This window comes from Anabrus simplex, chromosome X, assembly GCF_040414725.1.
Source record: "Anabrus simplex isolate iqAnaSimp1 chromosome X, ASM4041472v1, whole genome shotgun sequence".
In the NCBI taxonomy this organism is placed as follows: Eukaryota; Metazoa; Arthropoda; class Insecta; order Orthoptera; family Tettigoniidae; genus Anabrus; species Anabrus simplex.
The window spans coordinates 103,482,002-103,554,090 of record NC_090279.1 but is presented as its reverse complement, the minus strand read 5'-3'; the positions used below and the strand labels follow the sequence as shown (position 1 = coordinate 103,554,090).

The 72,089-nt window shown below is 39.0% G+C and overlaps 1 protein-coding gene across 1 annotated transcript; it reads right to left on the bottom strand.

The window, feature by feature from the left end:
• Positions 1-12,228: 12,228 nt before the first annotated feature.
• Positions 12,229-70,333, bottom strand: LOC136886517 (gastrula zinc finger protein XlCGF28.1). Its single transcript, XM_067159331.2, has 5 exons — positions 70,225-70,333; positions 64,404-64,511; positions 27,466-27,512; positions 18,001-18,349; positions 12,229-12,258 (listed from the first exon to the last, which is right to left on the bottom strand). The coding sequence occupies exons 1-5, from the start codon at positions 70,270-70,272 to the stop codon at positions 12,229-12,231; spliced, it is 582 nt and encodes a 193-aa protein (XP_067015432.2). The 5' UTR covers positions 70,273-70,333.
• Positions 70,334-72,089: the final 1,756 nt, after the last annotated feature.

The window sequence follows — 72,089 nt, the reverse complement described above, 5'->3', positions numbered from 1 at the left end:
GATCACAATATTGTCCCCTTCAAATTTGGCATTTAAGAAATATTTGTAATATCTACGAGTGTAAGATTATCATTTCATTAGCACGGGCAGAAAATTTTCCCAACTCCGTGTTACAGAGAGAAGTGCTCACACGAAACCGGATTTTCCAAGCGAGGGGTTGAGCTATGGATTTTTTGTGTGTTAGGCTGCCAGTTGTTCCCACGTGACCTACTGGGAGAAACCAAGGCCGTCCGATCGATAGCGAGCAAGGCCGCGCTACACCTGACAGTATTTTAATAAAATGTAACAGCCTATCAGGTGCAAGTCTTTGACCAATCACAGACGATTACGGCGACACACCCTCATCTTAAGATGATTATATAACGGTGTTTCCAGAAGGAATTGCATCTCTTTGATTTGAGCCTTTCTTGGATGACTGTCTTGAGAATTCTACGCTGACATTCACGTCGCAGACACTCTTAGGTTCGATCACTCGGCAGAACAGACTCACTATCCATCCTAGATCTACGAGTTTAGCAGATTTTACGGACAAAATTACGTATAATTCAACAATATCATTCATCGTGTGTGTGTACTGGGCACATCTTAAAACTTATTTGTTAGTTTCAGCTCCTACTACTTGTGAAGAGAGAAGAGGAATACTGCGTGCTGCCACTACATCAGGAAGAGGAAGCCTACTACTATTCCATGTTCATTATCGCAGCTACAATGGTGTACTAGAATGTAAGGCAATCTCCGACATGGAGGAGATGACGACCAGCGGTGGATGACCTACCACATGCCCAGGGTCCACTTTCATCAATCATTTAGGTACCATTTTATAATATCTATCTGTTCATCTTTGTAGAGATAATGCTTCCTTATTGATTTGACGTCATTTTCTTCTAGTCTTGCCGTAGTTTGATATTTCATTTCTTCTTTCCATGGTGTAAGCTAGTGATGTGTGAGTGTCTTCAACATTTATTCTGGCTGTCCCATTCATTAGTATAGGAGTGATTTGAAAATCATTGATAATAATAATAATAATAATAATAATAATTTAATTTTGAAATAATTAATAATTTTTTTGAAGTCATGTGGGACAGATTGTCGGTACGTTTATTACGTCGAATTTTCCCTATACGTTATTATTGTCTTTATGTGGATTTCAAGCGTATTAGTGTCATCTGGTAAATTTATCGAACCTTAGCTTACGCGGATTTGTGATCTCGCACATTTAATAATAATAATAATAATAATAATAATAATAATAATAATAATAATAATAATAATAATAATAATTAAATTTCATCACGGGTTAAATAAGAAATTAAGGGTCATGAGTGTAAATATTGTTTATTCTTGTGTGTGAAATATTAATATGTGCTGTAGTTGGATAAATGTGAGCCTGGAAGACGGCCGAATCTTGACGGATTATTTATTGCATTTATGGACTTGGGAATGGATCAGTTATTATGTGTTTGACTTGTGAATCCATTTATTGAGTCTCATGTGAAGAATATGTGTTGTTGAACATAATTTCTTCGGGTGGAGCACGTGTTAGTCGATAGCCATGGTATTTAAATAATAATAATGTCGTAGCTCATGAACCATAAACGTGTACGTTTATATTTGACCTGCGTTATGTGCGTTTCTGTAACGATAATTTTTCCGATCATATCTATCACTGATATTCTCACGAACATCGTTGTTGAACATATCTTCTTTATTTAAGTGATAATCCTGACATTTGTTGAGAAGTGAATCTTTAGTGGATTTTATTCCGAAAATAGATAGAGCAGGGTTTAATGTCTTAGACAAAAATGAATAAGCAAGTGTTATGTCCGTGGACAGGAGTCACAAACAATTTATTGTGAAGCCTACAATACTAGAATTTTCAATGTGTGTAATACTGAAGAAGGATATTGCGTTAGTTTGAGTAATTATTATGGGAAATTTTGAAGTAATAATTATGGAGAATTTTTCATTTTATGAAATTAAATCTGAGGAAGACATGTTGAATGGAATTTCGACAGAAATTTTAATTTTAATTTTTCTTATTTTCAATGTACTGGAAGTAACGATAATTTAACACATTAAACAGGAAGGGATACAATTTAATCGCTAACGAAAAATGAATCAGAAACATATTGATCAAAACTTTAATTTGTAAATAATCATGTTAACATTAGAGAGAGGTCTTCTCATAAAAACACGTTTATTATTTTATTATGTCAGATGTAGGCTAATACTCGTCTGTGTATTTCCAGAAATTATGTTACCAAAATTATGGGAAGAATATTTACGTTGTACCGAATAGACTGGCAGAGAAGATGTTTGAATTCCAAGATTTGTCCAATTTAAATTAGTTGTTAAGAGTGTTGATTTATAATAAATGTTAAAACCTAATATTTGATGGTGGATTTTATTGTCGCTAGTCCTTATTTCTATTCCTGCCCTTAAAATTTTTGCAAAGCCTGAAAACGAACGGTCTACGACTGAGACTCTCATTCTCCGGCTGAGTAGCCAGGTAAGAAGGGTGCAATATGAAGATACAGTTGGAATTCAGGAGGATAAATTGGGGCAAAGGGGAGTTAGGGATTGGAATAACTTACCAAGGGAGACGTTCAATAAACTTCCGATTTGTTTGAAATCATTGAAGAAAACTTTAGGAAAACAATATATAGGGAATCTGCCACGTGGATCAGTGATGATTGATTGACTGTTCCGTAACAAGAGGAAACGAAAAGAGAGTGGAAGTACTATCCAGAAAGATCTGATGACTTGCCAGTTGAACGTGCTTTGCGCAGCAGTGGAGCTACATTCGCAAACCTGACGGCAGCAACACATCACATTATTAAACTCTGTTGCCCACCAGTGGCGGTTGCTGGTATAGCGCAACGAACCTCCAGTTTATATCAACTCCCTTGTCAATCTCCGTAATTTACTAGTACTGGCTTTCAATTCATGTGAGCTGCGCAAGGTCTGTGGATGGAATGAACCCCCATAGAAGGCCACATCTAGGCGAAGGGAGCAGTGAGGCAAGGGCTGGATATCGCATGCACAGTATGCCACTCTCTCAAGTCTGTCGCAAGTCGTCTTGTTGTATGTGCCTGCCTTACAGGAATTTAACCAGACAGCAGAGAAGAGTGCACATAATTAGCGCTAGTGTTGAAGAGCATCATTACTACCAAAAGTAGCATTAAACTGCCAAATTCCAATTGATATTTTGTCCCAGATATATCAATACTTACTAAACATCTATTCATTTGCCTTCTTTGGAATAATTACTTTTTTGGGTAGAAACGTAGCTTAAAAATCATTGAGGCAAAGAGTAGTGGGAAGGTAATACCAATGAAAACGCTAATTGACCAGCCCACACTAGTTCTTATAATTAATTTACTAACATTGTGAACGGTGCGAACATTCATTCCTATATTTTCCTCGTGGTTTTGAAGTGTGCTACTAGTGTTTGTAAACGTTTGTACGTAGTAATTACCATAATTCGTAATATTATTGTACGCTGTGCAAGCGTGTGAGTATTTTCCTGAACTGTTGTGCCGTTCAGAAAATTTTTAGGGTATAAGGAAGTTACAATCTTTCGTCCGTATGTGTATTTTTGTGCGTTGTAGTTGCGTCCACAATCGTTGTGCCCCGGAAAGGTAAGGAGCTACATAATGAGTTTGAACAGTGCCCAGATACTTAATAAGACAAATTTTTCTTGTCTCTCTCTCTTGAGCGAAAACTTGAGATTAAGAATGCCGGGCGCCCAATATAAAGAGGCAGACTAAAAGTAAAGTGAATAAATCGTGCGTAAATTCAGAATGGATATATACAAAAGAACCGAGTGGATCTGTGGCAGCAAAGTTACTAACAGGTTGTTTTGTTTTCCTTGTTTATGCTTCGTGAGTGATGAAAGCGAAGGGACTTGGACCAAAGTCGGAGTGGTAGATATAGGATATTTGTCCAGAAACATAATAAAGAAACACAGAAGTTCTAAATCTCATACGCTTGCCCAGTTACAATTCGATCTCCTGGAAAGACACGATAACCGTCAGTAATTTGACTGTGCTTACAGGTAGTCTCTGGAAAGAGACAACGATCAAGTACGGGAAAATCGTTATGTGCTGTGTAAAGTTCTGTGGCGCTCATGAAGAAACAAGTGAATCGTCGAATCCTGGCATATTTCGAGGCCTCGTTGATTTTAGTTCCGAAATTGACGTTGCATTAAGGGACCATCTGTCCAGAGCTACTGTTTTCAAGGGCATTTCGAAAGACATTCAGAATGAATTGCTTTTGTGCATGTTTGAAATCTGTCGCGAGAAAATAAAGAAGGAAATCACAACTGCGCAGTTCATTTCGGTAATCGCAGACGAGACCACTGATATATCAACTACAGCACAATTAGTTGTTGTACTGCGCTACGTTCTTCCCAACGGTAAGCCAGTTGAAAGATTTTGGGGTTTCCTCTCACCCGCTAGTCATGATGCTAAGACAATAGCAGAGTGTTTAATATCTTCCTTGAGAGTAGTATAACTGGATGGTTCGGGCACCGCCTCCGCCTCAGGGCTTCCAGGGGCCCCTCCGCCTCCGCCTCACGGGAGGCCCTCCCAGAGGCACCCTCCGCCTCCGCCTCCGCCTCACGGGGGGCCCTCCCAGAGGCCTCCTCCGCCTCCGCCTCCCGAGGGGCCATCCCCGAGGCCTCCTCCGCCTCCCGCGGGAAATTTGAATTTGTAAACAAAGCCACGTGCTTTTTGACAGCTGTCATCGACAACAACGCATCGCTAACCTCACTGCTGCCATCATGACGGGCCTAAACCTCAGTTGTACCAACTTAACCTAACTAGCGCGAGATTTGAATTGGTAAACAAATCCACGTGTTTTTGACAGCCACGTGCTTTTTGACAGACAACAACGCATCGCTAACCTCAGTACTGCCATCTTGACGGGCCTAAACCTCAGTAGTACCAACTTAACCTAACTAGCGCGAGATTTGAATAGGTAAACAAATCCACGTGCTTTTTTGACAGCTGTCATCCGCCATCTTTAAACCACAGAGCACTGTGCTGCCCTCTTTATCGCAGTAGCTGCAAATTCGTCACCTGTCATCCGCAGTGCTGCCATCTTAACGGGCCTAAACCTTAGTGCTACCAACTTAACCTCACTAGCGCGAGATTTGAATCGGTAAACAAATCCACGTGCTTTTTTCACAGCTGTCATCCGCCATCTTTAATCTATAGAGCACAGTGCTGCCCTCTTTAGCTACTTACCTTTGAAATGTGGTGGCGGATAATTTGAAAAATGCTTTTTGACAGCAACCATCTTTAATCTAGAGAGCACCGTGCTGCCCTCTTTAGCTAGATACCTTTGAAATGTGGTGGCAGGCAATTCCACATGACAGCAGCCATCTTTAATCAAGAGAGCACCGTGCTGCCCTCTTTGTGGTGGTGGCAAATTCCACGTGCTCTTGTTTGGAAACAAACTCACGTGCTTTTTTCTGACAGCTGTCTTCCGCCATCTTGCATCACAAACCTCAGTGCTGCACTCTTTAGTTGAAATGTGGTGGCGGCAATTTGAAAAATTCTATGTGCTCTTGTTTGGAAACAAAGTCACGTGCTTTTTGACAGCTGTCATCCACCATCTTTAATCAATAGAGCACTGTGCTGCTATCATGCGGGCAATTTCGTCAGCTGTCATCCGCCATCTTTAATCTACAGAGCACCGTGCTGCCCTCTTTATGACATGTAGTAGCGAGCAATTTGAAAAGTTCTGTTAGCTGTCATCCGCCATCTTTAATCAAGAGAGCACCGTGCTGCCATCTTTAGCTAGATATTTTTGAAATGTGGTGGCGGCAAATTGAAAAATTCCACGTGCTCTTGTTTAGTAAACAAACTCACGCGCTTTTTTCTGACACCTATCATCCGCCATCTTACATCGCAAACCTCAGTGCTACACTCTTTAGTTGAAATGGTGGCGGATAATTTAAAAAGAAAAATTCTACAGCAGCCATTTCTCGACGCTAATTGCACAAGATGGTGGCTATATATGACTCCATAAAGGTGCTTATGCAAGATGGCCGCTATACAAGGCTCCTTATGAGACTCCCTAGGGATGCTTGCGCAAGATGGCGGTTGCTCTTATGAGGCGGCTTAAGGGTCCTTGCACAAGATGGCTAGAGACGCCCTAAGGATGCTTGCGCAAGATGGCGGACGCAAGATGGCGGCTATACACGACTCCTTATGAGACGCCTTAAGGGTGCTTGCGCAAGATGGCTGCTGCTCTTATGAAGAAAGCTAGCTTAGAGGCTAACAGGTCGTGGTAGTTCGATTCAATAAATTTGGGGCTTAAATGCAAAATGATAAATATATCGAAAACGGTGCATCGTAGAGCAAAACGGGTAAAATTTTTCTGCCCAATACCTCGGTTCGCAGTATGAGGAACAAGAAAAACATGGTCTAATGATGAGATCAACGATTCGGTTCCTACTGAGGCCATTTGGCATTCGCTCTGTTTTAACTTGTATTGAAGCAAGTCTTCGTAACATGATCAGGTCTAGCTATGGTAGAGAGTATAACGTGCCGTGCAGGTTCGATTCATTAAATTTGGGGCTTAAATGCAAAATGTTAAATATCTCGAAAACGGTGTATCGTAGAGCAAAGCGGATAAAATTTTTCCACCTGATACCTAGGTTTGCAGTATCAGGAACAAGAACAACATAGTCTAATGATGAGATCGACGGTTCGATCCCTACTTAGACCCTTTGGCATTGGCAGCTATCTAATTCTACAAGATGACGGCTATACATAGCTTCTTATGAGACAGCTTAAGAGCGCTTACACAAGATGGCTGCTGCTCTTATGAGACACCCTAGGTGTGCTTGCGCAAGGTAGCAGCGACAAGACGGTTACTATACACAGCTCCTTATGATACGGCCTAGAGGTGCTCACACAAGATGGTGGCTGCTCTGATGAAGAAAGCTAGCTTTGCATCGTGGAGGTATCTTTACAGCACTAAACCTCATAACTTTGAAATGTGGTGGCGGGTAATTTGAAAAATTCTACGTGCTTTTCTCTTAACAGCAGCTATCTTTAAACAATAGCGGTTATACATAAGCTGTTACGGCCTCCTCTTATGTCAAGGCATAGCTCTATCGAACAAGTTTTAACCTGCATCGGGATAGCTAGAGTAAGCACGTGCTGCAGTAATGGAGTCATTATGCATGTTTAGACTTGCAAATCACTAAAGAAACATAACAAGACTAGAATCGAACACTGCACTCTATACCGTTAACTTTATCATGTGATCGGAACATTGATTGAAGTGTTTAGAACACTAAATAAGTGATCAAGACTAAAATAGAACACTGTACTCGATACAACGTGTGTTTAGAACATGTCAGGGGATACCTTTGTTCTAAGAAGATTAGGTTACCGCACATTCCTTGTAGGGCTAATAGGCTAAAGGGCTAATGGGCTAATGGGCTAGGGTGCCTCTCCTCTCTTTATCCGGGCTTGAGACCGGCTCTACAACTAGAGGCGGAGTTAACACCCTAAGGAAGGAAGAATGTTGGTGAATAATCTATACGAATATAGCTATATACTACAGATGGATGACTTAGGTGAGGGTAAGCGCTTACTTAATAATACCTATACGACGTAATTCATGCTCTATTTCAAAAATATCTTCTTTGTACTGTGTGTAACCAGCATCATGATAGGCTCTTAGCAGTTGTAAACGTTTTACGAGTACGTTGGGGTCTTTACAGTATCTTATATCTACATAGGGTAACAGAGGCTTGTTGTGAACTTTGAGTCTATATGCAGACAGTTGATGTGTAGGGACTTGTTTTGATGTAATACGTGCTTCAGCAGTAGCGTTTCTAGGTACAAACTTAACTTGTTTCGATAGCGATGAAGCGTTGAAATTTCCTTCTTCTTTACCTTGCATCTCTTCTTGAGATGTTTGCACTGCGACAGAACGTGTAGTAGGCTTAGGAAATGAAGTAAAATCATCAAGCTGTAATAGCAATGAAACATTAAGATTTTCTTCTTCTTCTACTTTCCCTTTACTACTGTTTCGATCAACAGCATTATCCTTATTATCATAATCATGATCTTGCCTCTCTTTATCTTGAAGTTTGTGCTTAGTAACAGAGCTTGCAGCAGGTCTAGACAACAAGGGAGAATTAAAAATCTCTCGCAGAGGTGTGCTTTTTAAACATAAATCAGTGTTCGCCGGAATATGGTTGAGCTCTTTGTATTTTGTTCCCGATGAAGCTACATTACACGCGGCTTCATGACGTTGAGCGCTGTATGCGTTCTTGAACTCTCTTCTACAATGTTTGCATTGAAAAAATGTCCTACATGATATCTCATGACGTCTCCTGTGATAGCTTCGGGAAAATGCTTTTCCACACTCTTCGCAAATATACCTAGAAATAGGTTTTTCCATGACGGACTTTTAACTTCTGCTAACAGATTCTTCTTTAAATCTACTTGACATTTGTTACTCTCTACTTCGATGATGCGAACAGCTTAGCGATTAAGAGTAAACTAATACAAAAGCGTATAACCAAGGTAGCAACAGTAAGGTTTAAGCCCATTAAGATGGCAAGAGTGAGGTTAGCGACGTTCTGTTGTTGGATTTTAAATTCCGCGCTATAACATGCATAAGGTGGCAGCCTTGAGGTTTACCGCCGTAAAGATGGCAGCAGTGAGGTTAGCGACGCTCTATTGTCCTTCAATCTGGGGTTAGGGTCCGTCAAGAAGACAGCTGTCAAAAAAGCACTTGGCTTGATTTACTAAACAAGAGCACGTGGCTGTGACGTCACGGTCACGTAGTATGCTGCTTCAGCATGCAAAGTTCAATGTCTACACCTACGTAGTTAACACTCTGCTATGTTCACAAGATTTTTACACATAACTATTCTTTATGCTTTAAGTTCCTGCGCATAGGTTATGTTAAGATAGCAGCACAAGTACAAGCGATGGTCGCACGCTCGCGTAGAGCTTGTTTAGTACGATAGTTGATGTATGCATTATCAAAAGATGATATGTACACGCTTTTAAACCTTGCTATTCTTACTGCTACTATGTTCGCAAGATTTTATCAAACATCGCTATTCTTTGTGCTTTAAGTTCGTTCGCTTAGGTCATGCTAAAGTAGCAGCGCAAACACATGTGAACGTTGTACATTCTAGCGGAATGTGTTTAGTATAATAGTTGATGCATGCAAAATCGATAGGTGTTGTGTACACACTTTGAAACTTAACTATTCTTCGTGCTTTAAATCCGTGCACATAGGTAATGCTAAGATAGAAGCACACTCTAGCGGGAGAAGTTTTGTACTCTAGTTGATGCATGTACAATAGATAGGCAATGCGTACACGCTTTTAAAACATTGCTATTCTTACTGCTGCTGCTATGTTCACAAGATTTTTATACATCACTATTCTTTATGCTTTGAGTTCATGTGTATAAGTTATACTAAGTTAGCAGCATACTTATAAGGTTGTCGCACACTCTAGTGGAAGAAGTTTAATACGAAAGTCGATGCATGCAAAATCAATAGGTGATGTGTACACGCTTTGAACTTGGGTATTCTTTGTGCTTTAACTTCGCGCACATAGGTTATGTTAAGATTGCAGCACACACAAGCGATGATCGCACGCTGTTGTGGAAGTAGTACGATAGTCGATGCATACATCACGCTTTGGAACATAGCTCTTCCTTGTGCTTTAAGTTCGTGCACATGGGTTAGGGATACACAAAAGCGATTGCTACATGCTCTAGCGGGAGAAGCCTAGTACGATAGTCGACGCATGCATCATCAATACGTGATGTGTACACGCTATTCTTTATTCTTTAAATTCACGCACATGGGTAGCAGCACACAATTGCGAACGTTGTACACTCTAGCGGCAGAAGTTTAGTACGATAGTCGATGTATGCAAAATCTGTATGCAAATCTGCTATTGTCTTAGCATCATGACTAGCGGGTGAGAGGAAACCCCAAAATCTTTCAAACCGAAACTGAGAACCGAACTCGAAATATTATACATGAGAAATGATTTTCGAACTGTTTCTGGGGCTACGACTTTGTTGCAGTTTCTTTTAGAAAATAAGTTGCAGTGTGTCGTTGGCGAAAGCATAACATTTTAAATAGTTATTACTATTTCCAAGGCGACATCGGAAGCAGAAAGGTGCTTCTCAACCCTGCGCAGCACAATGACCGATGATAGACTTAATGCTCTTGCTATGCTCTCAAGTGAAAAGGACTTGGTTCGAGACTCTGAGGACGTCAAAGAAGCAGTTATAGATAAGTTTGCATCCCTCAGGGAGGGTAGGATGGGTCTTTTGTATAAGCTGTCTGCATGGGGTAAGTTGACTGTGAAACATTTCTTATTTTGCATGTGGTAAATATCGACATGTACTGTCTGCTTCTGTCGTATTCGATCACATTTTCAAAACTTCTATCATCTTATTTTAGGAGGTTACGGCCCACGACGGGAGGGGTGGAGGAGGGTGCACCCCGCCTCGCCACTGTTGCCCTCTATTCTGGACTGTGACGTTGATATTTAAGTATTACCATATTTGTATATACCTTCCCTGTTCGTAACGTTTCATTGTTAATTTCAATTAACATATGAATTTAATTTAACTTAATGTGTGTATTTGCATTCTTATATTTTATGATTAAGTATTAATGTAACAAGTTTTACTTTCGAATAGTTTCTGTACTTGACCCGTAATGTATACTTCAGTAATTTTAGACATGACCCCTCTAACTTCCTCCTAGTCCCACGCGTTCATTTTGGTGGTTCACATTCCTTAAGTTGGTGACAGTACAGTCCTTTGACGTCTCTAGTCGATTTCAACAGACCATTTACCCTACTCTGTCCTTCCACTGCCCCCACCCTCTGGCACCAACAATAGTACCACTAGTATTCTTAACAACATCCCAGAGCCCTAGATGTCTGTCATATAAACGGGCAAAGCTTATTAACAGCCAACCGCATGGACGGCTTACAGAAATATTCACCCCAATTGTTTTCGATGTCCTCCTACCAGTGTCTGAGTCATGGTTAAGAGATATGAGCCGTCTTCTTTGTGTCAGGTGGTGGTGATGGAGGTGATGATTATTGCAACTGGGCAACCACTAATCAGGAAGAAGCGGAAGGTGTGCAACACTTCAAAAAATGAAGATATCGTCCAAAGGAAGACAAGGGTCGCGTAGGGCGTGAAGATGAAAGTCTCCCTACGATTCGCAACCTAGTACTGTTGGAATTGAAGAGCTGATCAAGGGGGGTCATATGGGATAGATGAAAGTGAGGAGCCTAATGACCCCGCGGTAACAGGCCCTTCTGACCCTACAGAACAAATGTTTGACGAATATAGGAAGTTAAGAAACAAGACAACACAACAAATACGAAATGATTAACTGCGATACGCTTACAGTTCACTTTCGCCTAACGGTAGAATGGTGAAGAAATTGTGGAAATATATTAATAACCTAGGACTTAGGAAGAACAAGAACAGAAATGAAATTGCAGTACCTCTTGTGGCTCTTTAACGAGTACTGTAGTACGACTTGATGACAAACAGATGCACATCCTACACCTGAGAGACATAAATTTTATTTCAGTCATGTGACGCCCCTCCAAGTTACAAAAGAAAGCCTTAGAAAAACCATGAAATCAAACTGATGACATTGGGATTGACATGGTCAAACTAATCTTTAGTTTTATATCACCAACCTTAACTCATGTAATCAATTTCTCTTTGCTATACTCTACATATCCATAACGGCTACGTCTTCGGATGAGGGCAACTATCGTCCAATATCAGCTTTATCTAAAGTATCTTCAAAGGCACAATCCTTTCCAGTCCAGTTTCCGAGAAGTACAACTACAAAGAGACTGAGGACGTTCGACAAGCAATAGTAGATTACAGTAAAGCTTTCAACAGCATAGACCTAACTGAAGGCTCTACATTTCCTCCGAGTACGATGGGTTGGATGCGTTCCTATCTTCACGGACGCCAACAATGTGGGAATAATAATAATAATGGAATCGTTTCCTTGTCACGACACGTGAACAGAGAAGTCACTCAAGTCTCTGTGCTTGGACCTTTCCTTTTTGCACTCTTTGTGAATAACATATCATCGAATTTGGGACATTGCAAATACCATATTTATGCTGACGATTTCAACTCCACTAGAGCATGATATGTTCACGAAAATATAGATTTACTAAACATTGACTGGTTTACTGTGCGCGACCTGAAATTGAACATTACAAATTCACAAGTAATCTTTCTTCGCCATCAAAATCAAACGACAAGTATAAGTAAACGTCCATTACCCAGAGTAATCCTTCAGGATGTTGCATTTCAGCATTATCATGGACGAACACATGACTTGATTCTGGACATGTCCTACATGTCTGCCAAAACATTTTCTCAGCTCCACATTCCTTATATAAATGAATGAAAACCTACGACCTGTTTTCCAGTCAGTGACCGGGTCAGGGATGGAATGAATGAAGCCGCCATCTTACGGCGAGGATAGGAATTGTGCCGGCTGCCGAAGCCTGTCTCACTCCCCTGGGACAATGATTAATGACTGACATATGAAATGAAATGGTAGTGCAGTGTGTTGCTGAAATGAAAGATAACAGGGCTCAGCTACAGTGACCGGTATTTGAAACACGGAACAAGAGCGGTGAGAGGCCGACGCGCTGCCGCCTGAGCCACGGAGGCTTCTTTATCAGGTGATGTAGCCGTGCTTCGCTATGGCTTTCTCAGAAAGACTGATTTTTTGGATTTCCTAACTGAAGACAGCATAGGTCATTACAAAAACGTCAGTAGGAATGTAGCGATTGAAAGCAATGTTATCATATAAAATACTCAATCAAATGAAAAACAACACATTTTCTCACTTTCAACGAACAGTACTACGGTGCCGATCTAACAGTCCGAAGTTCCACAGCTGGAATGACCAGACCGCAAGCTGCCGTGAACACTCCGTTAAATATGCAAACTGCTCATTCCAATCAGTGCCTCAGAGTAGGGATTGAATAGCTCGAATGCTGTGATGAACCAGTGTGTTTCGTAGCAGTAGTATCAGAAATTTATGAACCAGAGGAATGGCATGCTAAAGAAGAAAGTTATCTAACACCACAGCTACATCCCACCAATATTCAGGCGGGCTGTTACACTCGGTACGACCGGGCGAGTTGGCCGTGTGGATAGGGGCACGCAGCTGTGACCTTGCATCTGGGAGATAATGGATTCAAACCCCACTGTTGGCAGCCGTGAAGAAGGTTATTCCTAGGTTTCCCCATTTTCACACCAGGCAAATGCTAGGAATGTACTTTTTTAAAGGGCAAGGCCCCTTCCTTCACACTCCTAGCCCTTTCCTATCCCATCGTCGCCATAACACCTATCTGTGTCGGTGCGACGTAAAGCAAATAAAAAAATACTCGGTACGCAGCAGTAATCCTATCTATCGGAGGTGAGTGGCAACATAAGACAAAACACATCACAACAAGCAATGGTCAATGTAATGTTATTGTTGATCAATTTTATAAGTTTACTACATGTAGGCCTTTTTCTCCGACTTTATATACCGATTTTCATTAAATTCTGTTTACCCATTTTTTCGTGACTTGGCGCTGATATGAACATAGTAACAAAAATACAAATTCATGAATATCTCTGTGATCATAGCCAGTCCGGTAACAATGCATAAGACATAAATGATCGGAAATTTAATACTATATAACTATAGTTATGTAGTGTTTATCGATACGACCACTAATAACAAAAATATTTGAGAAATAAATTTTAGGCCTCCCCCTAAACTACCATTTCACTCAGAGTGAATAAAGTTAGTTATGGCCCAGACAATAGCGACTTACTCCCCAAATTTGAATACCGACTTTTATTAAGAAAGAACCAATAATAACAAACATTTGAGAATAAAATGTTAGGCCTTCCCCTAAACTATCATTTTCTCAGCGTGAACACAATTATTTATAGCCTGATAGTAGTGACTTATTCCCCGACTTTGCGTACTGATTTTCATTAAGATACGACCACTAACGACATAAATATTTGAGAATTAAATTTTAGGCCTTCCCCTAAACTGCCATTTAATTCAGCATGAATACAATTATTATGGTCTAGATTATATCGACTTAATATTCCGACTTTGCATACCGATTTTCATGAAGATACGACCACTAATAAGAAATATTTGAAAAATAAATTTTAGGCCTTCCCCTAAACTACCATTTTTCTCAGGTGATTAAAATTATTTATGGTCTAGATTGTAACGACTTATTCCCCGGCTTTGCATACCGAGTTTCATTAAATTCTCTTCAGCTGTTTTCTCGTGATGCGTGTGCAGACAGACAGACAGACACACAGACAGACAGACAGACAGACAGACAGACAGACAGACAGACAGACAGACAGACAGACAGACAGACAGACAGACAGACAGACAGACAGACATTATGGAAAATTAAAAAGTGCATTTCCTTGTTACTGTGGACACGTCTGATACAGAAATACCATCCTTTCTGAACTCTGAGCAATGTACAGACCAAACTCTTATTTTATATATATTAGACTTAAAAAGAAATTAACCAAAGCTCCAATAATGCTATATTTTGACTATTGTGATGTTTTTAATAATGTACGTCCACAATCGTACAGCATCCAATCAACAAAATATGGATAAATATACATTTTAGTTTTTTATATGATGTTTAAAATGATGTATAACACTTGATATTTGCTAAACATGCATATTTCTTTAAATAATGCAGTGTGCATTAGAAAACATTGAAAAATTTAACATACAAGTCTCTTTGATGAATTGGTTTTTATATGAAGGAAAATTATTTTGTATTGGAAGGTTTATATTTCCTGGAGTTGGCTAAACTGTAATACTATTGATTCTCATTTGTTTACTTTGCATTGTTTTCATGGTCACATGTTTTTATTCAAATGCAGTTAGTACAAGATGAAACACATCAAAATGCCTAGAAGCGCAAAGATATTCAAGAAGAGAAAATATGTTGGAAGGTCAAAGTATACAACAGTGGTAAATAATGCAATACCAACATCCTGCTCTGATTTATACTGTGTCCATGAGGATAACCTAGTTGGTGCAAGTTCCGTCCAAAGCCACACAGTGAACATTCTCATCTTCCAAAAAGCGTTATGACTGAGATGAGACTTGGCTCACCCTGAACTTCTGAAGAAGTGTGTCCATGTTTAGAGTCAAAGTCCTAATGAATCTCCGAACAGTTTGATTTGGAGTATATTACCTAAAACCACATTTACTGGTGATAAACCCATGTAACTGGGTGTGTAAGAAGCTGTAGCAAGCTTCAACAAGGGGAATATTGGGAAATGCATAGTTCTCAAGAAACTTGGACTTCAACCAGGATTCCACTGTATTTCAGCCATGCAATGACTCGACTCGGCACATGTAAGAAGAGTTGAACGCATGGTACAAGAAGCACAGAAGAAGGCCTGACAGGGCAGAAACATAGGAAAGAGAAAGCTGGAACAGATGTGTGAAGAAAAAGAGGATCCAGATAACCTCTTATATGATCCAGGTATAAACTAGCGACATCAGAAGAGGTGCCTCACCTGTTATTAACTAAAATGGAATTTTCTCATAACTTATTTTTTGCCCATAAATTTCAATTTTTTCAATTGACACTTATCACAGAAGTCTAAAACTTTTACCACCTTTAGCATGGCATTTTATCATGGTATTTTGTTCTAACTGAAATCTTCAAAGTGTTTAGTAAGAACTCGGTGGAGGAACATGGAGTTGGAATCCTAATGAACCTCTGAACGGTTTGGGCAGATTACCTAAAATCACATTCATTGGTGTCAAACCTCTATAAATGGGTGTCTACGAAGCTGTAGCAAGTTTCAACAAAGGAAATATTGTGAAATGCATAGTTCTGAACAAACTTGGACATTAACCGGGATTTCAGCCATGCAACAACTAGACTCGGCATGTGCAAGAAGAGCTGAATTCATGGTAGGGGAAGCAAACATGGTAAACTACTATTCACCCAGCAGTTTCTGAGAAAGGAACATGAAATATTAACATTATGAAGATCGACCATTGGAACTTCCCCTAAAAGTATGACCACTTGTCATCACTTTCCTAGAACTAGAGTGGTTGGAACTTCATGTTCGTCATAACCATCATACTTTGTCTCCCCTCCACCGAGTTTTTACTAAATATTCCCCATCTTACCTTTCTTTGCATTTCCTTTACTTCGCAGATATTTATGGCAGAGAGAGAAGGGATCAAACATCAAACCTGCTTGTCACTCCGCATCATCGAGCTTCACATATAACAACCCATTTTCGGTGTTTGCAGCACGAGAATGAAGTCAGAGGAATACCCACCACAGTGTGATTTAAAAGACCGTTAAGAGGTAACGCAGGATACAAGCAAATTTCTGTTGTTTCATTGATCATGGCATTGCATTATTATTGTATGTCTCACTGCGGTGGTATTTCAATTATAAAACACTTTGATTGTGCTTAACTGTGTTTTATTTAACATTAATTACGGTAGTGCTAATTGGTTTAGTGTAAGAGAACTACGCCAGACTACAGACGAGGACAATCAGTGCTAGTTTGTCTGTTTGCACGAGTAGTTTCACAGACCTGAACCTATTCAGAAACTCATAGTGACCTCTTTATGTCAACAAAGGTGGCAGTGCACTGTTGCCACATGGCGTCATGACCCCTCACCGCTGATATATGGCTTGTACGTCTAAGCAAGGGGCTATCGTTTGGGCATACAGTAAAATATTATTGTTATTATGGTAAGTACGTATGTCTGACTGGGGTGGAATTTTATTTCAGTTATAAAATATTTTCATTGTGTTTAACTGTGCTTTGTTTAGTATTAATTACGGTAGTGTTAATAATCATTCTAATGTACTGTTTCGAGTAAGAGAAGGCCTCAATTGTTGTATCCACTGACTCATGCGTGCACGAAGAATGGAGTCAGAACAATTGTCTTAAACAGATGCAACAGAAATTGCTGTACATGAATACAAGTCGTTCCCAATCAACTTCCGAATGAAAAATGAGAGGAAGACTGCATGCAATGAACATTTGGAGTCAAGCATCACACAAGAGGCCACTATCCTCAATTGGCTGAGGAGCACCTAGTAGAGCGGAAGCGTACAGCCCAATGAAGCACTTCATCCAAAATGACTGAAGCCGTCACTTGAGTGAAGGTTGGTCTGTTTACCGTTACACGCCTTAAGATCTACTTCTTCAGGTGACTGTGAATATGAACCAGCACGTTGTTGGTGAGCAGGTGCTGCCATTTATCCAGTTCTTTCATGCTACACTCGCATCTTCCAAAATAGCAACTGCTGTGAAAGGGCTCAATGCATGAGGGCATGGTTGGAGGAATATTCAAATAACCCTGCTACCCTTGGTCTAACCAACTAAGTTCTCATACCCTTAGAAGAGCAGGTACAGGGGAGGTGTCAGTATCTGCATACTACACTGAAATTACCAGGTCTATTAATGACTGTGTCGATTATCCTCGATGAGGCGTATCTGTTCCACATCTAGGAACCCAGAGAAATGCACATGCCAGAGGCAGCATACTCTAGGGGTTGAATAATTCTTTCTGTAGATTGTTTATCTTGTTGATCGTCATAAGAACAACCTACAGCACATCTGGTAAGAGATCGTGAGATGCCATATGATGCTTCACGTCCGCACGTCGGAGAAACGATTTATCACACACAGTACATTTATAAGGTGTCGGTCGTGTGTGCAGTAGCACATGCTGCTTACAATGAGACCTGCGAGAGAAAGTCTTCCCGCAAGCGGCACACTCATGAGGCTTTGAGCCAGAGTGGACTAGAATATGTGACATTAGATTACACCGTAATGCAAATGCCTTGTTACAAATAAAACATATATGTGGTCGCTCGCCTGTATGGGAAAGTACGTGATTGTTTAGGTGAGACCGGTACAAGAATGTTTTGCCACACACAGAACAGGAATAAGGTTTCTCGACTTGTGGCGTAGGTTTCGGCGCCGTATGCTTAATCGTGTGAGCGGCTAAATGTTCTCTGCGTGTGAAGCCTTTCCCGCAGTTAGCACATCGATGTGCCAAGTCTCCTCGGTGAGCGAGCATGTGCCTGCTTAGACTACTTCTCCTCGTGAACGTCTTGAAACAACTCAGGCATGCAAAAGGCTTGTCGTCCAAACGGAATGCGTTGTAGGCAGGTGTGCTGCTCCCATGAGTCTGAGAGGGTGGAGTTTCACAAACACTGGTCGGAGTTGATGACCGAGTGCTGAAACATAAAGCAAGTGACCCGTCACTGAAAGAAATGTTCCGTGAAATACGATACAGTGGAAACACACACAATGAGGGGAGGTGTCCTGAGGCACGCTCCAACACTGTCAGTGAGTAGGTGGGAGGAGTTCTTGTAGTAGGAGCTGAGAACAGTCAGGAATTGTGTGGGTGTGTGCTACATGGCAACATGCTGCCAATACTACAACGGGGTTTTATGAATCAGATGACAATCACGTTTCTGATCTATTGATGTTGAACATTATTGACACTTGTATTCTAAAGCAGATGAAATAATATTCAATCTCTAGGGCAACACTCAGTAGAAACAAATTAAAGTTTTCATTAAAGAACACCAATTTTCTTTATTCAAACAGGTATAAAACAAAATGTAGCCCACTAAATTTCAAAAATAGAGTGAGTAATTTGGACAATGTTTCTTATTTATTTGTTTTATGCCTTTGTATGTGGCTAAGTTAGGGCCCACGGCCCTTAACCACAACATACAGGACAGTCACATGAATGAGAAAAATTGCATTGTGAACGGTCTCTAGAAACTATCTAAATGAATGGAGTAATATTAGTTTGTTGTTGTTGTTGTTTGAGTCATCAGTCCATAGACTGGTATGATGCAGCTCTCAACGCCACCCTATCCTGTGCTAACCTTTTCATTTCTACGTAACTACCGCATCCAACATCCGCTCTAATCTGCTTGTCATATTCATACCTTGGTCTACCCCTACCGTTCTTACCACCTACACTTCCTTCAAATACCCACCAAAGTCCTGGGTGTCTTAAGATGTATCCTATCATTCTATCTCTTCTTCTCGTCAAATTTAGCCAAATCGATCTCCTCTCACCAATTCGATTCAGTATCTCTTCATTTGCGATTCGATCTATCCATCTCACCTTCAGCATTCTTTCTGTAACACCACATTTCAAAAGCTTCTATTCTCTTTCTTTCTGAGCTAGTTATCGTCCATGTTTCACTTCCATACAATGCCACGCTCCACACGAAAGTCTTCAAAACATCTTTCTAATTCCTATATCAATGTTTGAAGTAAGCAATTTTATTTTCTTAAGAAAGCTCTTCCTTGCTTGAGCTAATCTGCATTTTATGTCCTCCTTACTTCTGCCATCGTTAGTTATTTTACTACCCAAGTAACAATATTCATCTACTTTCTTTAAGACTTCATTTCCTAATTTAATATTTCCTGCATCACCTGCCTTCGTTCGACTGCACTCCATTACTTTTGTTTTGAATTTATTTATTTTAATCTTGTACTCCTTACCCAAGACTTCGTCCATACCATTCAGCAGCTTCTCGAGATCTTCTGCAGTCTCAGATAAAATAACAATATCATCGGCAAATCTCAAGGTTTTGATTTCCTCTGCTTGGACTGTGATTCCCTTTCCAAATTCCTCTTTGATTTCCTTTACTGCCTGTTCTTTGTAAACATTGTAAAGGAGGGGGACAAACTGCAGCCTTGCCTCGCTTCTTTTACAAAGCCCTCGATTCTTACCACTGCAGACTGATTTTTGTACAGATTATAGATAATTCATCGTTCTCGGTATCTGATCCCAATCACCTTCAGGATCTTAGATAGCTTGGTCCAATCACCATTATCGAATTCCTTTTCTAGATCTACGAATGCCATGTACGTGGGCTTGCCCTTCTTGATCCTATCGTCTAAGATCAGACGTAAAGTCAGGTATGCTTCACGTCTTCCTACATTTCTTCTGAAGCCAAACTGATCTTCTCCCAACTCAGCTTTCACTTGTTTTTCTATTCTTCTGTAAACAATACGTGTTAAAATTTTGCAGGCATGAGACACCAAACTAATGGTGCGGTATTTTTCACACCTGTCAGCACCGGCTTTCATGGGAATAGGTATAACAACATTCTGCCGAAAATTGGATGGGACTTCTCCTGTCTCATACATCTTACACACTAAATGGAATAACCTTGCTATGCTGGTTTCTCCTAAGGCAGTCAGTAATTCAGAGGGAATGCCAACAATTCCAGGTGCCTTGTTCCTATTTAGGTCGCTCACAGCTCTGTCAAACTCTGACCTCAAAATTGGGTCTCCCATTTCATCAGCATCAACAGCCTCTTCTTGTTCCAGAACCAAATTCTCTACATCTTCACCTTGATACAACTGCTGGATATGTTCCTGCCATCTTTATGCTTTAACTTCTTTCCCTAGAAATGGCTTTCCATTTGAGCTCTTAATATTCATACACCTAGATTTCCTTTCTCCATAGGTTTCTTTGATTTTCCTGTATGCAGCATCTACCTTTCCTAGGACCATACAACCTTCGACATCCTTGCACTTCTCCTTCAGCCAGTCTTCCTTAGCTACCTTGCACTTTCTATTCACTTAATTCTGTAATCGCCTGTATTCTTTTCTGCCCTCTTCATTTCTAGCATTCTTGTATTTTCGTCGTTCATCAATCAGGTCTAGTATCTGCTGAGTTATCCACTGATTCATAGTTGATCTTTTCTTCCTTCCTACCATTTCTTCAGCAGCCCTGCGGACTTCATTTTTCATGAATATCCACTCTTCCTCTATTGTGTTTCCTTCAGCCATTTCACTTAGTCCTTTTGCAACATGTTCACTGAAACAAATCCCTCACACTCCTTTCTTTCAACTTGTCTAGATCCCATCTTTTTGCATTCTTTCCTTTCTTCAATTTCTTCAGCTTCAGATGGCATTTCATGATCAACAAGTTGTGGTCAGAGTCCACGTCTGCTCCCGGGAAAGTTTTGCAATCTAACACCTGGTTTCTGAATCTCTGCCTAATCATAATGAAGTCTATTTGATTCCTTCCAGTGTCTCCAGGTCTCGTCCACGTATAAAGCCGTCGTTTGTGGTGTTTGAACCATGCATTGGTAAGGACTAAATTATGATCAGTGCAGATTTCAACCAGTCCACTTCCTCTTTAATTCGTTTGTCCCAATCCGAATTCTCCTACTGTATTACCTTCTCTTCCTTGGGCTACCACTGCATTCCAGTCTCCCATCACAATTAGATTCTTGTCACCTTTTACATATTGTATTAAATCTTCTATCTCTTCATATATTTGTTCGATTTCCTCGTCATCCGCTGAGCTAGTAGGTATATAGACCTGCACTATTGTAGTGGGCATCGGTTTGGTGTCTATCTTGACGACAATAATTCTTTCACTATGCTGGTCGTAGTAGCTTACCCGCTGCCCTATTTTCTTATTCATTATTAAACCAACTCCTGCATTTCCTATGTTTGATTTTGTGTTGATAATTCGGTAACTTATTATAATTGTTTTTAATAATTAATATTATCTATCTACATCACCTAGCTCTAAATCATACTTGCACTCATACACACTAACATTCATACAAGCTGATCACGTATTTAAGAGGAATTTTCGACAAGAAAAGATTAACCGGTATCAAAAGAGTAGAAGTCGATCTGATATTATGTCCATGGGTAGATGAGAGGAAGGTAAAATGTAAGGATAGGTATTCAGGCGTAGATTCGTTCAAAAGTCGAAGAATTAGTGTCGCAGTGTGTAGATTTCTTACTTGATCGATTTTCAGCCAAGATAGCTTCTCATAATAAGGGGAAATATGTGTCCTGAAGTTCAAAGGAAATATCGTCGTTGCCGGGACAAATCCTCCTATGTTACATTAGAACTTTGGCCGATAAGGTTCTGTCATCTAGGGTGCAATATTGTGTGAATATTGTCAAGGCATTCTCGCTATGTGGTGTGGGTCAGTAATACTATCACATAGGAGGTTTTGTCCCGGCAACGACGATATAAGACGTATACAAGAGTTGATTGCCCATTGAAGTTTCATAGTTTGTTCTACCGTTGCATTCGGTTAATACATCACAGTAATAAATTATTGAAAAAATGAGAGTTTGAATAAGTTTTGTTTTCATGCTATGTGAAAGAATGGATTGTTTCACTTTTAGGGGGTGGAGAGATGCATATACCTTTCTGCAGACACTTGTTAGATGGTCATTCCAATTTAATGTGTCATTTATGACAACGCCTAGGTTTTCTTACAGACTTCTCAAAAGCATGAGAGTTGGCTGCTGTGTGATGTTTAGCCTATATCGTCCTGTTATTATTGCTTGCGTTTTCTTCGGGTTAATTAATACGCAGTTCTCTTCTGCATACGAGCTAATTGAATATAGAGTTGAGTTCATTGGTTTGTCAGTGTCGGAGACTTTAAAGTGTGAGTATATCTGAAGATCGTCAGCATAAAGGTGGTAGTTGCAGTCATTCAGATGAGAAGAAATATCATTAATATAGATTAAGAATAAAAGAGGCCCAAGAACAGACCCTTGGGGAAGGCCAGATAGCTTAGTCTTCGTAATGTTTGATACAACTCGCTGTCGTCTATTTTTGAGGTATGAGCCCAAGAGCTGAATAGAAGAATGAGCCATGTGAAGTTTTTGTAACTTGGTTAACACAGTGTCAAACGCACTGCTGAGTACATTCAGTTTGCGTAGTCCATAGCCCGTCTAATGTCATCTTAAGTACTGTGTCCTTTCTTTAAACCATTCTCTAAGGGAATTTTTTCCAAGTATTTAACTATTTGTTTATGCATAATTTTCTCCAAAACCTTAGAAAGTACTGTGAGATTGAAGACAGGTCAGCAGTCAGAAGTATTGCTTGGAGGAGAGTTCTTTGAGACTGGCACAATGAGTGCGTCTTTCCATTTAATTGGGGTATTACCTTAAATAAGACAGGTGTTTATTAAATGCGTAATAATGGGTAGTCGATTATGTAGGTCACGAGTGAAATGGGAATTTCAACAGCTCCTGTTGAATTAACTTCCCTTCTTAATTCATGCTCCGTAACAGTATCAAATTCAAATTCTGGACGAACTGGCGATTGTTGCCTTAATATATTGTCAATGGTGTTTTGTACTGTCGTTGTGTCAGGAGTGAGGCGTTCCGTGGAGAAATATGCATTTAACTTCATCAAGGGACACCTCGGGATCATCATGCTTCGCAAGTGGTTTGCCACCACCCAGTGACCAAAGTTGTCGCCATGTGGAACCAGTGTTAATATTTTTGTTTAAATGCTGGAAATAATTAAATTTGTTATTGCGAATTACAAGCTTAATTCGGTTTCTAAGAACACGGTACTGCTCATGTACATCAGCTAGTTGAGTCTGCTTATAGCGTCGGTGTACTGCGTTTCGTTCTTTCATCATAGTCTTAACATCAGCAGTCAGCCAAGGGCAGGGTGGACGTGTTACTCTCACAGAACGCTTTGGTGCATGCTTCTTGTACAATTCATGTAAATGGGAATTAAATATTTCCACTTTCTCGTCAATGTCGCTCGTTATCATTACTTTATACCAGGAGCAGAGTTGTGTGTCTTGTCTCAGTTGTATTAAATTCATGCTTTTAAAGTCTCTAAGCGTTACATATTTTGATAGGTACTTAGCTACCCGAAGAGAATATGCTAGGTATATGACATCATGTTTAGATATCTCAGGAACAGATACTTGACCGTAGTGAAGGATTTTTGGGTGTTATTTGTTATTACTAGGTCTATGAATTTTGGACGTGGTAGGTGGGTTTGATGGGCAATATAGCCATGTCACAGGATTTAAAAATATTTTGTAGTCGTTAATAAATTTGTGTTAAAATCTCCGAAAAGTAGCAGTGCTCGTATGATGGTAGCAGTCTCAGTAAGCTCGCACTGCGTCAGGGGGCCTATATACTACACCTACAAGTATTTTTACAGAATCGACAAACAGCTCTAAAAACATATATTCAGGGACAGTCTTTACAACAGGAGCACAGATTTACAATATAAGGCAAGCCCACCGCCTCGTCTGTTCGTCCGATGATGCCTGTAAATATGCCAACCATTCTTGAGGTGATCGAACTACGGAGCCAACTCTCGCTTACAGCAGCGATATGATTTGGACTGTCTTCAAATATCGTCTTCAGTTCGTCGAGGTAAGCAACGATGGATTGGCTGTTGACATGCGCATACATCAGGGAGCGATTAAATGACATCAGTTCCTTCTCTAAAATGGTATGGGTAGAATAGGAGGGAGAAAGTGCAGAGAAACGGTCGGGGGGAAGCCGTGTCCTTCCAGACGTATGTTCCGGTGGAAGGGCTGTGCCTATAGAAGAGTGCTGAGGGGTGAGGGAGGGAGCAAGCAAGGGGACTTTCAATAGCACTTCTTAACTCAGGCATGCTAAACGAATCTAAAACATGTGGCTTACCTAAATTTCTTCGTACATACAGTGACGAGCTGATGCACACAAACACACACATTTACACATTCAATAAAGTACATAGAATGCATATTGATCACATGTTGGTTTCACCATGTTGCCTCTTGAATGATTGTAATTCCACAAGTGTGTTCACCTCTTGGCTGTATGTGTTGCGCAGTCCAAAAGTGTCTCGTGCCATGTTCAAAACGTCCTTTCTCAGCCTAGTGAGGGGTTCTGTTTGGAGCCTTTCAGCTGTCGCTTGATCCTGCTGGTGGTAGCGATAGGCGGATTACCCTCAGTCACTACGTCAACAGTCGATTTACATTGCGTCCCAGTCGATGATAGCGATCGATGGAGTCCATGGAGAGTTCGACTTTCAGTTCATCACGAATAGTTTCCATGGCATTCCCGTAAATGTCCTTATTAGGCGCCTCGTTCACTCCATGCAGAAGGAGACAATTACGCCTACTGTACCGCTCCGAGTCTCCTGAATTTCTGGTCGTTTCTCGATATCAGCGACATTGTCTTTCAAAACCGAGAGTTGAGCACACACGGAATTTCGAAAGGTTCGGAAGTACGCTTGAAGCACAGTCAGAACATCGCTGGGGTTGGTATCACTGCCGGTGGGAGCAGACATGGCTTCCTCCAGGTGGGCTTGGAATTGAGCCATTTGCTTTTCGAAGCCTGCAATTCTTTTCTTCACTTCTTTCAGGGTCATAGTTGCACACACGATGAGTTTGTATACACTCACTCGTGATTATGACTTGCTGGTTTACTAGCGGTTTAGGAAGGTGAATTGCGGAACATACACGCGGTTATGTCTCTAATCCACATACTATATCACCTGGGAGTGAAGTGTAAATTACCTTATATTTACGTCTTAAGACAACTGGTTGTCCTTTAAGAAGATACTTAAGTACACTTTTAGGAAATGAGAGTAATATTCACCAACTGCGACAGAGATGGTCTCATGTTTGTGAGTAACCATCCAGCGTAAGCATTTGGTTCACTCTGTCCTGTTTATAGCAAAAAGTATGTACCCTGTTCAAGTCCACTACAACGTCATATCTTCACTTCATTCTGGTAAAAGAGAGATTATCTCCAAAGAAAGGAAATAAGAATCACCATTTCCTTGTATTAACTGTATGAAGTGACATCACAGTTGCAGGGTGGTAGGAGATTCAGAAATGAAAAACAACGTTGAAATATAAAAGTGGACTGAGAAAACACAGCCATTCTGTTTTACGTGAAACCTTGAGTTAAAGATGCTGGAGATCGCAGAGGATTCTCACAGTTTATAAAGCAAGCAAACAGAGGCTGGCTCTTCATAGGAGGAGATTTGTACACCAGTGACTGCGAAAGGATTCCAAATTAAATGTATATGACTTTCCAACCCTTCATATTTTGTGTGAAAATTGCTGACAAAAAAGCAGGAAAATTAGACGACTGAATACAATAGTAAAATGCAGCAGAAAAGAATTATGCAATATTAATGATGTCCAACTCCATTGCTAGCAAGGGGTTCTTGGGTTCGATTCCCGGCCATGTTGGTTAATTTGAATTCTCCATGACTTCAGGTCCTCACTGACCTTCATTTCGCCCTCTGCTTACCCTAATCCCTTTGGGACCTCAAACAGGCGTTTCTGGAGGCAACACACAATAAAACAGCAATAGACGAGCTAAAGTTCCTCTAAAGATGAGGGCAATGGAATATTATGATTAAACATTTTCATTCAAATAAATACGTCTATCAATGTTATATGTGGTACTTTCACATGTGTGGTTGGTGAACTTTCTCTCTTCCATAACAGTGAATGAATCAAGAAAGAAGAAATATAAAACTCAGCCACTTCCTAAAGGTGACGGTCTATGACACATTTCTGTTGACTGAATCTGTACTGTATATGAACGGAACTTACATCTTTCAGCCTGCGGTAGTATTTGTTTCAATACATTTCAGAGCGCCGTCTTTATGCCGCTGCAGGGTCTACATAGATCCAACTGAAAACCGCGGAACCTCTGGAATGTGATGTATCGTTCATTCCATGGACCTCCTCGCATGCAGGTCTTCATCATTTTAATTAATTTTGAATTTTACATTTAGTTTCTGGAGGTTAGTGGAATTGGTTCTTGAAGTTTCTTAATCCAAGATATAACTACATTTTAATTTACAATATTCATTTAACTTCCAGACCAGAATTGTATTATTTATTCCAATCAATTACAATACTCACTCTCGTCCAGCGAGCTCCTGGACACTTCTAACAGGATATTATTAATGTGCAGTTGCCACAATCAAACCAGTTTATACTAAACTGTGGTGAGGAACTCATCCTCACTGTATGCTGCATGCTAGATTTCAGTGGTACCCCCTTCTCCACGACAATCGCCAGTCGCCAGACCAACATTACCATGTTCTGATCAATTATTATTCTTACACGAAGACTTGTCCGACTCGTTGACTGAATGGTCAGCCTGAGGTTCAGAGGGTCCCGGGTTCGATTCCCGGCCGGGTCGGGGATTTTAACCCTCATCGGTTAATTCCCATGACCCGGGAGCTGGGTGGCTCTGCTCTCCCCAGCATCCCTGCAACTCACACACCACATATAACACTATTCTCCACCAAAATTACATGCAGGTACCTAACTTGGCATATGCTACCCACGCTCATCGGCGGGTCTACCTCACAAGGGCTGCACTCGGCTAGAAATAGCCACCCAAAATTATTATACATGAAAACTTAGGCTTTAAAATATTGAATCATAATTTCATTATATTTTTAGAGAGGCTGAAAGTAAGTCTGGACATGTAAGGCATAAGACAAATGTCTTCGGCATTTGAAAGACAATGCTGCAGTTATAAGGGTCTTGTCAGTACTTACTCATTTGAAAGATCCAGGTCTTCACTGCAAGGTTCCCCTTTTACATCCTGTGGAAGGCAAGAAGTAGAACGAACAGTTAACACTACTTGTGAGGTGTGAATGAGATTCACGAGGAAATCAAAGCAGTACAAATTTATCTCATAAATCTAGAGAAGGCATATGGCAGCATATCAAGGGATATTGAGGGATTACTGGTTCAGTGGGAGGTCAAAGACAATTGGGCTGCAGTAAAAACATTGTGTTCTCATACGTCTGGTACACAGGTGAGCTACAAGTACACACACATTCTAGCAGTATCGGGAATCAAACCCTAACCGACCAGGCTGCAGCGATGTTTGAGTTTACAAAATAAGTTGATATGAGGAATGCAAGTGTAGGGAGTGTCGGTGTGAGCAGGCATTAAGGAGTGATAGGTACCAGCTACTACAGGTAGAACAGCAGAAGGAAATGAGGACGGCGAATTGTAACACAGAAAGGAAACAGAGGACAGAAGGAAGGAGCAGCTGTTGGAGACCAGGAGATGAGGGCGATCTAATGAGGTGGGTAGAGTTGATGAAGCTATGATAATTGTTCAGGACATGAAGAAAGCATGTGGAAGAAAGAGAATCAGAGTAAAGTTGAGGCCGATCTTGAGAATATTAGAAGGAAAAAAGCAGAGTATATTGGTACCAACAACGTAAGGGAATCGTAGGATCAGGGTTATGCAGCAGAGGGGAGGTTTACGGGAGCGGAGATTATTATTAGCGTGAAACTTAATGGAGAATGATCAGATTTAAATGAGACTACGGAGCGGGAAGTTGGCAAAGTGGGAGTGAGACTTATAGATCCTAAGTAACAGTAGCGGCAATTGGGAATAAGAAGTGTCGGTTCACACGAATGTGCCCGGGTCTGAGGGATAAAGCAGCGGGAGGGAGTTGACATCAAAATTAAAAAAATAGCCATACAATGATACCGTAAATTTTTAATGCTCTCTGAGTGAATTTCGATAGTGCACCAAAGGAATAATAATTGCACATGTATTCCACTGAGTATACAGCACACTATACTGAGTGAGACTACAACACATGCAAAGTGTCCACTACTTGTCGCGAGCAGGGACATTCTGTGCGTATTTCCACTGAGTATACCACACACTATACTGACTGAGACTACAACACATGCAAAGTGTCCACTACTTGTCGCGAGCAGGGACATTCTGTGCGTATTTCCACTGAGTATACCACACACTATACTGAGACTACAACACATGCAAAGTGTCCACTACTTGTCGCGAGCAGGGACATTCTGTGCGTATTTCCACTGAGTATACCACACACTATACTGAGACTACAACACATGCAAAGTGTCCACTACTTGTCGCGAGCAAGGACATTCTGTGCGTATTTCCACTGAGTATACCACACACTATACTGAGACTACAACACATGCAAAGTGTCCACTACTTGTCGCGAGCAAGGACATTCTGTGCGTATTTCCACTGAGTATACCACACAGTATACTGAGACTACAACACATGCAAAGTGTCCACTACTTGTCGCGAGCAGGGACATTCTGTGCGTATTTCCACTGAGTATACCACACACTATACTGAGACTACAACACATGCAAAGTGTCCACTACTTGTCGCGAGCAGGGACATTCTGTGCGTATTTCCACTGAGTATACCACACACTATACTGAGACTACAACACATGCAAAGTGTCCACTACTTGTCGCGAGCAAGGACATTCTGTGCGTATTTCCACTGAGTATACCACACACTATACTGAGACTACAACACATGCAAAGTGTCCACTACTTGTCGCGAGCAAGGACATTCTGTGCGTATTTCCACTGAGTATACCACACAGTATACTGAGACTACAACACATGCAAAGTGTCCACTACTTGTCGCGAGCAGGGACATTCTGTGCGTATTTCCACTGAGTATACCACACACTATACTGAGACTACAACACATGCAAAGTGTCCACTACTTGTCGCGAGCAAGGACATTCTGTGCGTATTTCCACTGAGTATACCACACAGTATACTGAGACTACAACACATGCAAAGTGTCCACTACTTGTCGCGAGCAAGGACATTCTGTGCGTATTTCCACTGAGTATACCACACAGTATACTGAGACTACAACACATGCAAAGTGTCCACTACTTGTCGCGAGCAAGGACATTCTGTGCGTATTTCCACTGAGTATACCACACAGTATACTGAGACTACAACACATGCAAAGTGTCCACTACTTGTCGCGAGCAGGGACATTCTGTGCGTATTTCCACTGAGTATACCACACAGTATACTGAGACTACAACACATGCAAAGTGTCCACTACTTGTCGCGAGCAAGGACATTCTGTGCGTATTTCCACTGAGTATACCACACAGTATACTGAGACTACAACACATGCAAAGTGTCCACTACTTGTCGCGAGCAGGGACATTCTGTGCGTATTTCCACTGAGTATACCACACAGTATACTGAGACTACAACACATGCAAAGTGTCCACTACTTGTCGCGAGCAGGGACATTCTGTGCGTATTTCCACTGAGTATACCACACAGTATACTGAGACTACAACACATGCAAAGTGTCCACTACTTGTCGCGAGCAGGGACATTCTGTGCGTATTTCCGCTCAGGATACCACACAGTATACTGAGACTACAACACATGCAAAGTGTCCACTACTTGTCGCGAGCAGGGACATTCTGTGCGTATTTCCACTGAGTATACCACACAGTATACTGAGACTACAACACATGCAAAGTGTCCACTACTTGTCGCGAGCAGGGACATTCTGTGCGTATTTCCGCTCAGGATACCACACAGTATACTGAGACTACAACACATGCAAAGTGTCCACTACTTGTCGCGAGCAAGGACATTCTGTGCGTATTTCCGCTCAGGATACCACACACTATACTGAGTGAGACTACAAGACAACACAACAGGGTTTGAACATTGACACATGAACCAGAGCAGTACGTACAAATTAGCAGTTTTGTTTAGGTCATAAAGGGGCGTTGTAATGAGAGCTGTTTGTGTTAAACTTTATAAGTATTATAAAGAGAGAAATATAAATAATTTAATAGACACATATTTACCAGATGAGTTAAATCATGGCTAAGATGTGTAAGTATGGATGTGGAGATTTTCTGCTAGAACTGGAGTGTTGTTGTAGAGACAAGATAGTTAGGTTCATACTGGTGAAAGTAGAATTTGTAAGTTTTGTAAATATTAAGAAACAGTAAGTGTGCTCCTACCTCCACGTGGTTCTGCACACGTCTCTTACCGGGAGCGAGCAAGAGTGTGTCCTTCGACCTCACTTTGTATGAGGTGAAGTCTACGACAGCATTAATATTGGTAGGACTGGAACTGAAATTCTCGACGCTGTTCGGTAGGTTGTCTTTTATACTCACAGAATAGCAACATGTTTACTCGTACACCACGACGCATTCGAAGACTGTCCTTTACTGTTCGAACTACAAAAGGCTTTACCGACGTCATAAAGTGATTAGGATCTAGAATATTTAAATCATTTTCAAAGTTGAATGTCTGTAACCTACTCTGAAAAGCTCTTTCAATTTCATAATTTCTGTGCGTTCTTCTCTACTTTTGTTTTCCAAATACTCCAGTAGAACAAGGAAAAACATATTTCAAAGGTGTTGGCTCTGGGGTGTTGGTGTCTACATCATGAAATGGCAAGTTCTCATTTGCTTGTCCCCTAAAGCTAACTCATTTTCATAATCTTTGCAAGTTCTTCTGCGCTTTTCTTTTCCTAATAATCCAGTAGAATAAGGAAACACATCTTTTAAAGGTCTTGGTTCTGGAGTACATAGGTTTTCTTGAACATCTCGGAATGGTAATTACTCAGTCGCTTGCCTGTTATTATTTTCAATAAGCTCTAAAAGTTTTGCTTCTTTAGTCTACTATAACCCCTGATACCTATAGATTTGCAAATATTTATGAGGTTTTTCAGAGTAGGAGCGTTATTTAGAACTCTGTTCACAGGTCCCGCTTGATTATTATTGATGAGATTAATAGGTTGAGATTTATTAAGGCTGGAATAGCCTCGACGCCCCAAATCCTTAGCTTTAACTCTCAACTGTAGTACACTAAGGTTGCTCAAGTCGTCCATTTATTAGAAATAAAAATTGGAAAAGGATTTTAGGTAAAATTAATTATGTGTATTTTTTCATGATAAGGTATGTAGTTTGAGATGTCGTTTCAAACTACATCTAGAAAGAATCTTGCCGCAGACACATTCAACTTTCGCAGCTAATTTTGCTTCGTAATTTTGGTAGTAGGCTTTCGAGCACTCTTTGCAAATGTGATTGCTGGTGCAATTCAAACACTGTTTTTCTCTTGGAGGCCGATAACCATAAAGAATTTTCCATTTATGAGAGAAAAAATCTGTGGAAACTAGTTCATAGCCGCCATCCACATCTGAAGACCGGTTTACACTACAGAGTTGCAGGGTCCAAATTTTTGAACCCTGAAAATTTAAGAATATTTTAGTGGGTTTGGCCAAACCCCACTAACTATATTTCAGGGATCGGGAAGACGGATCCTGATAATTTCAGAATATTTCAGCCGGTATGACGAATATCAAATCTAATGACTTATCACAATTCGTCACTAAATATCAGGGTGTATGGGCATTTATACTGAAAATTATGGCGTATCAAATCTCGTTGGCTATGGTGATACCCCACGAGATAAGCATCTCCTAGAATTCCGATTGAGGCTTTTTACATTATAAATAAAGTCACTTCTAAAAACGTTTGCAAATAAATGGAGCAAATTATGGATATTGAAAATAACCAGCTTGTCTACAAAGTACATATGGTTATTAATGAAGAAAGTAATCCATGCTTTCAAGGAACCGATATAGCTAGAATTTTAGAATATAAAAGACCAAGAGACGCAATTTATGATAATGTAGACAAAAATGACACAAAATATATAGAGAATTAGACGTCGGTCAGCGAGCGACGTTTGAAAAAATTCACCCAAACACTATTTTTATTAATGAATCGGCTCTTTATAAACTTATATTTAGATCTAAAATTTACAGATTGGGTAACTAAAGTAGTTTTACCGTACGATATGAAGGAGTTGTATCAAGGTAGAATAACCCACTTGGAAAATATAAATATAATTAACGACCGACATATTGAACGTTTTAAACAATACTGTTCATCTTGCAACTGATACCTTAAACGAACCTTAATTCGTGAAATGCTTCCGAATGCTGTACCGCCAGCAAGAAACCCGCAGTTAAGACCAACGTTCGTACTTTTAAAATTAATTGATGACCACTATGAATATTATTATTATTATGTGATTCGAACTCGAGCCCAAACCCTTCAAAGACAGTTGCACTTTACTGAAGATAAGCATCCAAACTGCGAACCACTCTTGACACTAGATGATGACTCGAACACGATGAATGAAAGAAAACCTGAGTAATCATAATGAGTTTTTTAGAAATGATTTCAATCTCAAAAATAACTACACCCAACAACAATTAATTCAAGACATAAATAACTTACATGAAAGAACTGAAATATGAAAGGTGGAGCCATCGACTTATTGTGGAGCTGCACACAGACTGAACATTAGAGAATATTTTAGTAGCCGCGAAGCTTTACTCATTGTGGAGTTGCAGCCCCAGCCCCCTCTCGAAACTTAAATGAAATAAAATATAATTTACACAAATAATCTAAGGTCTAATCATTTAAACCCTGCAATTTTGAAGAGAAAAGCAAAAAAATTAAACCACCCCGATTTGGGGGTGTTAATTCACCACCCCTAAGTTTTAATGAAAAATCTGCAACATTTATTAGTGAACCTGGATTATTTTTCTTAATACTTTTTTCCTGCATAAATGGAGCGTGTTCCAAGCAGCTCTGAAGTTGCAGCAATACATTTATTTGCGTTTATTCAACAAAACAACTATCAACTAAATTCATGTACCGGCCGATGAACTTCGATGTTAGGCACGTTGAAACGACGAGCATCAATGTCATCAAATTCAGGCACTTGGTTTAGAGATATTTAGTTTCTTTTATTTGAGCAAAAGCATGTGCTGATTGCAAATGATATTTTGTGCTTTATTCATTATGGAGTTGCAGGTTCTCTGAGCAGAACCCTGAAAAATTTAACCAATAGTACAGGCCCTACCTTCGTAGGGCCTGAAATAAATAGTAAATTAAGTAAAATTTGATTAAATATTTAAACAATTACAACTTGAATTATATGGAAATAAAATATGATAATCCACTTGCTGTAGAATATGAATGAATATAAAGAAACACTTACTCCTAATAATAAAACACGGATATTATTATCTGTACGGCTGTCATGTCATCAAGAACAAAAGTTGCAGATGAAATTAAAGATCATTATATTAGTCTTGAAGAAATATTTTGTGATTACTTGAATTACACAAAAGAATATTAAGAAATTCAAGCTCAACAAGAAAAAGAATAACTTTGTCTAGAGTACGAAGAAAAATTAAAAGAAGTAGAAAACAAAATGATAAAGCTGAAGAAAGTTGTAAAAAGCGATCGAAGATTGAACTAAAAATGTCGTGACGCTTCAAAGTTGGAGCTACAACACTACGAGTGTTCATCTTTGAAGGCCGTTTTAAATATTGTTTCAAGTCGTTCAGACGATGAAGAACTCCACAACATCACGTTCGAAGATATAAAATATTATTTGGATATTTTTATTGACTCTGAATCCGACTTGATTTTTAATCAGTTAAAATTAAATACTGAAGAAATAACTGAAAAATTATGAGATAATCTTTTAACTCCAAAACTGAAAACTGAGCCGTTACAAATTTCTCAAGAACTCGTTACTAAAATTAACAGTAAATTTGTAGACAAAAGTGTTTTAAATGATCTAAACACAGAAGAAATTATTGACATCATTCGGGAGTGTTATGACACTTCACATTAAAGAAGAAATTATTCGAAAATTTTGAACAACACCATTTTAATTGTGGATACAACATAAGTAAGAAAAGAGCAAAGTTTGATCTGACAAAACAAGCTCTAGGAAGTAGAATAAAATACAAATATTAATTTTTCTTTTGCTTCATGTAGTAAATAAAAATGTAATCTACTTCATCTCCATTAAGATCATAAATAAATTCTAGAGATTTATCAGTTAATTCACTTTTAGTTCCGTTTGGGCCTGCTATGGACCACGTGGTTCTTATCTCTAGCAGCTTCCTTCTTTGACCAGTACTTCTCCATTCTTGCTCTGTGAATGTCTTTTCGCTCCCGAGTCCATTTCACACTTCCTCCCGGATTACTGATTTTTCTGTTAGTTAGTTAATTGATTTATAAATTCTTTAACATTATTTTTATCATGGAATCGAGTTAAATAAAAATCAAGAATAAATCTTTTATCTTTAATGCTATTTTGGTTCTTCATTTTTTTATGTCCATTTATATAGGATAAAATTATTAAGTGAACTTCACAAAAACAGCTCAATGATTGTGTATTCACTAGCGAAATATATTTTGACCACGCGCTGACCCTTTCTACTAGCACTTGTCGTGGTATTCAGCAATAGCCTCTTTAAACATGGAAAATTCGCCATCAGTATAGTTATTGTTGCGTACAGTGTATGTTGTGAGTAAGAACAATTTTGGAAGTTCATCTAATTCTTAGTCGATGCTAAAATTTTCTAATTCACCCAAGATGTTAAACAATGCCATTTATATAGATAAAAATCAGACGACACTGATTTCTAACCGATCTACAACATTTCTCAAATTACTTAAAATTTCTGTAAAAGAAGAAGACTGCATCGGACAAAGGGAGATCAAATTTTCCTGCTTTCACTAATGAAGCTGATTGTACTCGTACACGGTCTTGTCTTTAAAGAATCGATGTAGCGAAATGCAGAATCCATAGCTGGAGGTAAACTTCTCGAAATTATTCCGTGACGTTTGGGCTTAAAATTACACTCGTCAATTTCTGTAAAAAATGCGTCATTGTAAAAAATAAATGTATAACCCGAATGCGTATTCAGAGCTGTGTGGATGTTTGTATCTGGCCGAATATTCCACATAGACATAGATTTTGGAAACCCACTTGACAACGTAAATCTGATTGTTGATGATCATGACAATCTCACTCGATAGTCTTTGATAAACGGCCGTAATGTTTTTGAAATCTTGAGGCAAGAACGTCAACCAATCCGTAATGAGTTGAGGACGAGCATTTTTTATCGTTGTCGAATTGCCGAGACCGAAAATCCAGAACCATTTTTCATGAAATAGTACATTAGTTGGTTGACGATTAAAAATGTGTTTACATTCAAATCACACAGTTTAGGCTCAGTGTTTGGTGACTCGGGCGGCGGTGTATTGTTTTCTGCTTCATCACGGTTTTCCATACAGACTTTGAATAGCGAGAATATCATCTTGGTGTAGTTCTACTTGATTTTTATTGTACGCGTACATGATTACATCTGGATTATTTGAATGTGGTATTCCTAGAGCATGTCCAATTTCATGCAGCAAAACAGCATAAAGGTTGGTTTGACCTTGTGGTGTGTTGGAATCAATGTTTAATAAGTACCAATATTCATCTTGATCGATATGAATGTCAATAGGTGAATTTGCTAATTTGGGTAATGTGCGTGAGCCAGTATTCCTCCTTTACCATCGAATCTAGCGGAACATTGTCCGCCAATTTAATGATTTCGATGTGGATTTCCTCGCTTGTTAGAAATAACGATATCTGGATTCCGTATATCATTTTCAAACTGTAGATCAGCACGTAGATCTAGTACTTGTTGTGCCACTTTATATTTTCATTGTTCCACTTGTACTTTCTCGTACTGAGACGAACACATCTCGGTGTTGCTTGGTCCATGGTTCCAGTCACTTCGAGACTATAGTACTCGTTACATTTTCTTCTGAAATTTGTTGTTCACCAACAGCTGATAGATAACCGAATTCATGCAAAAATTTAAGATAGATGGAGTTTGATTTTGAGTAGGTAGTGTTGTTGGAAGACTGTGATCATACAAGGATTAGTCTGTATATTTACATAAGCAAAAATCTACGGTGCTTATGCTTCATCTGGTTTATCTTGGTAATTCCTAGAGAAATAAGGTTGCGGATCAACGTCTCCCATGTAGTCCCAGTAAATTCAAAATACTTCATCACTCGCCCACTATTTTTTGAGTTTTCCAAGATCTTTATCCATATACGGTGGCGATTGTGTCGTAGAGTCCATTTGAGGCAACAACAAATTTCGATACTTCTGGCTCATAAATATCGATAGATCGACGTCTAACTTCTTCATTAACGTCTTGAATAATTTTGAAAAATTCACACCAGTCGGATGGTTCCCAAAATACAGAACATGCTTTATTTTCAGATTCGATTAGATGCATCGATTGCATGTAGCCGTTGACTGCAATTAATTTACAATTTGGGACGTAGTGTTTCTCGTCCATTCAGTACAACACTGTCTTTTGGTACCAGCTGTTGTGCGAACGATCGAACCCCTTTCTTTCGCAAAACGTTTTCAATTGGATAGTCGTTGGGATGTTTTCGTAGAACGGGCCTTCAATGACTTCACCATCAGTACCTTTAAGATGATAGTAGGTAGGATTTCCAGGAAAATCTTAAGCAATAGTGTACAACTTTACAGACCACTTGATGGTATGGCCCTTCTCAAATATTTTCTTTAATCTGCTGACATCACCGACTTTAAATTTTGGAGGCTGAGTAAATTTTTGTTTTATACTGTTTCAAATATAAATTGCTCGTTGTCTTTTTTGACATCACTGGGTTTCATTTTTATAAGTACTGTGTACAGTGTGGTTGTAATCTTCAATTATTTTTGGGAAAGGGTCAATCCAGTTAAAGTTACCTCGAATCAATTGCCACACTAATTTCTCTCTTAGAGTTCTAATAAATCTTTCTGCAGCTACCGCTTTCATTTCTGTGTAGTTAGAGTAGTGATTAATGTTGTCTTTTTCATTAATGCCTCGATGTCTTGTTATAAAATTCTTCTCCCCTATTGTTTGGTACACTCCCGGTTGTTTACAAACTTTCTTCAAACACATCGACAACTTCTTTTTTCGACTTACGCTTTAGGAGAGAGCCCATAGAAAATTTTGAGAACACATCTTGACTTACTTTCTTGTATTCAGATATTTTTTTAATTTTCCAGATTCTGACTTTACAAGTTCGTCTTTTTCCATGATGTCAAATTGCCACACATCATCGATATGGTAGACGATAATTGGACTCCTTGGATAGTTTTTTCTGGCTGGCTTGAGTAACTCATCGGTGATGTCTTCACGAACACCCCCACCAATCAGTTTTTTTACAAATTGACTTTTCTTTGTTCTACAACCTGTGCATACGCCCTTTATTCTCTCTCGCCCATTTTATCAGCTGTGCCCTTTGTTTCATGCACCAGATATGATTCATTTATAGTGAGGAAAATTGTGGCTAACAGCATTATTGCATCTCCAAGACTATAGTCGTCGTAGCGCCATTAAAGTCGATCAAGTTATTTTCCTCATCTGTGATTTCGAGACATATATTTTGAATTTTGTCATGAAGAGGTACAAACAGTGGGCATTGTGGTTCCTAGATGATGGAACAATCGAACTGAGCATCTAGCATAAAAGAAGCAATCACGCTTCCTTCCCCGTGGTAGTGGTGTCCATCTTTTTCAAACATCCCATCAGCTAAATTGAAGTGAACTTTGATCATCTCGAAGGGAATAATTTTTGAAACGTCACGCGCAGGAGTTTTTGTTTTCAGCTCTACAATTTGATTATTGAACCCCAATACTGACCCTATGCTCTCTTTTTTTATGAAAATAGAGTTTAAAGTCGCTCTTGATTTCAACTCTGTTTAGCTGTTTATTTGCTTCAATATTTATCTTTGTAGCGTTAAAAGAGGCTTGACTCTGAATTACTTTTTCCTAATCTTCTAGTGTATATTGGCCAGGGGAATAGTTATTGTTTGTACAGCTTCCTTGTCTTTTTCGTAATGGAGCTTATTGTTCCTTGAAGTAACGTTTGGCGTCAGAAATCGAGAACATAATCCCGTAAGTCTAACTTGAGTAAATGTGTTGCTCATAGCATAGATGTATCTCCACTCAACATACATAATCTACTCAGAGACAAATAAATGAAGACGGACTGGGAACCAAAAATAAGACTTCCCGAGAAAAAAATAAAACATACACATGGAGAACTTTTGCCGAATTCTATTCGTTTTGCCGTCATTGGGCCAAGTGGATGTGGGAAAACGGCGCTTATGATAGATAACCACCTCCTAGCTCCAGGATGGCTCAATTGGAAAAAAATAAACACTTGTACATTTATTTAAAAAATCTTAGATCAACCAAAGTATCAGGATTTCATCAGCAGTTACTAGAAAATTGAAGATAAAAGCGGCTGTTCGATAGCTACGTTTCTCGACAATAATGAAGATGCTGTACCTTTAGATGAGTGTGAAGATTGTTCTGTAGTTTTACTTGACGATTTTATTCTAGAAAATCAAGACATCGTTAGGGGATATTTTACTAGGGGAAGACACAAGGGCATTGACTGCTTTTATTTAGCTCAAACTTACTCCAGAATTCCTAAACAGTTGGTGCGAGATAACTTGAACTGTTTTAATATATTCCGGCTACACGACACCAACTTAAATCACGTTTACCATGAAAAAAAAAGTCGGCGGAGACATGAAAGTCGACAAATTTAAAGAAATGTGCAGTAACTGTTGGAATCAGGATGATTTTGGATCTCCAACTATAGACTGGACTCGTAAAGCACACGATGACAGATACAGAAATAAAATTCAAACATTCATGTAAACAACAGCCTGTTTTCCGACAAATAAATGCTAGCTCATTATGAGTCTGTGGTTGACAGGCAGCCAAAGAAAAAGAAGAAGCAAGTGAAACAATCAAGAGAAGATTCTGAAACAGCAGTTAAGCAAGCAAATAAAAATCTTAGAAAACTTCAAGAACTAAAAGAAGGTTACAGAGCCTGGAACTTAAAGCCGATAACAGAATACGAGAAATACAAGAAGGAAGATCAGCCCGTGATAGATGCTATCGATAAACTTCAAAATAAATTGGGGGGAATCGAAGAGAATGTCGTTAAAGCTATAGCAGGAAGTAGAGAGGTTGAAAAAAAAATTAATACCTTAGAGACACGACTTTAATAATTTATTGCCGATACCTTCTACACCTGAAGAAACGTCTTTCGAAAAACGTTTATTTGCAAGTGATGGATAAATCGACCCCTAATCCAACAAGAAGAAGTTTAGAGCCACTCTTGGAACAAGTTGATGGGCAAGAAAGAAATAGAACGGCCAGAAAAGGTATGTTCAAATATAACCCAAATCTCATCAACGCAGGATATGAGTTACTAGAAGCTCAATGATTTTATATTTGGATTTAGGCCAGTTGAAAAAGAGAGATTTATTGGAGATTCGAGAGTCATTTTCGATCACGATGATTTTGTTCTTGAGAAAACCGCAAAAATATATAGGAAGCAAAGGCCTCTTAACACTGTTAACGAGAAAAGAATTAAACAAAAAGTATACAGAAAACGAAGATGATGATGATTTAAGAAACTACAAAGAAATTGCAGTAGACACAAACTTGGTTTATGAAAGCTAGGATCCGAATATCGGAAAAGTAAGATCGTCTACTGCAGAAAAATGGAAAATATTCTAAGTAAACTGTGGAAACAAATAAAGGAAGAAAAAGGTATAGGAAAAAATCGAGATCAAAGACTGTAAGCACCCTGCCAAGAACTGGTACAGGATTTGTGAAGCAATACACTGACAAACCTGTAGAATATGTTTGGATGGATAATGTTCGAGATTTGATCGATGGACTCGTAGTCATCCATGGAGAGAAAAATACCGGCAACAATAATTTTTACAACGAGAAAGTTGGGATTACAGAAATGCTAACGAGTAAGTTTAGTGACTTTATTGTCAATCACCCTAAAGGGATTCCTTACCTAATTCGGTTTTTGATTAATCTTCCTCATACTTTCTTGAAGTCGGAAAAGCATGGCAAAGAAGTTCTTCAAAAAATCTTGCAGGACATGGAATTTTTGGACGAGTTCCTGATATTGTATCACTTCTAAATAGCATTCCTGAACATCTGAATACAACTCCAGGACAATTTTGGAAAAAATGAAATGTAGGATCTGGATTAGGGGAACTAACTGAACTAATTTCGCAAATAAATTTAGCGTAAAATTAATTATGCCACCATCTGAGAAACTTGGAGGTGGGTTAGTAAACTGGATGATTAATCAACTTAACATCAGAGCAACTCTTCCCGATGGTTCCGAATACTGCGGTCCGGACAATCAACTTGATGAGCAATTAGCTAAAGGCTGTAAACGACATGATATTGCATACGGAGATTACAAAGCGGATAAAAAGTTACAAGATTTCGCTGTAGGAAGACTGCTAAGTAAAGATGCAGCTTCAGCAGCAATGTACGCAAAAAGAAAATTAGGTATGGGTATCGAAGTTGATCAGAACGGCTTAGGACTGTAAACTTTTTTTATTGTCTATAAATGAAACCGTTTAGTATCAACTTTGCGCCTTGTCCGAGTGGCAAATTTAAACCCATCTGCTTCTATAAATTTTTCTAACGATGAGCTGAAAGAACTTGATGTCCTCGATAATTATCTAATTGAGGCACAGAAAAAGAATCGGATAAAAAGGCGGAAGTTTACTTCTAGCCTTAGCTATACCTGTATTTAAAAAGTATACGAGCATTTACTAAAAAAGAAAGACGGTTCGGGTCTAAAATAACATGAAGGAGGATTTATAGGAATAGCAGCAGCGATTGCGGGTGCTATTGGTGCATTAATTGGAGGTATTGGGCAAGCAGTACAAGCAGCAAACAACATGAAAAAGAACGATGCCGAACTAGAAGAGCAAAAGAGACAATTTGGAAATGGAAAAGAAGGGATCCGGTCTACCCACAATTCTTGGATCACTTGAAGTCAAGCACGGTTTAGAGAAAATTATTGAAGCACTGAAAAAGAAATCTGGTAAAGGCACTTTTTAGAGAAGTAGACACACTAGCCAAACAATACCCACGTCCGCTAAGTAATTTCGACATTGAAAAATTAGTTAAAAACTACAGGTTAAAAGTTTTGGAGGTCTGTTTATGATCGATGAACTGTCAGCTAAACCGGATCAGGCATTGTAAATCTAGATACTTCTAATCATGTTGGTACGCACTGGATTTGCTATTTTAAGAAAAATGAAAATTTTGTATTCGATTCCTACGGTGACTATGTGCCCCTAAGAATTGGTTGATTATCTCAAACCCGAAAAATTATTCTTTAATGCGCAATGAAAACAAAATTACGACGAATACATCTGTGGTCACTTGTGCCTGTGTGTTTTGAAACTGTTTTCCGAAGGACACGATAACCCGAGTGAAATTTTAGACACAATAAATGGCCTTACACATTTTTGGAAAGCAACTTCGAGTTCAGTTTGGTGTGACAAAAGATGAGCAGGATGCGAAAATTAAGAGTCTGCTAAATAGCTTAAATAAGAACCGCTCCAAAATGTTTAAGCCACATGATAATTACGTTAATTTTCTTAAGAGATTACTTAACGTAGCAGAACCCGTTGATAAGCGTGATGTAGTCACCAAGGAATATTTAGAAAAAGAGTTGGCATCATCAAGTGCAAGCAAACGGGCTCAAGATGAGAAAAATTATTTCACTAATGATGAAATAGAGATTGTGCTTCGAGATTACTCTATAAAAACAGAAAACGCTCCTTTAGCCAATGAAATTCATAATCTAACGAGGAAAATATTAGAAAAGTTTGACACAATTATATTTGAAAGAGATCTAACTGACATCATAAAACATTTCTTTCGTTATGATGTCTATGTAAGGAAAATAATTATTCGAGTAGTAGGCTCTGATAATATTTTTACTAAGTTTTCAGAAGCAGAAATCAAAAAAAAAGTTTTGATGTTTTGTTATTCATAAAGAAAGTAGAGAAACAGAAAATGTAATCGATGTTGTTAAGTCATTTTCAGTTCAGTCTGGTGATGAAATAATTTTCAAGGTGAATGAAGGTATTAAAGCAATGCCAATCAATGTGTAAGTCATCATGTTTGGAGAACTAACCGTTGACCATCCTTTAAAATTTGAAACTGTAGATCCCGACGAAGAAATTGTGTAGTTGGCGTCACATTTTCGTTTCTATAAATGCATAGAATTGATAGCTATCAGTGGCATTCATTCCCACCGAATGAAGGAAATAAAAATAACCTTATGGTTCCAAATAAAGACACCGAAATAGAAATGAAAGTTGGCGATGGATGGGAAAAGAATAAATTCCAACTAGTAATGAATTTTGATGTTAGTCACGCCAATGTACCGATTATTCACACTACGAAGGGTAAAGCTCATAGATAATTTCCCTGCCTTTCTGTAGTCTGCAGTAACTAACCATCTTGTTTCTAGAATAGACCATCCTGATATCGTCGCAGCAGTATTGCATCAACTCACTTCCTCTTTAAGTGATGCTCGGCTAGAATCCAACGTTGTTAACAAGAGTAAGCTGCAATCAAAATCAAACGAAGTGTTGTTTCCTTTGGAAAAGCTGGGTGGGTTCTTTAAAGATTACCAAGAGATTGAGTGGGAAGGTATTTACACAATAACTTTCACTTGGAGCCCATACGCAAAAGATGCCCTTTACAGATGGAAGCCAATTAAAGGTAATGGAACATTGGACGATACTACTCTTCCAGAAGAAGGAAAAGTAACCATCACACATATGGGAATACGGGCGCCTGTTATCAAGTACGAGCCGAATTTTGAAGTTGAGCGCAGAGAACAAATTTATAAAAATCCGAAAAGTCTCGTCTCATTTTTCGATCTACAAGCGCACGAATTTTCTGGTATTATTGGAAAAAGAAACTTTGAAATAGTCGTCACTAATTTCTATCAGTTTATGGAGTTTGACCAGTCTTTATTTATGCTTGTAGTGTTTCAAACCAACAGAAAGGAAAATCAATTGCTCGATTCATCTCACTTCGACCATGCCCAGCTTGAAAACATATATGTGAAAAATGTTAGAGAGAAATATTTCCAGAAGAATCTTCGAATCTTGACCCTCGTAACAAATTCTTGAAAGCTTACGATGCGTTTACAAATTTCAAAAGTTTAACTCGGACGTAGGCATCAGTCCTCGATCGTATCCTATCAACATGAGTAAGCGTAGAAATGTTGTAACTGTTCAAAAAAAGATAGGAGTTTGTGCGCTACATTTAATGCTGCTATACCCACCAACGGAAAGAAAAATCTCATCATTGACGCTCAACATAAACTAGTTACAGAGAAATTTTAAGCAACAAAGATTTCTTGAGTTGATTACTGTATGTTTTGCTTCTTTCGTTCAGTTTCTTAGAAGATGCAAGAAAGAAAATCATTCTGAGTAAGAATTTTAAAATGTAATTTTCAACAAATATTCGTCAATTTAATTTCTTCGCCCCACCAGTTGACGCATTTTCGATAATATCTAAATTGATTTTCAATACACTCTTCAAGTTCTTTTTTATTCTGTAGTTGTTCAAAGGGATTCATAGCTAAAAATTCTGCCCACAGTTTGTCATTCCTCTTCAACTTGTCATTAATGCTTAGTTTGTGTTCAATGTCCAAGAGGTCGGGTATTTTTGCAATAATTTTTTTATAAGGTAGCGCCTTGTCTATGTAATAATTATTAAAGACCTCAAACACCTCTTCAATTTTATATGTGAAATAAGTCAACTAAAATATTGTGCGTTCTCTTTTTTTCGGTATGCAAAGTTGTGTGGATTATTCGCAGCTGGAGAACAAAAATAGCAACGGCAGCCAAGCTTGCTCCAAGTCGTACATGTCTTACAAAATTCAACTTCTTCTTCCGGTTCACCAAATATTTCGTTAGCGAAATGAAAAGGGAAACTGGAATAAATAAGACTTATTAATTTGGCCCGACTGAACTTTGCAAATCCTTTTAGCTTCCGCTCTTTGGCTATCTCCCTCAGCTCCGCAGTTTTCAACCTGTGCAAACTTGCCATTTATTAAATAACTAACAGTTTCCCGCTGGCTCCACCCGCAATGTACGAAGTATGGTGTTGTTCGTTGCTATCATCACGGATGTATTTGCAAAGTTTCGAGTTAATGAAATAAAACACATGATCTGCTGTGGTAATAGAATGTAATATTATGTCAACAAAACACTTGAAAATACATCACACAAAGAAAGTGAATTAAATGTTCCATGGACCAACACTACGCGCCGAACTGTTCCAAAGACCTTCAAAGATCTTCGTCATGGAGACAAATGTACTTATAACTTTTCTCATAATCTATCAATTTAAGTACTTATTATCTCAAAAGAAAAATCTTGATCCACTGAGTGTTTTAGATCAAAACGAACTGCGTACGTCAATTAGAACGAAAGATATGATTGCTTCAATGAGAAAACATGTTGAAGAAATGAGACGTCAAATTGAATGTGCACTCATAACTTTCCTCAGAATCAACAAATTTGAATAGTTAAGAGCTGAAATGAAGGAACTTGATCCACCGAGTGTTCTTAGGCCAAAACGAACTCCGTAGCTCAATTAGAACCAAAGATATGATTGCTTCAAACAGACAAAACATTGAAAAAATCAAATAATTTGAGGAAGGCGGAAGTTAAGTGATTTATAGTACCTGATGACAAATCTGTGCATGAATACCTTTCAGTTTAAAAAATGAAGGAAATCGACCGGAGAGAATGACTTTAGTTTTCATACATTTTTTAATGTATAGATAATTTTTCAAGTATTTTTTCATTTTCTACTGGGAAAATAATTTATACCCGTTTGCATTCCGTCAACATGGGGGAAAATAAGGAAACAAATAGATTCTATGACTATAGCATATTCCCATATAGGGACGTAAACCAAACAACATTATTTTTATTTTTCCCATATAAAGGCATAGGGGTTTGGATTTTGGGGCAATATCGGCAATATATATAATTTTTCAAGTAATTTTTTCTTCACCTATTGGGAAAATAATTTATACAGTTTGGGGACATGCCCCAATTTTGCAAAATATTTGGGGTAAAACCACTATGTTTCCCAAGTTTGAAAAATAATTGGTGTAAAACGTACAGTTTTCATTATGAAAAAACAAAAAAACGGTCTTTCGTCTGCATGGGGTCTGCCTGTTTTTCTTAGGAAGAATGATACTTTAAAAATGCCGGTTTTTCAGTACAGAAATATACAGGGGACAGAGAGTTTATACAATTTCTGGTTTTTCAGTACAAGAATATACAGAGGGACAGGCTAGCCAATTCTAGGAAATAGAAAAATAATTAAAAGCCGTGCGCATTCCGTCGACATGGGGGAAATTTTTGGGGCAAAAAGAGTACGATACTCTAAGAGTATAGGGGTCTCCCGCTACCAATCAGCAAGACTTCACGTTATACTTGACGGATTTCCAAGAGTTAAAGCTCATAATAATTGGCTAATTTTATGCAGATTTACCACATTAAGAAGTGTTGTATATAATGGAAATATAACCAAATACGCAGCAAACAAACACCTTGACAGGTGCGAGACAGATGGTGAAAGCTGACAGCGGGAGCGAATTCAGAAGTTCCCTAGTCCAAACCCCTCCCACACGAAGCTACCAAAGGACGCTATGTAGATTACGTCAAAACGTACGACGCGGCGGTAACGAAAATCGATCAGTGGAAACTGGAGTGAACGAGCTTCAATTTGACATCTCAACCAATGTTGGGAATCGCCGATCAGCGGAGCAATTCTTCATAAAGGGGAGGAGTTAGACCTCTCCACCAGGTCTAACACAGTTTCCGTATTTAAAAAGACCGATTCAGAACAAGCCAATGTACTTCCAGATATGTCCAGTTGCAGGGTGATGTTGTGTACGTTGTGAGTGACTCTTCAACAAGTCTTTCTTATAAAGTGATTGATAATTCCGTAACTATTCGTTAGTGTCTACGAGTCTCATAATAATAATGATATAATTGTACATAAATATGTGGAATTATTCTTACCCTCTGAGGATGAAATAAAACTGTGACGATGAATATTCATGTAAAGTGTGAGATCATGGGATAAACCACACGGGAGCGGTTCAAGTGTGACTTAAATGCTAGTAGGCTACATCTCAGTAGAGATCAGTGTACGAATTTAGCAATGTCAATGAAATCGTGGAGGAGCTTTGTTACATGTGTAATACGCAATTAAGAATTGGGAGACGAACAAGCGGCTCACTGATAGTGAATTTGGAAAGGGCGGTATCAGTTAAATAACCCTAGTGCAGTAATTAACTCTGTTATCCCATAGAAACTAGTGTGGAAATACGCCGAGTTGAAATCATACTTGCTATGACATTATCAAGTAGCCAGTGAAAGTGAAATTCAGATCATCTGTGACTCAGGGCCTAATTGGTGATAGTGGAATCGAGACGAATGAGGGAGTAGTGATGGGCTACATGAACAATACCATTGCTAACTCGTGTGTATGAGTTTTCTCTGATGGAAAGGTCGCATAACATGCTACAAATTAATGCAGTTATACTAAGTTAAATGCCCCTCAGTTGTGTTGTGTACCAGCGACGTCGTCATCCTTGGGAGAATATCGACGTGCAGGAGGTCTGCACGTATTCGGCGCATCGCAGAACCTCAAGACCTTCTCAACACGGACGTGATCCAAGTCAGCATGGGAGCAGACCAACTACGATCGAACTACGGACTCCATGCTGTTGACGCTGCCGTGATGTCCAACTAAGGACCCCATGTAATGCTCGCCGAGGAAAGCTGTTGGAGTGAACCAGACATGTGATAAGTATCATTTAAAGTATTCGGGGGTCGCAATTTTCAGTAAAGTGTAAAAAAAAAAAAAAAATTGCATGTAAATGATGTAGACTGTAGATTAAGATTTTGCAGTTTCAAAGGGATGAAATAGTTATATATTAAGATTTATATTGATTATCTTCACGGTTGTATGGCCGTATTTTATATTCATTTTCACGGGATAGATTGCATGTTAATTTTAAGACCCTTAGTTAAATAAAATGTGAAGCAGGGTAATTGTGGAAAAAGGATTTAAGATTCAAGTAAACTCACTCCAGTTTACCATCAGTTATATTCAGTATGAATCTTCAGAAACATTCTGAAATGTCTATTTTTCGCTTCGCATCACTATTAGATATCCCTCCTATGTAAATTCAGATTAATGATGAAGCAACAAGAGGAGATGACAGTGGGTGTGATTATAAATGTTTTCTCGAAACCGACTTTCAACCTATTAGGTCGTGTTACGTACATTTAGTAAGGGTTGAAGAGATGTTAAGTGCAGAACAAAAATGGCCAACCAGACAGCGTAGAATAATATCGTTGGGTAGATTTGCAGTTATCATAGATGTGAGAATTCCCACCACTCTTTTACATAAATCATACCGATCGGGGGTTTCAGATGAGACGTCACACGCTCACACTGTCCAAAAGGACCTGGATCATTCCCAGCCAGTAGCATACTCGCTGTTACCTAACGCGCATGTGAAGTGCTTTATTTGCTTGTCGTTTATTTTTTAGGAGTGACATTTTTTCATGTAATATAAGGATCCTTGGTTCATTAAAATGCAACGTTATAGGGAACAACGTTGTGGGATGTCCAATTGTTTAAGTAACATCCCACTGGAATTTGCGTTATGTAAATATTCATTCGTCAGATGGATAGAATTGTTAAATAAAGGTGACGAAGCGATTTTCGTATATTTTGAAAGGTGCTCACAATCAAACTTTGTCTAAAATCTCCGTTAACTTGAGATCGCAACATGATTTGTCATTTGATTATGTAAATGAATAGTCTGAACCACGTATAAATACGCGATATGCCTTCATCTAATGATTTGTGTTTATAGGGATGCGTGTGAAGCGATAAGTGTTTAAATTATTAGTTGGTCCGAGAAGGAACGCCCTCTCAATTCTTGCATACTTTCTGAGCAAAATGCGATTACAGAAATGACTATATGGACGTTAATTCCTTAAGAAAATTACACTGTATATTATTCATGTCGTGATGTGGTGGCATATCTATGCAGAAATTAAATCATCTGTTTTATTAGCAATTCAATATTTATTGTGGAAAAAAATAGTTCATTCTTCTCACTGCTTAGTTTGATAGTATTCCTCTCATTATTAAGATTCCCCTACTATAGAAATTATTAGATTTTTGCCATGTAAGGACAGACTACGACCCGTATGTACTATCGACTTAGCTAGTGCCGTATTATTCTAGTAGGGGAGATGGGGCTTCGACGCCGGGCTTTGTCGGAGGTCTCATCCAAGGTGCTCCACCTTAACGTCATATTACAGGACTATTTTAACTTATTGATGTACTGATAACACGAAAAGGGCACAATACATGTATTGAATAGGACGCAATAAATCTCTTTCCTTTGTAAAGTACAAACCATCAATGCAGAATGACTTTAATATTATCTTGTAATTGAAATGCCATCCAGGCAACTTTAAATTGAAGGGTGCTAAATTAGAAAGATATACCTTTTTGAAAAATGTTTTACCAATAATTTAACTACCAAACTTCTTAAATTCACTAAGGAAGCTCATAGGAATACAGCAAAAACTCGTGCAACTCAACTTAAAACTGATAACATTTCGATAGAAATTGAAATCAAATTCCTTTAAAAAAGAAGTGCCTGTTAAACTACAAACTATATGAAACTCATTTAAAAGTTTCTATTTAACACAGTTGGCCGGGAGGCCAGTGGGTTTACTTTTTCCTTGTTTTTGTGTTTAATGTAGTGATGCCCACCAGCGTGGGGTATTGTTGTATCCTTACAATGTATTGTCTATGTAGTCTTGGTTTCATTGTTTTTGCTTGTAACTTTCCTAGTTTTGATTGTTATTTTATTTGAGAATTTCCATTTTTCTACGCTAAGATGGATCAGGTTGTGAAACTGTAAGACGGGGAGAAAAATTAAGGTTACTTACTTACATTTAGAAGTTTCTAATCTTCTTTGCCCCATCGAATGGGCATCCGTTCAATTGCATGTCAGTAACAAATCTGATAACATTTTTTCAAAGAAATAAAACACTCTTGACAAAAAATGGAATGTTTTTTCAAAATCAACCCACACCAAACGCAATATTTCTAACATAAAACCAAATGATTTTCACCAACCAGTTGTGAACATAAGTAAAATCAATCTCGATGCCGATGAGCTCGAAGTACTGAGCAAGGGCTCGGTGAAACAGGAAGCGAACTTAGTTTCGCGTGATATAGCATCATCCTGGTTAAACAGAAGCCGGGCAGGTGAGCGGTTGTGCGCGCGGGCTGGGCGACGAAACTGAGAAGTTACTCGACTATGCGCGATTTACGTCACCCGGACTACAACGATATAGTGAACAAAGCAGAAGCATGGAGAATGACTGGGGAGTCACTACATCACAGCAGTAAGGTACAGTATTATTATATTTGTATTCATAAATTGAAGCTTCAGACGAAAATAAATGAAATGGAAGTGTGATTAAGTGACAATTGCAATAATAGTATAGGTATAATAAGCACCAAAGAGTTAACAGTATAGTACAACATTATAATACAGATTATACAAGTATAATAATGATTATATCATACAACGTGAAGTTTAATGAAAATATAACCTACGGAAATTATTTGACATCATGATTCAAGAAAGATCGTTTATGTACTGCATGGACAGCATCACATGATCTTTCTCTCAATCGATTAGTAGCTGGGAAAGCATTAATGGGTTGATTTGAGTTGTCTTATGCTAATAGTTCTCAATCATCAGTAGTGAGGTTGTTTGTGAGATACGAATCCCTCAAGTTCTCTAAGGGAGTTACTGGTTCAGCAACGAAATATAAACATTGGACCTGGGCTAAAAGTTCCTTCACGATACAATCTCTCCGCGGCCAACTGTGTCCAACGTACCACAGACAGGTAACAACAAGGATGCCTGTGCAACCGATGGATCCCTAAATAGCCACCGCCTCCAAAAAATCAAAGCCAAAGGACGTCAGCACGGATGTTGATATGGTTTTACAGTATCTAGAGAGCAACGTATCGATCACCTATTTTTTGAGCTATGCTGAGAGTTTTAAGAAGTTCTCACCTAGAACACAAGCTGAACTTCGCGATATGGATGCTCAGACTCCATCCCCATCCCCAAGTGGCAAACCACTGCCAGTAATGATAACTTCCCTGAAGGAAGATACAAATCGGTCACCTCTTGGATTCAGTGCACCCTCAGCCGATTCGGCAAGAAGGTGGTATGAAACGTTCACAGGAGACATGTAGGAGTAGCAGGAACCTTCAGGGCTTGAATTTAATCTGTTGTATTGCGAAACATGAGTAAGCAAAAATAAAAAACAAGTTAATTAAAATACACTTTACTTACCTCAGGCATATTGCTGGTCTTTCCTTCGTCCCAATGTTCAAGTAGCGTATGTAAGTTGTCAAGTTGTTCGAAAATATACAAAGAAACGGTCTGGAATGACCTCAACTCGCAACATAGTTTGTGATACTCATTAATATCATGCACCCATTTTCGTTTCCGTATTACTTTACTCAAAGCGAACAGAAGAAGCAATTCTTCTTCGTCACAGGAATTGCTGGACACGAACAGAAAACAATGTAACTTGATTGCGATTACTTTCACACTGGTTCGCCTTGACTTGACCACCCTAGGCCGCTTTCTGTTTGAGAGAGTCTTTCTAACCATGATAATTTACTATCCACCATAGCTGAATCAAACTTTGCCATTAATAACTTACCCTTAAACATAAAAGAATAATGTTGGCATTGATGCTTTCACGGCCCGTACTTACAGACATGATACTGTATTGGCTTTTGGGCTTATGCCGTGTCAAGAAAATAAGTTGAAATTCTTTTAGTTTCGCAGAGAACTGTGCTCTGCATCATCAGAAGAAAATCTCGACTGTCCACGAGAAAGGCTTCTTAAACAAAGACTTTAAATTTAGACGTTATAATAGAAGTGGAAATGGTACGTCCATTCGCCACCAGACGGCTCCCAGGACGTGGCACAGCGCTAGCTGACTGAACCATCACATAGCATGTGCACGTAACATATGACATTGACACAAGCCTGGCGATGAGGAACGTACGAATTTGGAAAACACTGAGACGAAGTAACAACAGTGAAGGGACAGGGGAGGGAACTATCTACGTAAATACTTAATGGCTGGCAACCAGCCGGTGTCCCTGTTGAAATTGTTAGGATTTCTACGTATTTCCACACCTTCACGTATAATCCTGGACCTGTAGTGTCTAGTGTGGCTAATAGCTCGAGCAGGACAGCATAGAGCGTGCTCAGCTATTGTCGATTTGTCTGGCTGGTTGAGACGAATATTACATTCATGTTCCTTGATACGGGTACTAATGGACCAGCATGTTTGGCCGATGTATGCCTTACCACAAGTACGGGGAATTTCGTATACCCCAGGATGAAAAAGGTGGGGACAATTTGTCATAGGTTTTACTCAGACTGTGAGCAATTTTAGTGGCGGTGCCAAACACTGTTTTTATATTATGTTTGCGGAGGACCTTGGCAATCCGATCTGCGGTGTTGTGAATGTAAGGCAAGTAGGCATTTCCCTTCACTTCTTCCTTCTGTGAGCTTTGCTTGGTCGTTTCTCTGGGATGCAGGGCTCTACGAATCTGCAAATCGCTGTAACCATTACCCATGAACGTGACTTTGAGCGTGTCCATCTCCACCTGGATATTTGATGGCTCACAAATCCGTCTCGCCCTTTTGGCGAGTGTCGTGAGAATGCTGTGTTTTTGAGCTGGACAGTGGTGAAAATCTGCATAAAGATAGCGATTGTGTAGGTAGGCTTACGATAGACGGTATGTCCTAAGGAGCCGTCCGATTTCTTTCTTACTAGAACATCGAAGAAAGGAAGCCATCCATCCGTCCGACTCCCTCTCCATAGTGAATTTAATTGAAGGGTGTTGCTGATTTAGGTGTTTTTAGAAATATATGAAGTTTCTAAGGACTTTCTGTCCAGACCACAAATGCATCATCAACATACCTCTACCATATCATAGGTTTGACGGGCGCCGAAGCAATAGCCTCCTCCTCAAATGCTCCATAAAGAAATTAGCCACTACGGGCGAAAGTGGACTTCCCATAGCCACTCCGTCTGTCTGTTCGTAAAAATGCCCACCCCACAAGAAATAGCTGGAAGTCATACAGTCGTAAAATAGCTTAGTGATGTCCTCATGGAACACGTGTTCAATGAGAGACATGACCGTGTCAATAGGCACTTTAGTCAACAAGGACTCCACATCGAAACTCACCAAAAGTGCATTAGCCTATACAGTATCCTGTCTATACAGGAATAAGTCTGATATGAAGTCAAACACAAACTATCATTAACCAACAAGAAACAATCAAACCTAACACTGAACATATAGCTTACATCCAAATGACAGAATAAGAATGAAAGCCAACAAAGGGAACGCCACCGTAATCATCGATAAAAGTGATTACATCAATAAAACCCAAATATCTTTTGTGGAAATTAACTTCATAACAACCAAGAAAGACCCTACAAATAAAATACAAAGAGACCTGAAAACCATTAATAAGAATTTTTTGTTTTGCTTAATGACTTTGAAATACCTAAAATGATTGTCATGAATCCAAAGTTTCCCACAACTACAGCGCTACCCAAGATTCGTAAAGCCGACGTTCTCATTAGACCCACCATCAATTTTAGAAATAGCCCGACCTATAAAGTATCTCAGTTCATTCAACAATTCCTAAAATCATACTACCATTTTCAAACCAATACATCAGTGAAAATTTCCACAGGATTTTGCAATAAATTTAAGGATATTAATTGATCTAAACAACACACACTTCATTCCTTTTATATTACCAATATATATGCTAATGTACCCATTAACCCTGTACTGCATGAATTATTCCTCGCTTTCATTTGGTGAAGCTTTAATGTTCAACTAACCTTCAGTGTTTTAGATCTACCAGCAATTCTTAACTAGGCCTAATAGCTTAACACTTGTATGTGATGTGGATTACCGTAGTGGGACATATATACGATTTTTCATGATTTTACGCCAAGCTTTTAACATTCAAAGACCTAACATTACTGCCTACTGGCCATGGGTACATACTGCAAGGCAAGACCGTAGGTCAGTAATGAATACTCCTGAAGCCTGTAGTAATGTAACAAACACAAGGCATCACAGGTATAACTGTACAGTTGAGGGTGTGCTGTAAAACTACCTCTGTCCACAATCTGTATCCATGTATACAGGTGAAAAGTTATATGTTGCCTGAGGTCAACAGTATGCAGTAAAGGATTAACAACACCACACAATTATTTAAAAACAATCTTTCCAAGTTCAGCAAATTAAGCATAGGTGAAATAGAAGAATTTATTCAGATTCTGAAATTCACACTGAATAACAATTTCTTTACTTTCAGTAATGACATTTACAAACAGCTTCAGGGATCCTTGTGAATATTAACATTGATCATTTAGAACATTCTCATGTTATTGGTAAAATTAATGGCATTCAACATTGGACAAACTATGTAGATGACACATTTGCTATTTTAGATTCTTGCTTTACTAACAGCAACACAGTACTTGAACTTCTCAACTCTGCTGATCCACATATAAAATACACCATAGAGTTGGAAAACAATAACACACTTAATTACCTGTATTTAACTATAGGCACAACTATAACAACAATATGTCCTTTAATATATACAGAACCCTCCCCCCCCCACACACAATTAACACCATTTATCAAACGTCCTTGCACCCAGACATACAAAAGAAAGCAGCCTACAACAGTATGGTACTCAGAGCATTGACTCTTCCTTTATCTCGCAAAATCTACAAACAAGAAATAAACACCATTCACAACATCACAGAATACAATGGCTTCAGTAGAACCTTTGTCAACAGAATCATCAACAGATTCACGAGTAGACTTAAGAATACCGCAGCAAAAGAATCGGCTCCTAAAGAGGTGGTCTCTACTTTCAATTCCACCAGCAATAGCATTTAACAAATTACTAATATTAACATAAACACAAGGTCAAAATAGCATTTAGAACTTCATATGAGATGTGGATTGCCATAATGGGGTATATATACGATTTTTCATGATTTGACACTAACCTTTAACATTCAAAGACCAAACATTACTGCCTACTGGCCATGGGTATATATTGCAAGGTGCAACCTGTGGAAACGGGACCTCTAAACTGAGAAGGTCATGCCGTTTGAGAGGGCATTGAAGTAATAAGTCAAAACTTTATTTTCGTCTATCTTTTCTTCTATCAGGCCAAGCTTCACACATTCACTTTTTTCCCATTACAGATTCCGATTTTATTGAAGATTTTCACTCTTAAGTCACACAAAGCAACACTTGGCACCTGTTTCATCGTATGTTCTTGTACTTCTGTTGCCCTCTAGACTTTTTGATTTTCATCCTCGTTTTTAGTGTGACTACTGTGCTTTGCGACTCAGAGGTTCTAAACCTCGCTACAGCCTTACATTTTATCAACTTTGTCATGTTGCGCATGCTTTTATATACTTCTTTCATTGTGTGTTTTTCATAACATTCTTTTAATTTTAATTATGTAATTTTTGATATGTTCACTGAAGGTGGCTCTAAAATGAGCTGAAACATGTCTATTGAATTGCACCATCCTACGATGGATATACATGAACTGAATAGGACGCAATAAATCATTTTCCATTGTAAAGTGAAAACCATCAATACGGAATGATTTTTATATCTTATAATCATAAACCTTGCCATTCGTGCTTTCACAGCCTGTACTTATAGACATGATATAGGCTTTTGGGCTTATGCCGTGTCAAGAAAGTAAGGTGAAATTCTTTAGGATTCGGAGAGAACTTTGCTCTGCGTCATCAGAGGAAATTCTCGTCTGTTCACCAGAAAGGCTTCTTAAGGAATGAGGTTTGAATTTAGATGTTATAATAGAAGTTGAAGAGGTACATTCGTTTGTCACCAGATGGCTCACTAGATGCGGTACAGTGGAAGCTGACGGAATGGAACCATCACAATCAGTCTGACAGGGAGTCACATATGAAAGTATGGCATAGATACAAGCCTGGTGATGAGGAACGTACAAATTTGAAAAACACCGAAACAAAATAGCAATAGCGAAGGGATAACTACCGGTACCTACGTAAATGGCATATAAGTGAGAATTACATCAAGGTCTAGATTTGAATACTGCCCTAACACTGGGGAAACGACAAAGGTTCAGCCTCCTGATTAATCCATAAGGACAATACGAAAATACAAATAATTAATTTTCATTGGAATTTTTTAAAATGTTGGAATATTTATAAATTTTCGGGCAGGTACCCCCAAATTAGTTTCTATTTCTTCAAATAACATTTAAGTTATACAGATCATTTTGTACTATTTGGAGTTAATCTCTCAAAATCGCAGAACAGTAGTAGGGAGTCGAAACAGCTTGAAAATATTCACAGAGAAATTTGTGATTGTTCAGTGCACACCAATAACTTTCAAGTGTCCCAAGTCATGGAAACAAGGCTCTTTTCTGTATCAATCTCTTTGTCTCTGTCACATAAATATGATTGTAAATAAAGGGTACAAATCTATGTATATGGTTATGAGGGTATTTAGGGGTTATAGTAAGGATGTAAAGGAGAAGGCATATAAGTCTCTGGTAAGACTCCAACTAGAGTATGGTTCCAGTGTATGGGACTCTCACCAGGATTACTTGATTCAAAAACTGGAAAAAGTTCAAAGAAAAGCAGCTCGATTTATTCTGGGTGATTTCTGACAAAAGAGTAGCATTATAAAAATGTTGCAAAATTTGGGCTGGGAAGGCTTGGGAGAAAGGAGACGAGCTGCTCGACTAAGTGGTATGTTACAAACCATAACTCTCACCTTTGTTTCGTATTGAAAATGGCTATCTCTCTAAATTTACAAAAGGAGTATTTTTATTACCCCACCTAGATGGGGTATGTTCCGAGCTGCCAGTGGAGAGATGGTGTTGAATGACATTAGTAAACGAATAAGTTTGAGTGGTGTTTATAAAAGTATTTCCTACTTGATTTGTAGGAAGGGGAGTTAGGGATTGGAATAATTTACCACCTTCAATAAATTTCCAATTTCTTTGCAATCATTTAAGAAAATACTAGGAAACCCACAGATAGAGTATCTGCCACCTGGGCAACTGCCCTAAATGCATATCAGTAGTGATTGATTGATACAATGACTGCTCGTTTAATGGAAACCTCAACTGACGTAAAGGTTAGTTCTTCATAAACTTGTATTTCAAAAGCATCAGTTGTCCTTCTCCTTAGTCTGTTGTTTCCTAAGAGAACCCATTTGCAGCAGAAACCAAGAACATGACAGGCCACTGCCAGAAATACCATGAAATGCTAAAATGTTGCACTTCATTTTTTAGGGTGTTCGTCCATTGAGAAGATAGGCCAGTCTTCACTGATACCCAACTATTGGATTTCTTCCACTCATCTGCCATGACCACTTTTCTTACTGCTGATTGCAAAGTTTCTTTCTTATTTTCTTTACTTTCAGCTGTTCATCAATTTCTAGGTTGAGATGTCTTCAACTATCATGAATTTATTTTGTGAAATTTTTGGAACATCGTAAAAGTATACTTGAACTGCACTTCAGGAGGTTGCATTTATTTATATGTTGAGAAATGCTTCCCAAGAAGCCTTCATAACCCCAAACTATAGCCTGTTTTAGATGAATACAGCACAGAATCCAGGTTGACATTTGGAATTCCTATTATTTCTTTCACAGCACTTTTGACTAACATATCAATGTCTTCCAAAAAGCCACATCAGATTTTTGGTATGGGGGCACACTGTAAGAAATATATCGAGTAATTTACTTTTTGATCAGGTTTCAAGAGTGACTAGTTGACTAGCTTGTTTATACTGGAATTTAAATTATTTATCATAGATTCTTCATGTAATAAAATTCCATCATTAAATGTTACACCTCAATATTTACTTTTTTCCTTCTGATCAACTGAAGATTTTGATAATATCGGTAGTTACTTGTTGTCATTTTCAATTTACCATTCTTAATTACTATCGCATTTGATTTTTGCGGGTTTAAGTTGAGAGCAATTTGCATGGGATATTGGCTGATCATAATCTCCCTTAATACGAACATTGTGTAACAGAGGCAATGAGGGTGAACACTGGCTCTAGTTAACTCTCAATGTTTGTGACCAATTGTATTAAATATTTTTGATACATCAAGGAATGTAACATACAAGTTTTTCTTTGTCTTAGCACCTTGCAGGCAGCTCTTTATGAGTGAAGAGTTAATGAATGAACTGGGCATTTTCTCTTTGCTGTTCTGATATGCTCAAGTTTCCTTCTCATACTGAAAATATTAAATCTTCTCCAAAACATTGTGGTCTCCTGATTTGAAAATCAAAATGGTATGTTGAATATTTGTGGTATCGTTATCTTAGCAATCAAACTAATAGCTAATATTTTAGTCCTGGTTGCCCAGCAGCACTGTCAATATTCACAGCCTGGTAAACTTTTGCCTCATTAACAATCATCATCGATCTCATGGTTATACAATGATTGGCAATTTTCTACGCCTACTGATTTTGAAAAGAATTCATAAAGAGCTTCATTTTCTATGCTGCATCTTTTACTCTCGCAGAGGCCCATAATATTCTGGAGTGCTTTCTTTCATATTTAAATCAAGAAATGTTGTGTTGCAGATATTCTCTACGAGGTCGGGTCATCATAGTGTGCTTTTATGACCGGATGCCTTTCCTCATGTCAACTGAATCAGACAATGTGATATATGGTAGTAGGAAGAAAGAAGCACACAGACTACTCCTGCCAGGAGTCTCCTCAAGGCTATGCGTTTCCATCGGCTGGACGAATCACCATCAGCAACATCATATGCTCTCCCTCCACATGACCACTGCAGAGAGTTTGGAATTTAATGCAGGCTTTTGGCACACAATCTAGTGGTATACCACCACCTCTGCTACCCTCCCGGCTAACATTCTGATGGTGACCAATGGGACTCGAACTAGAAACTACGGTGTCAGATCACATAGACTTGATGCGTTAACGATCCTGGCCGCCAGGTGGGCTTGATAACATTGACAACTGAGTGGTGGAGATAATGAGCACCTTTCTTGTTCAAGTTAAAAAACTTCATGTTAATTCCATATTGAACTGAGAATCTAATGGGAACAAGAAAGGCCCACCTATTCAATACCATACAATGTTATAAAGTAATGTTTGATTACACACATCATACACGCTACCAGAGGTCCCATTTTGAACTGAGAACATCGTTTAGTACCCTGGAAACATGGCATCTGCCTTATTTTCATGTCAAATAAAAAAAATTTTGTTATTTAATACTCAGCAGAACAGCCAGCGACTCCACGCCGAGTGTTCGGCGGCGAGAAATAACCTGGCACCCTCAGGGAGCCAACGGCTTCGGGCGGATGAGCTCCTTGAGGAAGGGCGGTGGGCCCTCAGTGGAGGAAATGCCACTGGAATCCACTGAAAACCTGATGTCGGGCAGCAGCGCCATCAGTATCGACTTGATGCACAGAGCAATTCATGCTCGAGATGGGTCAAGAGCGGGGAGCCTCAAGCGTCACCAGAATGACTGGTTTTTCGGTTGTGGTACTGCAATGTGGAAGAGAGAGGGACCTCACTACACTATTATTCCCATGAACACTATCATGATAGCTGCTTTAAATGGATCTAATTCGTCATGTGACCCGGCTGACAACCGGCGCTTTTGTGCTTCCAGGCTGCAAAGTATGAAATGTGCTACTGGGCATGTGCTTGTAGGCAACCAGGCTGCATATGCGAAATTTGCGACTGGAAGAACAAAGCAGAATGTGGGTACTTGGAATGTGAGAGGACTTTTAGCTTCAGGAAAACTTCTCCTGATAATACAAGAGCTGGAAAGGTATAATATAGGAGTGGCTGGGCTAAGTGAAACTCACTGGAAAAACAATGGCCATTTTAGGAGTGGTAATCATTGGGTCTACTTTTCTGGAAATTAAGAAAAAAGCAGTAACGGGGTCGCAATTGTGATCAGTGACAAACTGAATGGCCTAGTGAAAGGATATAAACCTGTTAATGATCGCATTATAACACTAAGTCTCAAATGCAAGCCACTTTCAATCAACATTATTCAAGTTTATGCCCCTGGATGCGTCTGATGAAATAATCGACTGCTTCTATCAAGATCTTGATGCTACTGTTTCAGCTTTTCCAAGCAGAGAAATAACTATTGTTATGGGAGACTTCAATGCCAAAATTGGTTCAACACAACATGATGAGCATGTCAGAACATTGATAGGAAGATACGGAATTGGAGAAAGAAATGAACGGGGGAACAGGCTTCTTGAGTTTGCAATTCAAAACAGGTTCACTATAACTAATACAGTCTTCAAGCATCACATACGGTACATGTACATCGCCTGATGGTCAATATAAAAATCAGATTGACTACATCTTGATCAGTTCAAGATGGAGGTCCTCTGTAATGGACACCAAAACCTGTCCAGGTGCAGTATGTGGCAGTAATCATCAGCTTCTTAGAACAGAAATAAGAATAAAACTTCAAACACCAGTTAAAAGATCATACAGGATACCATAAGTAGTTAATATGTCGTCTTTCAAGGAATCATTGGCGTGAAGAGCCTCCGTATTACAGGATCCAGTATCAACTGCAGAAGGGCTGTGGAATGTGACTAAAAACTGGATAGAGTCCTCTTTGAATGAATCTAGAGCACCAAATACTAGAAGGCAACAGTAGATCTCTGACTTGAGCCTTCAGCTTGTAGAAGAAAGAAGGTGCCTTAAAAAATCTGGCATTAACACTAAAGAAAAAAAGAGAGCAAATGTCTGATCTTGATAGAAGGATTCAGTCTTCTTGTAGAAGAGAAGAATAATTTCCTTAGTAACATTTGTTTTGAGATTGAAGACCATGCAAATCAAAACCATAGCAAGGATCTTTTTGACAAAATTAGAATAATCACTCGAGAATTCAAGCCATATTCCTGGAATATACAGAACTCAAAGGGGGAAGATGTTGTGGATATAGAGAATGTTCTGGAAACATGGAGATTGTACTGCCAGGATCTATACAGTGAACAATCTAATGCACAAGACCAAGTGAAGATAGACAAGCAGTCAGATCCTGAACCTGACATCCTCCGAGATGAAGTAGAAATGGCTTTGAAAATGCTGAGAACAGGAAAAGTGTGTGGACCTGATGGAATAAGTGCAGAAGTCTTGAAAGCTACAGACGATGTTGGAATTGAAATGCTGTTGAAAATCTGCCAAGCAATATGGAATTCTAGAAGATGGCCCGAGGAATGGGTACGGTCAATCTTTGTCCCAATCCACAAGAAAGGATCGAGGAAAAAATGTGGAAATTTTCGCTTAATTGCTTTGATTTCACATGCCAGTAAAGTTATGCTTCATATCCTGCACAAGAGACTCCGGGCATTTCTAGAGTATCAAATTCCTGAAGTCCAGACTGGATTTATGAAAGGAAAAGGTACTCGAGAACAGATCTTAAGCCTAAGACAAATCATAGAAAAGGCTAGAGAATTCAATGTTCCAGTATATCTGTGCTTTATTGACTACCAAAAGGCCTTCGATACTGTCAAATGGAACCATCTTTGGAAAATTTTGGATGACATGGGTTTGCCACTCCATTTGATTGATCTCCTCAAGTCCTTGTATAAGGAAAATACAGCCACTGTGAAGATTCAAAACAAACAGTCTCAGCAGTTTCGTACAAGGGCTGGCGTTCACCAGGGGTGTATCCTGTCACCATTACTTTTCAATATCTATGGTGAATATGCAATGAGAACTGCATTAGATGGCTGGGACAAAGGGTTTTCCATTGGGGGATGCAAGATCAACAACTTGAGATTTGCAGATGACACCACCTTGATAGCATCATTTGAAGAGGAGTTGACAGAGCTGATCAACAGAGTAGAGGAAGCAAGCCTAGAAATTGGATTACGCCTAAATCGACAGAAAACCAAAGTCATGATTGTTGATCGTAAGAACAACAGTTCACATATCAAACAGATTGGAGGGTGTGAAGTTGTACATCAGTATGTATACCTAGGCTCCTTACTATCCAATTCTGGTGGTTCCAAAGATGAAATAAAGCGCAGAATTGAAATAGCAAAGGTAGCAATGATCCATCTGCGGAAGATCTGGAAAGATAACAACATCACCATTAAGACAAAAAAGAAGCTCGTTGAATCTCTAGTCTTCTCAGTCTTCTTGTATGGCGCAGAGACGTGGACCATCCTCAAATGTGATCGTGAACAGATAGAAAGCTTTGAAATGTGGTGCTGGAGGAAAATGTTAAGGATTCCTTGGACAGCTCATCGCACAAACACATCAATCCTGAAGCAAGTTCAGATAAAAGTTCGTCTATCGTGGAAGGTCTGTCAGCGGATTGTACGCTACTTTGGACATATAATGCGCTGAGATGGTAGTCTTCAAAAGCTGATTGTTGAGGGCAAAGTCCAGGGAACCAGACAACGAAGACGAATACCAACGCGATAGATTGACATGGTGAACGGCCCCCACAGTGTTCTCCTAGAGTAACCACATTGAAAGCTTTAGGTAGGGAAGAATGGCGGAATATGGTTCATCGGCTAGAGGGCTGAATATTATGAGTCATGAGACAAAACGAAGAAGAAGACCCAATACAGCCACTTTCTTTAAGTTAGAGATAACATGTATTTTATTACGCAAAACAGTGAAGTTCCTTCATGTTCCTTTTAGTTCTAGAAATTGTTACGTCTTATGACTGGTTACGTTATTTTAACGACAGACTTTTTAAACCAATAGTAAAATGTTTTCTTATTAATTGCACCTGTTACTTTAAGACTCAGTGGATGTTCAGCAAGAAAATCTTTTATATAGATATTCTTACAAAATAAAGAAATATGCTCTCGGACTTTTAAGATAGTGGGATATTAGTTTTTGTCCTCGGCTCAGTTTAATCTACTCAGATATTATTCAACGCTTTCAGAGGACTCTTGTCAAGAGGACGTATATACAAAGTTTTAAGACAATTGGTGCTATATTTGTAAGTTAATGTTTTTAATTAAGTCATGCCTAATTTTGTTATATTTGTGTACACTTTATGCATTGTTTTTGTACTTTGTCATTGTATGTTTTTCTTATTTTATGGCTGATAATGATGCACACCAGCATCGAAACTGGTCCTAAGAATAATAAACTGTCATAAATTATTTCCAATTAAGAGATGAAAGTATATGATTTTCCACCTGTTCAATACAAATTGAATTGTGATAAAAGACACTGAAATATCACATTTTATTCATAAATATTAGGGACCGGTTTTGGCATGTCTATGCCATCATCAGCCTAAAGTTAGATACACAAGGACACAAGCAAATTATACATGTCAATACACAAATAAATTTTCTGACATATTGGCAGTTCATAATAGCGTTGATATAAACAACATTTTGAATGTATAAAAACTTTCAAATATACCTCTTATAAAATTTATGATAAAGGTAAAATGATCTATTTACAATTTTGTGATATCTATTACCTAGTAATGTTTTGTGTTACAATCGTGTGTTAAAAAACAAAAGATGTCTTTTAAAACACCTCTGTCTGAACAGCTTATACACCTAATAAAATTTGGGGTATTGACATTCCTATAGTATTAAAATTTAAGACGTTCTTATCATGTAAAGATACTCATGTAAATAAATTTAGTAACAGTGTTCAGTATTGTTACATTGTAGAAGAGAATAGCTGTTCGTTATTTAATGTTTGTTAAAAAAAGTTCCTCATTAGAATATAGGCGGTAAGCCAAGTAAAATTGAGACTCAAATAAATCTTGCTTGAATTAGCGGTAGCTTATTTGTCAGGTTGCCGGATGTTTTTAAGTTTCTAAACCTCAGAAGTACAAAGAACATGTGAGTGGCTGAGGCCGTATTTGACAAGTACGAGTTCACAAAGCACTATGTCATCAGGTGGTGAAATGCAATTCTAGATATCTTATTTCAAAACGGACCTAACGCTATTATGAACTGCCAATATGTCAGAAAATTTATTTGTGTATTGACATGTATAATTTGCTTGTGTCCTTGTGTATCTAACTTTAGGCTGATGATGGCATAGACATGCCGAAACCGGTCCCTAATATTTATGAATAAAATGTGATATTTCAGTGTATATCACAATTCAATTTGTATTGAACAGGTGGAAAATCATATACTTTCATTTCTTAATTGTAAATCTTTTTTTCAATACGGACCAATTATGAAATTTTTAACATTAAATAAATTATTTCATAACATTGTATGGTATTGAATAGGTGGACCTTTCTTGTTCCTATTAGGTACCTTTCTTGAGCACTGCCTGCGCGTTGTTGAGTGCAATGGTGTCTCAGTCTAGGAGGGTCGACACAGGACAAATCACAAAGCTATATGGAAGAGAAGATGTTTAAATATTATTATGAACTGGGGGTGAAATCTTGCTCAAGTGCAGTTCTTTGAGGCAGGAAAGGGACTTGTCCCTAAAAGGAGTAATTACTTCCGATAGTTAACAATTCGTCTTTAATTTTCTTGAAATGAAATGTTATGCAAATCCGGAACTCCACGGATGAATACAACAAAGTGGGGAAAGAAAGAACTAAGATTTGGGTCAATAATGACCAAGCAGCAGTTTTAGTGTTAATGATCTAAATATCACCTGAGGATCAAGATCATGTTCTTCTCCTCCATGCAGATCAGCAAAGCTAAGATCTGGCTCAACTTCTACTTTGACTGGGTTAACTGACTGGAACTCCTCATTCGGCACCTGAAACAGCCAAGCAGAAACACTAGTTATTGTTATCAAAACACCTGCACATTTCAACAACAGACACAGAATAAAATGTCCAGGTTTTGTGTTGTTTCCTACAGTATTTAACCTCGTAACTGCCTCTGCAGGCTTGATTCAGCCCATGGTGGTGGTGGTTGCAATTATTGCTTTAAGAGGAAGTACATCTGGGTAACGATCCTCTCTTAACACTAGCCACAGGGAAAAAACTGAAGGGGTTTGACACTTTTGAAATATGAAGGTATCATCCAAAGAAGACAAGGACCACAAAGGGGGTGAAAATGAAAGACGCTCTAGGCCTCAAATGCTCTTCTACCATCAGGGTTGGAGAACAACAAGAGTTGCAAGTTGCTTTACATCTCACCGACACAGATAGGTCTTGTGGCAATGATGTGGAAAGGGCTAGGAGTGGGAAGGAAGCAGCCATGGCCTTTATTAAGGTTCAGCCCCAGCATTTGCCTGGCGTGAAAATGGGAAACCATGGAAAACCATCTTCAGGGCTGCTGACAGTGGGGTTCGAACCTACTATCTCTCGAATAATGGATACTGGCCGCACCTAAGTGACTAAAGCTACTGAGATCGGTAACAAGAGTTGACCAAGCAAGGACAGATAGAACAGATGAAAGTGAGAAGCCTGACACAAGTACATGAAAAGAATGTCATGACTGAGCTAAGGGCCCTGAGGATGTCAAACCATGCTCCCAGTCAAGAATACCTGGGCCCCATTTATTTGCCTCTTACAATGGGCAGCTGATAATGTGCATGTTATTCTACTGTTCGAATGCACACAGGATTCAGTCCACAAGTGTGTAAAACAGATGTTAAAATCACAACAAATAAAGAGTCAGTATAGAGAAAAGTAAAACAGCAGATTCTGTGTAACCACAGAAGATAACTGATGAGAGAACAAGTGAGATGCAGTAGCAAGGATCGAAGGACAGGGAGCTGAATGGGACAAGACCAAGTTCCAAACAAGGACCTCAAGAGGTGGAGTAGGGTATGGAGAAGAATATCGGAAGCAGGGGAAGAGGCAGGGACCCAACCCAAGAAAGAGCTGGAAACAAGACACCTTTCACAATTCAAGACCACACAAAAACATCAAACAAATAAATGCAAGAATAGTTCTACAATTTTCAGATGAAACGAGGGCAGTTTTCACATCGTTACATAGACTTTGCAGTCTCTTCTCAAAATAATCTACATTTTTGGGCAAAATCTCCAAGACTATTGCAGGTAATACACACCATATGTTCCAACATCATGTCCCTGGTTGTTTTCTAAGAACTGCCACATGTTAACAGCAACGATATGACATCTAGAAAGAGTACCCTCAATATTTCCACAGTAATGTGTACTTAATTTTTCATGACTGTCTTTCTAATACTATTAGCAAAGCTAGCCTCTGCCAAATGTGAGGGAGGAGCTTACCTTGCTATACGGTTCCAGCAAGTCAAAGAGCCTGCCAAATTCCAGGACTAGCAACTGCTTTCTACCAAGGCTTTGTATCCTTCCCTTTTATTCCTTCCTCTGACAATCAAAATTAATAGATTTTCGGTTGGGATGAACAGACCCCTTCTTCATCTACCAAGCAGCAGGTGCACACTGCAGCAGCTTCACTGAGGTGCACCTGTTCTTTGGCTATTCAGACCTTTGACAATCTTCTCCTGTTTTGCTGGATAGGGCCAGCTGGACCAAGGCTTTTAAAACTTCATTTTATTTTATATATATTTTTTGAGAGTGTTACTACTTCATCACTCACCCTCTGTCCTGCCTTGTGACGGAGAGCCTGGCTGGCAGGGGGATACACCAGACACATAGGTAATGAGGGGAAGGGATAAAAGCAGCATCCAGGCCAGCAAGGAGAAATTTTTGACAAGTAGAATGTATAAGATGAAGAGGGTAAGAGGAACCAGTGAAGGATAGGACACAGGAATCCAAGTTCATCAAGAGAGTGAAGAATAGGATGATTCCCATGAAGATGCAAGTGGACGGCAGGAGACTGAGAGAAGAGGAAGAGGTGGTGGTATTTATTCTTTTCAGAGGAAGTACAACCTTCAAAAACACTAACCAGAGGAAAAAATGAAGGTACCCGCTGAAGAAAGACAAGGACCACGAAGGGAGTGAAAATGAAAGATGACCTAGGCCTCGGCAACCTAACACCGTTGGGCTCAGAACAGAACAAGAGTTGACCAAGGGAGGTCAGATAGGATACATAAAATTGAAGACCCTGGCACAAGTACCTGGAAGCAATGCTGGGACTCAGCTAAGGACTCCATGGTTGCCAACGCCCCCCCCCCCACCTCCGCTCCCAAGTTAATGTTACAACAGGCAGAGTGTTATTCACCTGCATCCAGAGCAACAGGAAGAGCGGGTGAAGAAACAGGGGAGGACTGACCAAGTAACAATAGCAAGGCTGGCCAGTGTGATCCTCGGTCATGCTATTTAGCGTTGATCTCAATATTACTTCTTCTAATCTTGATCTTTAAACTATACAGAAATATGCAATATATGTAATTCCTACCAGAAAGTTACTCCCTGAAAAGTTCTGCCAACATTGAGATGTCATTCCAGATCAGTTCCAGTTGCCCATGCTCTTGTCTACAGCTCCATGAACCAAGAGCTCTTGTTCAATTATTTGATACTATGAGAAATTCTGCAAATCAACAGCAGAGCCAGCAGCTGGTCTGATGCCCTTGGAAAATGCCACTAATGGAGGAGTTTCTTACAAATTTATCTTCATTTAGACCAGGGGTCTTTTTACACGTAGTTAAACAAAGCTGAGAAATAGCTGCTTCCTCTGAAACAGGAGCAAGGAATTCTTCAGGAGCACATGAACAAATTTAAACTGAGTGTGAATGGAGCTGCTGTATCTTTAGATTTTCCAAGTACACAATCACACATTTCAAATCAGTCACTTCCACAACCTGCATTCAAGCCGTCTACAACTGCTACGTTTCTCACTTCAGGTTCAACTTCATTTACAGGTTCCCTTGCTAACATACTGAAAGCCTGAACTCTTATACTGATTATCGAAGAACCAATCTTCTTCTTCTTCTTCTTCTTGTGTTCTGGCCTTCTAAGGACCACGTTACAATTTCAATTGTTCCTCCTTAGTTGTTCTTCCCTTTTCTTCCAGTATTCTTTCATTGTTTCACTGTGTTTCTTTTTCCTGTTTTCAGTCCACTTTGTGCCTGTTTTCTTTTCCTTCCTCCCTTGGAATCCTTCCATTTGTAAGACTTTCTTCCTAAAAACCTTTCTTTCCAATAATTCTTCTTCTCGTATGTTGTTCCTTTCCAGGTCTTTCTTGACTTCTTGAATCCAGGTGGTAGTTGATTTCTTTTCCCAAAGGTACTTGAAGATTTGTTTAGTTAGTCTATTGTCATCCATTCTGTAAATGTGTCCAAGAACCAATCATATTTTCTGCATCTTTGTTTTCTCTCAATAACTGCTTAAAATGTATAGGAGGTCGAAGAATTGTGTCAAATTAGCCTGATTTGATTGGTATTCACACTCGTTTTATCATTTCCTTGCCTGTAATGCTTGAAGTCTACCACAATACCACAAAAACAAGACTTATCAAATACAAGCTTAAGCCCTGCATTTATTAGAAGTTGAGTAATAACAGGGTAGTGGTGGTGATGATTATTGTTTTGAGAGGAAGTACAACTCGGCAACAATCCTCTATTAACAGTAATCAGAGAGAAAAAATGGAAGGTATCCAACACTCTGAGAAATGAAGGTGTCACCCAAAGAAAGACAAAGGACATGAAGATGAAAGACTCCCTAGGCCCAGGTACCTAATACTGTCGGGGTCAGAAAACAACAAGAGTTGGCCAAGGGGAGGTCGGATGGATAGATGAAAGTGAGGAGCGTGGCACAAGTAAGTGGAAATAATAGCAGGACTCAGCTGAGGACCCCATAATCACAAAACCATGTGCTGAAGTTAGGAGCCCTGAGGCACCTTATGACAGGCAGGTGATACCATGGGTGTTATTCTACTTCCCCCACCCACAGGTGGTTTGAATAATAACAAAGGACATGCATAGAACCACCAAAATGTAAACACAGTGTCGCAGATTCTTTTTACTTTTGACTACATGTGACTATGAAGTAATTAATTCTCAATTCTTCCATCAAAGGCTCTGCTGCTGTAATAGAGAAGGGCTGACCATTTTTTGCACATTGCCTATCCACTATTGTTAGTGCTAAGTCTATCGTTCATGGATATACATCGATGGTCCTGTATAGAGAAAAATATATTCTCTTTGGTCTTGCAGTTATTTATTTTTGAGAAGATAGTGGCATGGATTTAAGCATGTTCAGTGATGTCATGTCATGGGGCGTTTGTTGCAGGTTGATAGGTAGGAGAGGAGAGAAAGTATGAAAAACGGAAAACAGGTTTTCTTTCAGTGGGCCAAAAGTTGGGTGCCACGGCAACCTGGTACCCAGGATTTCTCCACCCCTGACCTAGGTGCTTCTAGGCTCTTGGACTGTTTATGAACAATAGAAAATGCATCTGCAGGTACAGAAGAAGTTCTTCCAATCGATCTGCTATTGGGATGGTAAGAGCTCGTTGGCCACTGTCTGCTGTATTGCTGGAGCAACTTTAGAGCAAGTTCACAGCTTCAGATATTCAATAGAAATAAAATCTTGGATTGAGCAGGCAAGAAGTGCATTTAGCAAAATAATCACTATCCTCTGCAGCAGTCTTTGTGTTCGTCTCAGTAAAACTCGGTATGAAGTGTTCTCACATGGTGCTTACATACAGCCAATTCCAGAAGAATAATAGAATCTTTTGAAATATGGTGCTGCATGGGTGGATACAGTATGCAATACCAAAGTGGTTGACTGAACCCAAAAAGAAAAGAAAAAAGAAGAACTTGAGTCAGATGGTGGGGAACAACAATTATTACAGGAGGTGAAGATGATGGAACCTGTGTGATTGCTGTGAAATGAGCATTTTCACAATTTGTTAGTTGCAGAGAATAAACAACAAATCACTCTGACAACTGCTGACATTCAATGGCGTACAGCAAGATGAAGAACTCATCAGAGCTATCCACGGAAATCAGTCTAAGTTCAAGGAAGTATAAGAAAGGGCCGATGATCTAGATGTTAGCCTTTAAACTACAAGCAAACCAAGTATAAGAAATAATGTTTCACTATGATTCATCTTTTCAAGCCATTTCAAATGATGGTAATGAAAACATCCCTGCATGGTCTGTGTAAGTCCGTCGAGGTTTAGGCTACCACTCTCCAACCTTCATAAATTTCTTATGTCAGCTCCTACGTATAAAAATACCCCCACAATGTACACAGAATTTCGCCTATTTTTCAATTACTTGTGCAACATCGTGTAAGAAGAGAAAATAATAATACTAAATATTAGCCTAGTATGTCAGTTGTTTAACAGCAAGTACAGCAAACTTCAGGTTCTTGTCATTCAGTGACATTTTACGAATACGTTTGCTGTTTCTAGCTAAGAGTCCTACACACCACGGGCAAGCGTCCATAGTTATACCAAGAACTTGACTCTGCTTCGGATACATTTGTGGGCCTGTCTCAATAACCCTTCCTACTATGTCTCTACCTTAAAGACTCGGAAGTGCAACTACATTTAGCCACATAATATCTATCGTCAGGGTGAGGAAACAGAAGGAGGTGAATTCCAGTGTTCAGTTCGGCGACTTACTTCGTTGTCCGATGCAGGTTCACACTTGATGAAATGTGGGACTGCCATCGCCAACTGGAGAAATGTTGAGTATGAACACAGCAATATTAGCAACGTGCCCTTGTGAGGTTTCAGCAACCCACAACACGCCCAGTTCAAACAAAAAAAATAATGATATCAACAGGCTCCCAAAGTTATATACCGGTGTTCCGTGCTCACAACCTTGAACGCAGGCAACGCTTTGGTGCAGATAATACAGAATTGTCATAGTAGAATCTGGTAACAGACTTGGTAATTTGGTAACTGTTACGGAGTTATCCGTGGAAGGCAGAGGTGAAAGAAGGTGCGGGCTGGAATGGGTCTAACTACAAGTCCGAAAAGCGAATTAAAATTTCAAGAAAGGTTATATTTTCAAAAATGCCAAAACTTAAGAAGATTTAACAAAGCTTTAGACTTCAACAAATAACAGCACGTCAACCAATAACCAACAATAAGGTCCAAGACTAGGCCAGTTAAAATTTAGAGGCAATTAAACATATTTTCACTAGGTGAAAGTACCATAAGGCAAAATCCAGGTACAAGTATGATTTTCCAAATGAAAGAACAAGTCCAATGTTCGTTACAAGTCCTGGGCTTCAAGCCCCACCTTACATTTTTGAGCTTCAAGCCTAACTTTGCCAAGGTACCTTTTTAACTAAGGGGCAGAAAACCCCATCATACCAAGGAGCACTTGCTCCTAATTACAATGTTAAGCCTCCTAGAGGCACACGGAGATCAAATTTAGGAAAGAGCAGACTCGCTCTCAATAATTCAAGCCTATCAGAAGGCCATAAACAGACTGTACACTTAACTGCCCTTAAGGCACACTTATAAATAAACAGGGGTAACTAGTACCCAACCTAGAGGGCCTTCGCAATGAAGAAAAAACAACAGGGTAAGTTACTGGCCCAAAGTACAGAGAGGACTAGAGGCGTGAACTTGCACTCCTAAATACACATTTTAAAACCTAAGTGGCTCTTGGCCAATTACACAGGGGCTAATCCCAAGCTAGGGAGGTGACTCGTATGAGAAAACTTTAATACATTAAGGAAGAGAAGAAACGGTTATGAAAACGTACTCCCCTCAACTTCAAAATGAAGGGGAGCTCGAGAGGGTAAAGCACTCTCTATCCCCGAATTACAGTTCAAGTTATGTGAAGTTTTTACAAGGGTAGAAAAGGCTTACATATTTAAAGATATAGGGTTCCATATTAAATATTTCGAACCTTACCCGAGAGTTAAACTGCTGAGCTAGCAAGAAATACAGATGTTAAAAGGCCATTACCTTGTTGAAGAACGGCTGCCTGAAGAACGAGGCGCTCCCCGTCCCCTGCTACATAATCACACACTGAGCAAGATGTTATAAGAGTCGCCCAGAGACAAGAAAATCAGCAGTTTTATACCCTCGTGGAAAATTCGAGACCTTTCAGGAATGAGTAGACACACCCACTCAATTTTTATTGGTTGACTAAGAGTTACACATGGAAATTCGAAGAAGAAAGCTATGATTGGAGGAAAGTTAATTACAGAAATTACTGATTGGCTACATTCAAAACAGGCGGAAGGAAAGGATTAATATTGCCAACCCGCAAACCACAGAACAAAATTTAGTAAAGACAAAACTTATGAATACAACATTTCTCCAAGAAGGTTCATTCCTTTACACCAGAGTGCGTTATGATAGTTTTTGGTAGAGACATCTGTTAGAGAATGTCCACACTTCTTGATCAATGAAAAACAAAAGCAAATCAAAAACACACAGTGGCATCTTCTGATAACCAGTAGAGTTGATTCCTTTTTTAAAGTTCAGAGCTTCTCCTGTACAGGAGTTTCAATTGGCGCAAGATT

Bases quoted from the DNA above. Each gene is read 5' to 3' on its own strand.
- LOC136886517 (XM_067159331.2), bottom strand. From the start codon at position 70,272: ATGGCAGTCCCACATTTCATCAAGTGTGAACCTGCATCGGACAACGAA. The intron at 27,513-64,403 runs GTGATATTTAGA...TGCCTTCCACAG, and splicing joins AACATGATCTTGATCCTCAG to GATGTAAAAGGGGAACCTTG. The intron at 12,259-18,000 runs GTACTTTCCCAT...GTTCAATTTCAG, and splicing joins GGTCTCACCTAAACAATCAC to GTCGCGCACAGTAAACCAGT.